Source organism: Ambystoma mexicanum, chromosome 2q (genome assembly GCF_040938575.1).
Source record: "Ambystoma mexicanum isolate Mex_15411 chromosome 2q, UKY_AmexF1_1, whole genome shotgun sequence".
NCBI lineage: Eukaryota > Metazoa > Chordata > Amphibia > Caudata > Ambystomatidae > Ambystoma > Ambystoma mexicanum.
This window is the reverse complement of record NC_090924.1, coordinates 176,118,304-176,190,392: the sequence shown is the minus strand read 5'-3', so window position 1 is coordinate 176,190,392 and position 72,089 is coordinate 176,118,304.

Here is a 72,089-nt window from a genome sequence, read left to right as displayed (position 1 = left end):
AGAATACTGGAGGCAAGGTTCCTGTTGAGATAACCATGTCTGCATCCAAGACGGTATGATGGCTTTTTGAATGAAAACCCAGAAGGAAAAGGACGAATGCATAAGAGAGCAGATGCAAAGTAACGCAAGCAGACAATGTTTTCATGAGGCTAGCTTTATAGTAAAATAGATTACGGCAAGCGCCAATATATATATATATATATATATGTATAAAGTACGAGTAAGGAATGGAGTATTCCACCATGCGTTATAGCAGAGCCGGACCAAAATAAGGAAAAGCGTTCTTTTCCCAATGTGTCACAGTTAGAAAATGAATGAATTACAGGTGAATTTCAGAAAGGCAAGGTTGAATGAACCAAGAATCCAAGGCCGTTTCAGCTGGAAGAAACAGGAATTAATTGCAATCTGTGAAGGAATTAACCACCTGTTCTGAAGGCATGAATAAGGACAAAGAAGACGTCAGAGGCTCATTGGAAAATAGTCTTTTTAATACCCCTTAGCTCGATTTTGTGGTCTTCAGTCACGTGGAGGGAGGAAGTTGGACGAGCATGGTGGTCACACCTACACATGAGAAATGAGTGTATCTCTGCTCCCCTGTATTCTGCAGGAACAGAGAACATTTTCAAGGAAAAGTTCAAAAGGCCTAATTGACAGTGGACCACTGAGGTGATGATGGATTATGTTCTAATTGGTGAGAAGCTATGGTCATGACCAGCTCGCCAAGCATTTGGCAGTCTGGCCTGAGTGCTGCTAGCATGGGTGGAGGAGGGCTGACGGAGGTTAGAAATCAGCCAATGATAGAGGGCCGCATGATTAAGAGCCATATCGTTAAATTCCTGGCAAACAGAACCTTACGAGTCTTCTCCATCACAGCTGCTGCAGACCCCATCCCCATCACATGCGGGGTCCCACAAGGTTCATGTGTATCCCCCACTCTGTACAACATATTCACAAAGCCTCTATTCGACCAACTGGACCATCTGGGTGTCACCTACACAAACTACGCAGATGACACCCAGATACTCCTCACCATCTCTGGTAATTACCAAGAAGACTCTGCCCGGATCAACAAAATATTCTCCATCATTCAGACATGGATGGCCTCCCACGGTCTCTGCCTGAATGATGAGAAGACAGAGCTCCTAATCGTCGGCTCCCCCAACACTCTAACCAAACTTGACCCTAGCTATAACAACATCACCATCGATGGTCATTCCATTCCCATAGCCAAAAGCGTAAAGACCCTTGGCTTCTATCTAGATGCCAACACTAACCTTAGCAAACATACCAATATGACAGCCTCAGCTGCTGCCTATACCGGCAAGCTCATTAGGGCCAGCAGACCCTTCCTATCACCCAACAGCTGCCTCACCCTTGCCAGGGCCCTAATACAATCCAAACTGGATTACTGCAACAGCCTGTTCCTTGGCGCTAATCAATCCGTACTCAATAAATTGCAGGTAATTCAAAATAACGCCTTGCGCGCAGCCCTCAACATTCCAAGACAAGAGCAGATCTCTGCCACTAGGAAAGCCTGCAAATGGCTCTCCATACGCCAAAAAATTGATCTAAAAATCATCTGCCTCACATACAAAGCCCTCAACCACCTAGCACCACCCTATCTAGCTAATAAACTCACCCTGAAACCTGCCACTAGACTCACCAGATCCTCCAACACTCTTTGTCTACTAGTACCCAGGTTCCACCTAAAAAGAGCTGGAGGGGCAAGCTTTACAGTGCTTGCTCCCCAACTCTGGAACTCCCTACCGCTCAACATCAAAACCCTCGAATCCTTCCAGATCTTTAGGAAGCAGGTCATTAGCTGGCTGCTAAACAAAGAACAACACCGCTAACTCTAGACCTGCGCGACTACCAGCTTAGACACTGTACCTATTCTGAAAATTGTATATTGTACGCACTACACATGTTCTATTTATTGACCCCTGTATATATATGTATATATTATAAACCTGTACGAAGTATGCAACACACAGATACTTCTCAACTTTGTAACCAAATTCTTAAGCGCCCTTCTACCTCCGGGTTTGGAGCGCCATACAAATAAAATAAACAAACAAACAAACAAACAAATAACCAATGGGACGTCATGTACTTAGTGACATTCATAGTGACTTGTTTTGAGGAACAGGCTTAGCTGCCCCACCTGATGTTAAGAAACCTCTTTCATGCCCATTTGACTAGTATTGAACATATACAAAGATATTCCCTTAGACCCAATCACACTTGTTGGTAGGTTTTGTAGGTTGCCACGAAGGATGATGTTAGTAATACGCAGGTTGTACGTCACCTATGATGAGATTTTAGCATAAAAGAGTGCTTTTTTTGAAGTTCGTTGAGATCTTGCTATGATACGTCCAGTGACATTCATTGTACTCCCTATTTTAGAGAATTGAAATTAAAACTGTTACCTTTTTGCCTACTTTCTGAGTTGTTTTGATTATTGATGTTTTAAGTAATCTCTGCATCCACATTCACCTCAGAGTATTACTACCTTTTCTTAAAGGGCTGGAAGTTTTCCAGTTCACTTGGTAGCAGAGAGTGGATAGTTAAACGTCTATAACGATAAGTAAGCTTTGAGGTTCCCAGAATTATCGGACGCCCTCTGCCATTCAAATGAAAGGACTTGAGGCTCCCTAGGGCAAGCTAGGGCAGACGGGTCCCCTGTTTTCAGTCAGAAACCATTCCCGGCATCTATGGGAAGCTGATCGGATGAAAGGTTAAAGAGGTGAATAAAAGAGGCAGATGATCCCAGGGGACGAGAGCTGAAAAATAATAACATAAATGGTGAGTACAAACTGAGTGATTTGGAAAAAAGTGTAAATGGGCTTTAAGGGAAGACAGTAAGGAAAGAGACAAATGAGTAATGGTGGGTTGGAAGGGATGGTCAACTCAAGACGATGAATGTCGAGTTTAATGGGGATAAGTGCCTCGAGATGATAAGAGCGTCGAGTAATTTAAGAAGGTTGACATTAGATGACATGTCAACCCGGCATATGAGTCACCTGCGCAAAGCAGCAACGAGGTCCAGAAGAAAAATACTGAGATTTAATCTCTAAGGTGCCGAAGGACCAGGAGAGACGCGATTAGGAGAAAAGTGATCGACCAAGTACATCCTCAGATATAGGACGAGAGATAAAAAGATGGAAATGGGAAAAGGATAAGGCTGATAAGGTAGCACTTTTAAATAATGAATGGATGGGAGGTTAGATTTTGCTCAAACTCAATGGTGAGAGCATCAATGAAGTAAGGCCAAGAGAAGATTGTGATGAGCAAGATAAAAGAAATAGGGAGAAGAGCAGCTGGTAGAGGAAAGGGTATAAAGAAAGATTGGACAGAGACAGGAACAACTGTACCAACATGAGCAACAACGAACGAAGAACAGAGGAAACATGACAACAGACAGAGGGCGGAACGAGAAAAGATAGAAAGAAAAAGAGAAGTACAAGAGGAACAAAGATTAAGGGAGAAATGGATACAAATGCAAAGAGATGAGGAGATACGAAGGGCAAATGAAAGAACAGAACTGAAAAGTAAAGAGGATGCACAAGCAAGAGAGGAAGCAAGAAAGCGTAGAGAAATTGATGATGATATAGAACGAAAGAGAAGGCAGGGAGCATGCGACATTGATCTCCTAGAAAAGGAAGTAGTGGATCCTGATCCAGTTGTATCATGGGAAGATTTAGAAGAGTTTGTCCCCACACAAGAGCCACTACCAGGTCCGTCCTGAGTAAATCTGGAGGAAGAGTTTGACTCCAGGAGTCTTGGGGATGCAATGGATAAAGTCTGACATGAAATGAGGGTGAAGAAAGATGTATAAGGGAAGGGCAAGAATGACCGACTTGAAGGTACGCAGCTGTACGATAAAGAGGGTAGTTTTGAGCCTAAGGAGCTGTTTTTAGACAGACTGGCTCTGGATAGAGATGAAGAGGAAAAATGTTACACAAGCTGGGGACAGGAGATGTCAGATAAAGATGCGGAAGTCATCACGTGGGAAAGGAAGGTAATGCAGGTAGGTCTGAAGGATGTTTTTCTATGGATAAGGAAGGTAGATGGTCAGATCGAGGCCTTCCTATCTCTTGGGCGTCGAGGTCCTTGATGCAGTTGGGTCGACCTAGAGGGCGTTCCCATGGTGAGAGGGGGGATTTGCCACCATATGTGAGCAGATTATGATTGTTGCCAGGAAGAAGGCAATGCGGAACCACTGTCCCTGGTTTGGAAAGATTAACTGAGGGGGATGAATGCAAGTTTGAGATTTCTCAGTTTCCTTTACTAGAAAAGGGTGGGGCCAGGCCGCAGTATATACCATGGCCACAAATGGACAAGGATAATTTGAGGTGCAAACTGCCGAGTTTAACTTCTGGTGCTGGGAAGTGGACACAAACGTTGGAGAAAATGACTGGAAGAAACACATTAGCTATAGGGGACATCAAGGGCCTTCTGATTGGCATTCTTGGAGAAAGATCTGATGATGTTTGGGTGAGAGCAGGGTATTCTGGTGTTACTACAGTTAACACTGCTCATGATGGAGCACCGTTCAATAACAGTAGGGCGGTAGTCCGGAAAGCGCTTAGAGTATTATATCCAGACACGTCTGCTATGGAAGCTATAATGACATAAAAAGATGCAGGAAAGGGATGACCCTCTTGTTTACATTCAGAATTTCCAAGAGACATGGGCCTTGGAGACACAAGAAGCTTGGGGGAAATCTATCCCTGTGTTTGATCATATATTGTGCCAAAGTTTGCCAGAAGCAGTACAGAAACAGCTCATGAAGCTAGTGGACATGGAGACAAAACCATGGTTGGAAACACAGCTGACCATTTCGCATTATTGTAGGCTTCTGCAAGCGAAAAACCAAAAGGACGAGGCTCTAAAGGGAGAAGAAGCAAAATGAGAGTACAGAAATAGTTATCTAAGAATGCCATTGAAGGGGAAATATTGACTTGTGGGGATGAACAAAGTTAACAACAAGTAGCAAACATGCTGCAAATGAATAATAAAAGGAAGTTCGACCAAGGAAATAATGGATTTATTCCAAGAGGAAGGGGGGATTTCGAGGCAGAGGCTTCCAGAATAATCAAGGTGGGTTTCAAAATGTGCAGAATAATGATCAAAACATGCAGGAGGGACAAGTAAGAAGAACACAAGTAAAAAGGTCAGGAAAAACCAAATGAGAGTCTCCTCCCTTATTTTTCATTCAAAATTAAGCACATTGATGTGTAAAAAATCACACCAAAACTAACAAAAACTTGTTTTTATATACTTTTCGGTATCTACATTCTTTTACAGTTTAAGATATATTTCTGAACATCAATGATTACAACAAAACAAAGCAACCACAGTTTGCACAATCAGAAAACAAGACGAAAGCAAGTTGGTACTCTTGCACATGATTCTATACAGGGAACATAATACAGTTACTACTGTCACTTGTCCAAGGGGGGCGACAGGGGTCAAGATTCAATAGACAGATGAACATCAAGTATATAATACATATCTTGGTAATACAGTAAACATTGGTGACACTGTGTTTGAAGGGAACACAATGAAAGAACATACAAATTGCAACTCAAAGGGAGTGATTTAATGAGTGTCCTTGCGGTCTTTTGTATGTGGGCAAAACTATTGGTCCCATAAAAATGTGCATTTCAGAACATCGTTCCTGTATCAGAAACAAGGTCTTTGATAAGCCCTTAGTGGACCACTTCTGCCTCCTAAAACACACAGATTTGGACCTCAGGTGGTATATTTTCGAAAAATAGCACCAACAGTAAGAGGAGGGGATCTAAATAAAGCATTGACACAGCTAGAACAGAGGTGGGTCCACGGATTAGACACGGATAAAACAGGTCTCAATATATCTGTGGAATTGAATTCCTTTTTATAGATCACTGCACCTGTCCTCACACACATTATGTCTTTACACCATTAAATGAGAGATATGAGATTTGCTGTTTGATAAATTGCTTCTCTTTTAATATGTAAAATGGTTTTTCTGAACCGAAAGTGTAAACAGTAATGTTGACATGGCTATGTACGTTGTACGTTTTTTTCCACCTGTACTCACACGTGTCTAGAACATTTGGTTTTTCTCTTTTGCTTGCACTCTTCCACATGTAGGATGTTTTTATTGGACTCTGCGCTAGGTTAGGTGTACCATCCACACTCCGTGTGCACCCCATTTATTTCCTCTCTCTCTCCCACCAGGGGATGGCTAGCACCATATAGCTGCGAGGACATGGGTTTTTACCAATCCTCCCCTTAAGATCAGTAAGACAGAGTCTTATCTCAATACGTTGGCACCCGCTACTCATGCCATCTTCAATTGTGCTTTAACGCGGTTTCAATCTCCACACCGTGCCTGCTGTACCGGTGGCTCTGTGACATTTTGACTTTGTGCTCTCACAGCCCGTGAGAGCGCACACGTGCCTGGCGCTCCCTGTTGTGTACTGTCTCCTTGGATACGGATACAGACATGGGGTTGGCACCATTTTAGTTTTTACACCACGTGTTTCCTTGAGTCTGATACTTATCCATTTGTTCCCTCAGACTTCTGTTTGAGCACTAATTAGACCGTGTTTTGTGTTCTCCATTCTCATATGTGCATGGTTGCCATGGGAACGGAAACAAACACAGTGCGGTAATTAGACGACAATTATCTAGACCCCATTGCGTCTTATAGTAATTCTTCATCCAGCTCATTCCATGACCATCTACCTGGATATTCATCCTAATATCCAAACACATGCAGATACCATTCCAAAATGGCCACCGCTGTTTGTATCGTTGGCGCCTAGCAACAGCGTCTCCACCGCTGGCCTCTACGTGGAAGCGGTCTCAACAGCAGCGCTTCTACATCCCCGCACTACTGCTATTGCAAGACGCTGCAGCTGCTTCGACTGACCGGAAGATCGAATACTCTGCCCAGCAAAGTATTATCACAATAGTTTTCTATAATATCCCGAGTCGAACGTCTCGGAGACCCGCTGCTAAAACCTTTTCAATCATGTTTTGCAGCACCCAGGGCTTGTGATGACACTGATGCAGACACAACGGTGCCATCAGCTATTCACTTACGACCCGGCTTACTTTATTTAGGTAAGCACATTCACAGTAGGTTTACCACTCCATATACTGCATTTAGAGTTGCTGTATACTTTACTTGATATTATAAGCCCACACCAGCATACTCATTGATGCGGGTGGATGTGTGTTGTTTGTGTCTCTGCAGCTCCGTATTTACAGCACTGCCATGACCAACATGTTGAAGTTTTCGTTTGAATCAATTTCACGGCTGCCTTAATATAGGTAAGACCGTCTCCCTTAGGTTATTAGAGAGCCTCCCATTTGAATCAAATTACACTAATACATTTAGTAACCTTATATTCTCCTCCATTTGCTCAAATTAGGTGTCTACTGTAACCGTCCCCACAGGTAAGCGATGTCTATTTAGCACACGATAGACATCCAGTGATTTATCTCACATGCTCTCCTGCTAATGTGCTTTTAGCCTCCCCTCATTATCTCTCATTCATTTTTACAGCACTTCCTGAACATTCTGACTGCATAGTCCTCCTCTGTCCTGACGAAGGCCCTAGGAAGAAATCGGCTCATTTAGCCCCAGTATAGGGCCGAAACACCGGGTGGAGACAAACATTCCCTTCAAACACAGTGTCACCAATGTTTACTGTATTACCAAGATGTGTATTATATACTTGATGTTCACCTGTCTTTTGAATCTTGACCCCTGTCACCCCCCTTGGACAAGCAACAGTAGTAACTGTATTATGTTCCCTGTATAGAATCATGTGCAAGAGTACCAACTTGCTTTCGTTTTGTTTTCTGATTGTGCAAACTGTGGTTGCTTTGTTTTGTTGTACTCATTGATGTTCAGAAATATATCTTAAACTCTAAAAGAAAGTAGATACCAAAAACTATATAAAAACAAGTTTTTGTTAGTTTTGGTGTGATTTTTTGACACATCAATGTGCTTAATTTTGAATGAAAAATAAGGGAGGAGGCTCTCATTTGGTTTTTCCCAACCTTTTCACTTGTTTCTAGTAATTTAAGCCCTCCTGGGCAGAATAGGGTCGATCCTCCAGGAGCCCATCCTTTATACAGGACAAGTAAGAAGACTTCCTCCTATATGTTGGACGTGTGGTATGTCAGGGCACCTTGCTCACATGTGTAGAGGTCAGGGATATGTGCAAATGGGCAGTTCTCAAGAGGGAGGACTTAAACCTGCCTGCATATTCACAGCAGAATAAAGATGGGTTTGTTCAGGATCAGACAGCAGAGCAACCACAAACGCCGAGAGTGCAACAAGGCTTAGAAACACATCAGACAGCAGTAAATCCACCACAAGGGCAGTCGCAGCAGTCACCCATGCAGATAAAGCAGATCACATATATAGGACAGTTAATGGCTCCTAGGATAGGGGGTGTAACTGTCAATAAAGGGAACCCCTTCACAGGTACAGGGATGAGACTATATCCACAATAGGACAGCTCACTGTGAGACTTGATGTGTTCAGTACTATCTTTGACGCCTAATCCTCAAGAGGAACCCAGGGTTGACGTCCACATAGGGGGCAAATCTTTTTCATTTTTAGTGAATACGGGGCCAACATGCTCGTGTATATGAGAGGAGACATTTTCTATGTCTGGAAATACCATGAATACTCAAGGTTGCACAGGAGCTACAAGTAGAGTTCCGTTTACTGAAAACTTGCCGATCTCTATAGGCGAGTGTGACATGTCTGCACCATTATTATATTCAAGGCAGACACCTGTCAATATTTTAGGTAGAGATGTAATGACTAAATTGTATATGACAATTTCATTGACTGACAAGGGCATAGTGCGTTCGACACCATCAATGCATTATTTAAACGTATGTGAAATTATTAAGGCATTTACAGGACGAATGGCCATGTGAGCCATACCACTAGAAACAGAAGTTTTTCTCTATGGAGTGCGCATTTTGTTAACTTGGTTGTCAGGATTAGTGGGGAAAACTGCAAGGATTCCTGGTGAAATTTTATTCAGGCCAATGATACCTATGGATGAAGAGGAAGGATGAGTCTTTCCTTTAGATATTGACGCGGCTATAGTACAGGGAGAACTATGCTTGATGGAGTTGATTATGATGGGAGACAATGGCACGCAGTAATTGCCGTAGGAGAAGGTTACAGATTAACTGATGAGGCTATGTTGGTGATCACCTGGCCAATGATGAAGTATTTTTGAGCTAGAACTGGATATTACTTACTGGATAAAAGCCACCAGACCAGAGGTCCCTCAGAAAATGATGGTAGTATGGAAATGTTCCGAGTATTTTAATGAAGACAAGGCAAAAATGGCATGTTCATTATGGACCATAGGCTCGTATGACGTGGGCCTATTGAAGGGGGTTGGAGAAGTAAAGATTAAATTGAAACCAGGAGCAATTTTACCTTAAGCACAACAGTATCCTATGTCTCGAGAGGCAGACAAAGGTATTTTTAAGACTATATCTGCCATGATGGAACAAGGTACTTAGTAACATCAGAGTTACTGTGTAACACTGCAGTTTATCCAATTAAGAAATCAAAAGGAGGGTCATGGCGTCTAATTCAAGATTTAAGACTGATTAACCAGATTGTAGAGGCTGAGTTGCCTCTAGCTCCTAATCCTGCCACGACCCTATGTAATTTCCCTGTTGAGGCACAATATTTCACTGTGATTGACTTGAAAAATGAGTTTTTCTAAATCCTACTGCATATAGATTTACAGGATTTAACATAATTTATGTTCAGGCAGACTAAACTGAAAAGTACTCGCTTGCCTTAGAGCCTCCATCGATTTTCAATAGAGTCCTGCAGATGGACTTCAGCAATATAGACTTAGAAAGTGTTGTATTGCAGTACGTAGATGACATATTGGTCTGTAGCCCCACAGAGCAACGGTGTAGACATGATTCAATTGAAATAATGATTATCCTTGCAGAAAAAGGTTATAAAGTAGACAAGGAGAAATGACAGTACTGTCAGGAGGAAGTGCTGTATATAAGGCAGTTAAACTCATATGACGGAAAGAAGATTACTCCAGAAAGGGCTGAGGCTGTTTTGAAAACAGCAAAGCCACATACGATAAAGCACACACAGAAGTTTTTGAGATTGTGTAATTATGTCAGAGCTTGGGTCTTTGATTACAATACATACATAAGGCCCTTGTTGCAAGCTTTAAAGAAAGCACAAGTGAATGGGGATAGAATGATCTGGACTAAAGAAATGGAAAGGTTTGATGGGTTGAAAAAGGTAATCTGCACAGCCCCAGTTTTAGGGATCCCCAACTATGCAGAGGATTTTTTTTTTATTCTCTCATACAAATGGTACAGTAATGACAGCTCTGCTTATACAGAGGACCACGTTGGGGTACAAGCCCCTGGTTTATTACAGTGGAATTTTATATCCAGTAATGAGCGCTCAATTTCCGTGCAAACAATCTTTGGCAGCCTCCGATTTCACCATTGAGAAGGCTTTCAGCATGGTAATGGGATGCTCTATGACATTATCTGTTGAGCATGCATTGTTTCCTATTTTGGAGAAACCTAAAGGTACATTGATGTCTCAAAGGGCTTCGGCATACGAGGTGGTCATATCAAATCCAGCGATTAAAGTATTTAGATGTAAGATTGTGAATCCTGCCATGTTTGTAGCAGAAACACTGGCAGAAGGTGAACAGGCCCATGATTGCTCAAATTATGAAGAATTCTATGATGAGCTTCCGGGTATAAAAGAGAATGCATTGGCTACTGGGGACATTCTCTTTATTAACAGTTCTTCATGAATCGACCAGAATGATGGGCAAAGATATACAGGTGCCTTTGTGGTAAAGCACATGGCCAATGGAGAATTTGAAGTTTTGGTAAGTGTATGACTACCGTCTCACTTTTTGACAGAGGCTGCAGAATTAGTGGTGCTGATTGTTGCGCTTGAAAAAATGCCGACCAAGAAGTAGTGGTGTACTTTGACTCCACCTATCTGACATAGAGAGTGTGCACAGGATTAGCACATTGGAAAAGGAGGGGCTCCTCTAAGCGGACAGCACTCCAGTGCAACACGCAGCTTTATTGGATAGACTCATTAAAGCACTGCAACTCCCAATGGCTATTGCAGTGGTCAAATGTGCTGCTCACACTAAGGGAGCATATTCTATTTCACGTGGAAATCCAGAGGCAGATGAGGAAGCTAAACATATTGCATGCAAAGAAGATGTAATGACTTTTGAAACACCTGATGTGAGTGAAAAAATTGTGGTAATGATGAGTGTGCCTGAGTGTTATATTATTTTGTCTAAAACTCAGCTCATGGAGGGGAAGCGCTTCAGGATGAGAAAGACATGTGGATGTGGAGGGGGTGTTCCTCATTCCCGTCCGAAGCACTATGGTGACAGAACAGCACAGGTAAACTGGTGATGCTGGTAGCCTTACTAAGGGTAACGTTGGAACAGCTGCACTACTCTGCGCACATCACTAAAGAGCCTCGCTGCAACTATTGTGGAGGAATAGTTTGTTCCAAATTTCGTAGAACACCTTGCATTTTCTATAGTAAACTGCATCATATGTAAAAAATGTAGCACTGGGCACACACTGTACACAGATAGAGGAGTTATTCTGAGGACTAATGGCCCTTTTCAGCATTTATATATCAACTTTGTTGACATGCTGCAAGTTTGTAATGGTTACAGATACATGATTGTAGTTGATTTTCCCTTTTCGGGGTAGATCGAAGCTGGAACATGAACTCACCCCCATGCCAGTACGAGAAGTGTTTCCTAGATGGGGAATATGTGAAGTATTAAGATCAGATAATGGCCATCATTTTGTTAATGACGTTTTTGAGCAGATAAGCTTGTTACTTAGAATAAAGTATACATTCTCGTCTGCGTATCACCCGCAAGCAAATGTAAACTGTGAGATACTTAACGGCTTGCTTAAGGAAAGAATAGCCAAATTGAAGCTCACCCTGAAGAATGGATGGTTGCATTGCCTAGCACTGGCATTGTGTGCGTTTAGAAATCAACCAGGGTCAGATCACCATCTTACCCCCCATGAGATAGTGACAGAGAGGTGAATGAGGACACTCCTCACACCTCCATCTGGAACTAGAAGTGATGCCCAGTTAACCGCAGAATTGTTATGAAAGGAGCTACGTGAGTATCTTACATGTATGACTGTAAGTATCTCTGTCATTTCAGATCACTTCAAGCGACAGGTGTGTAGGGCAATTCAGAACACAGAAGAAGATGATCCAATGGCCGGAGTTAAAGGACTGTGTCTTCCAAAACTCTTCGCTGCTGACAAAATTCCAATTCGCATCATTGCGAGGAAGTGACATGAACTGCTCTTCAATGGGTCTTTCATTGTGGAAGACGTCACACCGTCTGCAGTTAAGGTACAAGGCAGATGTGCTTGAATCTTCCTTGGTGACACAAAGGTCTACACTGGTGAACCTCCATCACCCGCACCCCCACCGAAAGTAAACATCAGGGAAGACCGTCAGCACGTGCAAACTAGGTCGATAACGAGGAAGAAGGACACAGAAGCAGCTAAATAAATAAAAGGAATACATTGGACTATGGCTTGTTGCAGAACTCTCTTTTTAGCTACAAAAGAAGAGAGTTAAGGAAGATTATTTGTTCTTGAGCCATAGGAGCTTGCTGATATTGGACTAAGACATGTTTACGTCTTGATCGAGAAGGAGACGTTGCCAAATTTGAAAAACTCCCCTTGTTGGCGACTGGGATAGGGTACAGTACCCTGATTCCTTTCCCATTGAAACTCTCTTTGGAGGTGCTCATGGTGGAACCCAATGACAACACACACCAGATGGTTCTTGCTATATTTGTCTACATTTTGCACTCTTATCCTTCACTCATGGGAAGAACTTTTGACGTAAAATATTTTCTGCAAGATTCGAAAAATGGCCCAATTGTGAGGAGACTGCTTGCGGCTATTACAGAGCAAGTGCTCAAGCTTTGGGCGTATCGTTAAAAAGAAAAACAGTACATATGCCACTATCTGAAGGCAATGCACAGAGACTGGTTGGTATGGTCTTCTATTATCTTATAGAGGAATGCCCACATCTCGTTGGACTATCGACTGGTGTCCAGACCGTTCTGAGAGGCCCAAAAAATAATGCATCGCTGAATCAATTGCAAAGAGACATTGTTGTACAGGTGAATTGTTATTCTGAGAGGACACCAAGGCCTGCATGAAGCTTCTGTGTGTGGACACAGAGAACATACTTTCTTTTGTCTTCTACTACCTGCTGGAGAAATATCCACATTACATATGGAGAAAAGATGATGCTTTTGTGTATATCAGAAATCCAGTGAATCTTCCAGTAATTAGCCAGCTGATCGAGGAGCTTGTAGAAAAGATTGAAGAGCTTCCTGAGTACTTAATGATGTTACCCTATAAAATGTCATTGTTTCCTCCCATGAAAAGAGTAAGAATGGGCGGCAGCAGTAGTACCATTGTAGTGACTGATATTGCAGATGACCACAATGGATAAGAGGCAATTGCCGCAAGAAGTGGACCTACTTGTATTTGATTTATTCATGCATTTTGTTTGAAGTGGTGCTTCTTTCAATTACAGTATGCACTGCATATTATTTTGATCTCAATAAAGCAAAAGGTTCTGTTCATCTTGTGCCGAATGAAAGTAAAAGTGTGGCAACTACTAGACAACCGAGATCTTATGTGATTATCCCTATTGTAAAGACACATGTGCAGGTTGTTAAGCTTGAGATTAGAATGCCAGGGTTTCCTTTTGAGGAAAGGTTGTGTAGTAGAATCTCTATGGCCATCATTTGCTGCTGCCAGGAAATGGCATCAAAGTAGACAAAGGCATCTAGCACTCTCTCTTACACAGATAGCACCTAGCTTATTTATTTATTATTAAATTTGTATTGCGCACCTAACCCTCAGGCATCTCGGCGCATAATTTACGAATATGGTTACAGGTTACAGGAAACTTAAGAAGATGTTTGCAAGTTGGTCTGGCCTACGAAGTTGGTTACAGGTAGGTAAGCAGAACACATGTTAGTGCATACTTACAGCAAAAATTTGCATTATGCCGGCTTAAGAATATGGTTACAGGTTATGCAGGTCACAAAGTAATGCATACTTAAACACTTGATTACAGGTTATGCAGGTTATGTAGGTCACAGGTAGTGTATACTTACAAGGTTAGTTACACGTTATGCAGTAGGTTAGGTTGCTTACATGTGAGGGACGGTCAACTTAGTGTCTTGTGTGAAGAGCCATTTTTTAATTTTTTGCGGAATGAGAGTAAAGCAGGGCCCATCCTTATGGTCAGCAGTAGGGCGTTCCAATAGTTAGCTGTCATAACAGGGAAGCTAGAGCCACCTGCTCTTTGTCTTTTTTTATCTAAGCTTGGTCAGATGCCCGAGATAAGTAGAACGGGTGGGTCTAGCTGACTGTTTTGTTGTTGTTAGGCTGGATAGATAGCGAGGAGCAGTGTTGGATAGCCATTTGTGCGTAAGCGTGAGGACTTTGAGTCCCTCACTGGTAACCAGTGCAAATCTCTTCTTGAGTTGGAGATATGATCTGATTTAGGTAAATTCAATGCAGCTCTGATGGCATTATTCTGCACAGTTTGGAGTTTCTTGATGTTTTTGGCTGAAGAGCCTGCAAAGATGGCATTGCAATAATCAATCCTGGAGAGGATTAAAGCTCTTGCTAGGGTAATATGGTTCTCCTCTGTGAGGTAAGGTCTGCAAGCATGATAAGTTTGGCTGTGTAAGCGGATGCCAATGTGATAGCATTGACTTGTTGTGAGAGGGTGAGTGAAGAGTCCAGATAGACTCCTAAGGGCTTGACTTCTTTAGAGGTTTTGATAGAATTTCCATCTATATTGAAGGATTGATCTAGCAGTGAGAGATGTTTGAGTTTGGCTTGGCTTCCCATGATCAAGATCTCGGTCTTGTCATCATTGAGGCAAAACTCGTTCTGAGCCATTCAAGCTTGGATTGTGGGGGGTGCGGCCAGCTTGCTAACGATGAAGACGTGAGCTCCGTGAGCTCCTGCAAGCGCTGACTACATCCTATTATATTATCCTTTCTTTTGTGATAAAATATTGAGGGAAGTCACGAGCCGACTCTGTAAAATCTTGGGCTTGAATGGGCCAAGTCTCAGGCATCTGCTTATCCAACTGACCGGGTAAAAGAGTGGGTAGCTGAGCTTGGGGGGTCTGCCTGTGTGTGCTTTAAAATGGCTGACCACTGAGGTGAGGAGTGACCAAGCAGCCATCCATAGTGCCCTCGCCAGCCCCATACCACAGAACCAGGCTGCAGCAGTCGAGGCGGAGACAGAGTAGCTGAACGCTAATGCGCCTCAGGGTGCTCTAAATTCCTTGATTGCACCGGCAGGCTCCAGAGGCAGGGTAATCGCTGGAAGACCATGTCAGAACCAAGGGAGGGCAGAGCATGGGTGACGCCCCGGCACGCAAGTGCCCTCAGATGACGGGAGGCATGTGGCAATCCTGCGGTGCTGACCAGGGGGACACAGACACCATCAAGCTCCCCCCTCCCCCTGTGAGAGGTGGACGTGCTGGGCAACGCCTGGAGGAGATCGCTCCTTTTGGGCTGCTGCACGACACATTCATCGAGCGAGCCTGGGGCTGACTGGAAAGAACACTGCGCTGCCCGGGGAGCTTGAGAGGTGGACACCAAATAAGTGGCAAGTGAATCTGCCCAAGGGCTACACTGCTGAAATGGGACAAGTTATGGGCATTTGAAAGCCCCCTGACACCAACAGGCTCCAGCTGCGCCACGAGGACCAGACAAGCGGTCAGACGTGATCTGCCAGCACACCTACCAGGCACTTGAACGCTGCCCTGAGGCAAGTTGCCCGCACCAGAGGCCAACCTCAGGGATGGTGTAGGCACAGACAAGTCAAGGCACACCACAAGTAAGTGCCCCCATATCCAGGACTCTCCCCACAATTGTCTGCCCACAGCTAGTCCAACCACAGCACTGTACCACCCAAGGAGGTGATACCGGCTCCTGGGGCCCTGGGGACATGCAACCATACGCCATAGAGGTGGTGGGGGTGTGGTGAGGTTGCCTTTCCTACTGTACATACAGGGCTGCTGGCCACTGGAGTGGAAGGGTACTGAGTGAGAGACACACCACAACAACATCAGAATTGGGCCTTACGCACTCCACCTGTGACTCACACTGAACCCTAGCCTTTCCTTCCAAGGGCCCATTGAAGGTACACATCCTGAAGACACTCTGATAGAGCTGCTTGCGGGGGGCAGTGTTTCAAAACCTGCCACCTCCAGCTCGCGACACCTGATACTGAAGGAGGGTCTGCTTTGGCCTACCAACAGCGCTGCGCTGACTCCAACTATGGAGCACAAGATCCACATAAGCCACAAAATGGGCAAAGATAAACAAAAGAAAACGGCCACGCAGAGCAGCATAGATCAATATGCAGTTGCCTCCACTCTGGCACAGACGAGCCAAGCGACGTGACCGGCATCCCCCACTGGCGAGGATACTCTCTCATTGCGGGATGTGATGGCCGCCTTTGCCAGCTCTCGCTCCTCTATGGAGATCAAAATGGACAGCATTGCGGCAGATGTCTCCTTTTTACGCCATGATCTTCAAAAGCTTACCTCCCAAACAGGTGAGGCGGAACAACGCATCTCCGAAGTGGAAGATAACATCAGAGGCGTCAGCCAGCAGCTATCACAAGCCTTGAACTGCCTGAAAACCCTAGAACCCAGAGTAGATGAAGGAGAGGGAAGATCTCGCCGCAACAACGTGCACATCCTCAGACTTCCAGAGGGAGAGGAAGGGCACAGCACAGAGCTATTTCTAGAACAATGGCTCATGGACATTTTCGTGTCTCATTCCTTCTCTAAATTCCTTTCAGTGGAAAGAGCCCACAGAATGCCCTCAGGCAGACCGATCCCAGGTGTGTCGCCTTGAACGGTAATCACTAAACTGCTCAATTACCGGGACAGGGACGCCCTCCTCCAGATGTCACGCTCAACAGTGGTAATCACTCACAATGGATCTCGGATTGCATTTTTCCCTGACTACACTTGGGAGGTGCAACGTGCACAGCAATCATTCGAACCACTCAAAAGACAGCTGGCACTCATGAACATAAAATATGGACTGCTCTTTCCAGCACAGCTCAAAATTTACCATACAGGAACTACGATACATTTCACCGACCCGCAAGAGGACTGGAAATGGGCAGAAGCTCACATTGAAGGCGACTGGGCTGTGAGACCGACAAGACAGAGAGGAGGACCCCAGCCGAGACCAGGTCGTGCCTCCCCGTTAGAAATCCAGAAGTGCTGCGACCAGATGAACCGGAACTAGCAGCAGACCGGAATGAAAGATGAGTAGGCCAAGGTACCGCACTAAAGAAACAGCACAGATCGTAGCAGTACAACGACACGTTATACCACGGATTCTGTTCCCTGCCATACGATTTAATCCAACACGAATGACAAGAACAGACGGCGCAGGAGATGGAGCTCCGGGAAGTGCTCCCCTCTCCTGACAGTGGTTTTTCCTTTCGTTTTGTTAATATTGGAGAGTTAAGCTGATGCCCTAACCTTTTGAGCGTCAGCAATGTTTGGGCGACAGGTACTTCATGTTGGGGTGGAGTATAGGGAGGTAGGAAGGGAGAGTTTGCATGGTTCTTTGCTATTTTGGGGCTTTTACATGTTCACACGACAATCCAATCACAACCCTCTGCATGAGCTATCTCACATTACCTGACACCGGGGCCCCACCCCAGCAGCACACACCAGCGATATTCTGACCCCTTTTCCAAATCATGATATCCTGAAGACCCTCCAATACATACTGTAAATGGTGTCCGCACAATCCCAACCATCATTTGATGACCGTCCCAGATCCCTTAAACTGCTCACATGGAATGTGAACTGAATGGGCTCCGGGATCAAAAGACGCCTGGTCACGCAACTTCTAAAAAGATACTCCCCTGATATAGCTCTAATAACTGAGACACACCTAGCTGGGACAAACTGCACCTTCTTTCGAAGCACTAATTACTGTTCCGCCTTTCACGCGGGATACACAATGGGATCCAGAGGCACTCTTATCCTGATACATAAACGTGTCTCGTTTGTTCCACAGATTGTAGAGCAAGAACCTAGGGTTCGCTATGTGTTAATCTTGGGAACGCTTTGGGGTGAGAAGATGGCCATTGCCTCAGTGTACTCTCCAACAGGACTGGGGCAAGAACTGCTAGACGAGCTGACCACGCTTATGGGAAGACACCAACCCAACATGTGGATTCTGGGGGGGAGACTTCAACAACGTCAGGTGTAATATCATAGACAGCACTCACCTTAGACACTGTAATCCGGAAACACCCATGAAGTTGGCCAACTTTATATCCACCCTAGGCCTCCGTGATGTGTGGAGGGAACTGCACCCGGGCACTAAGGGATACCCATTCAACTCGGGAGCCCCCGGCTCCTTGTCTAGTTTGGACTACCTTTCCCTTCCAAACACCGACCTGCAAAGAGCAATGTCCGCAGAGCTGCTTTCCTGTGGTATCTCAGACAATTCACCACTGACGGTGGAACTGCAAATGCATGGTATAAGCCACCCTAGAATGTGGAGATTGAATAACTACTACCTTGGGTTCCCCGAACTGGTTGACCGCCCCACTGACGCAACCAATGAATACTTTGAGATCAATGAAGCTACAGTGGATAGCCCGGTGACGATATGGGAATCTTATAAAACGGTGCTGAGGGGAGAGATAATCTCCTGGACAGCAAACAAAAGGAAGGAAAGGCTTCAAAAGATAGTGGAAGCGGAAGGGGAGATGAACAATTTAGAAATTAAATACATTCTTGATCCAACCCCATAGATTCATGGGTCCCTCCAGCACGACAAAGAGCGCCTCTGGAATACCATGCTGGACAATGCCAAAAAAGCCCACTAGTACTCCAGAGCGAGGATATACGAATTTTGGAGACACGGGGGGCAAAATTCTAGCCTGGCTTGAAAAAAGGGATGAAGGACAACGCCACGTCAGGGAGATTGTCACTTCACACAATAAAAAGTACCAGACGGACGATGAGGAAGCTTTTGCAGAGTTCTACGCTGACTTATATCGGGCTCCAGCTTCTCCACTGGACCCCTCCCTCTTAGACAATGTTACACTACCATCTCTCTCGATACAACAGAAGGAACAATTAGACTGCAACCTCTCTGAAACAGAAATTGCTGAGGCTATAACACAACTGCAAGCAGGGAAAACACCAGGTCCTAATGGATTTCCGGTCGAAACCTGGCAAAAGCTGGGTGGGGACAAAATGGCGTCCCCCCTCCATAAAAAGTTTCTTTGTGTCTGTGAACAGGGAACCCTTCCACCAGACCTTTGTTAGGCGACCATCGTAGTTATTCCCAAATCGGACAAACCCCCTGAAAGATGCGCTTCCTATAGGCCCATATCGCTAATTAATAGTGAAGCCAAGGTTCTCGCCAAACTCCTAGCTAACCGATTACAATCGACCACTTCCACCCTGGTCCAACTGGACCAATGTGGCTTTATGCCACATAAGTCAACCCGAATGAATCTGCGACACCTTCATCTAGCACTAGAACACCCTCCCATTATAGATACACCACTTGTCTTATTAGCAATTGATTTCGAAAAGGCGTTCGATTCAATCCGATGGGACAGCCTTTGGGAAATTATGCAGCGCATGGGGTTTGGAGATACCTTTTTGAGATGGGTACAACTAGTCTATACAAATACCCAGGCAGAGGTCAGGGTGAATGGATGGCCCTCTGAACCCTTTTCTCTCGGCAGGGGTACGCATTAGGGATGCCCCCTCTCTCCCCTCCTTTTTGCCCTCGCGATTGAACCACTTGCTTTGTGGCTTCGCCAGAGCACAGCTTGGACGGGATTTAGATGGTCAGAGGGGCATGAGGACCGGATGTCCCTATATCCAGATGATCTTTTGATATATCTGGGGGACCCAGTCTAGTCTTGCCCCGAAGTGACGGGATGCTCATCCACTTTGGCGAACTCAGCGGACTGAGAATTAATTTGAGGAAATCCGTTCTCTATCCGTTAAAGGGTGGAGCGCAGGCCATCCCCCAGGACTGTACGTATCGAGTGGAGAGGCACGGCTTTCGATATCTGGGAATTCGGATATCCGAGGACCTGGCTACTTATGCAAGACACAATTTCCAGCCAATCGTTGACCGGTTTGTCAGCGATGTTCACCACTGGAAACTCCTCCCCCTGACACTTATGGGTAGAGCCGCACTCTTTAAAATGATGACCCTGCCAACATTAATATACGTCCTGCAGAACACTCCGCTCAAGATCGCAGACTCTGAATTTGACCAGGTAGAGACCCTTCTCAGGGAACTCATATGGGATGGAGGTCAACCCTGCATCGCATTAACTACGCTTCAGAGATCGATTTGGGAGCACGGGATAGGTGTGCCTAGACTCCGAACCTATTACTGGGCTTCGCAACTTGCAGTGGTCAATTACCTGCTTCATGGTGACCAGGAATTACCCCACATAAAGGCCGAAGTGGCGGCTATTCATGACACAGACCCACTACGCCTGATATACCAACCTCCTCCGAGACCCCTCCCACCCACAACCACAGCACACATCAATATAAGAAAACTGTCTAGAATATTAAAAAATACAATAGATTCAACAACGGATATTTTATTGAATATGACGTTAGAAGAAAAAGGAATAAGACTAATGGCACTCCAAAACAGGATGGCTCTCGATATAATATTAGTTGATCGTGGGGGAGTTTGCAAACTCGTAAAAACTGCATGCTGTGTGTATATAGATGATTACTCCCCTACGATATTTAAAGCAATCCGGAAATTACATGTCCTAAGTTCCACACTCTCTACTGAAGAAGGGGGTTGGGGGATAGGATCCTGGTTTTGGGGATTATAGCGGTCTTGGGGGTGGAAGTTAATTTTGATACTAATGATGGTACTTGGTATATTCATAACATGTTGCTGTTGCATACAATGCTTACCAATAGTTTGCACTAAAATAACTGATGGATGTACTAAGGGATGTATGCACATGGTGTCGAGAGGAAAACAAACGCATGGCCAAAATAACAGAGACACTGATGAAACAAAAACAGTAAAACAATTCATGGCTATAGACATTAATGATGAAGATGATGCCGATAATAGCATGAAAGGTTCATACATAGATACCCCAGACTTATCCTCATCGGAGGAGGATACAATGAATGAATAAGACGTTTGGCATACGGCCAAAAGGAGGGTTTGTCAATCTGGAAAAGTGAATACCCTTCATTTGAATGACAGATGTAACTTGATGGCCGTAGACCAACCGTTTTATGCACCGAATTATAGAAATATAGACTGTTATGCTTGACCAACAAGCGGCCATTTTAAACGTAGCAAGAATTGCCATTTTGCTTGTTAACCATTGCTCATTGCTTTCTGTCTAAAACTGCTTTGCAGCTTGCAATTCTTGCGGATTCTGCTTACTCTGCTCAACTGTTAACATTGTTGTCTGAATATGAAAGGGCAAGGTCGCGGGACTGAGGAGTTCGTTGAAAACTCCTCATGATTAGCCCAGAAAGGAATGCCCATGCTCCCTCTCTGTAGCCTTGAGGGAGAGCTGCAGGGCATTTAATCACTTCACAGCTGCCAGCCAGTCTCGTACGATGGTAGAATATGTTAGAATAAAACAGCTAAAGGCTTGAATTATGCTCTTCCTACAGCCCCCCTTTGCAAAACCCTTTAGAGCGTGTCAGCTCCCAGGACACGAATAGTACCTCATAGATAGCAAAGCATGGAATGTGGCTCTTCCCCCGTGTGCAGCTTGCTTCCATGAACAGAACCACCGTGTTCTGTTCAACAACTAAAAGATGCCTCCACACTTTCTAAATTGCACATTGTTACTAGAATAGACATCGAAAGTGTCATAATTGTCATACCCGTCGGAAATGTCCATCGTCATCCCGAGTTCAAAGAAACTTAATAAAGGAGGGTGTTAAACATGACATAGCTGATTTGTATGATATGCATTTTGTATATATGTAACTGATGTACGTAATTCGCTCTCTTGAGTCCCTCGAGGTCTAGGAAACTCACGTCGCGGGGCGTGAGACCAGAATTGGCCAATTGGGACAATTTTTGCTTGCAATAAACCCTAGCATTGGGAATTTGAACCTCGTGTCTGGCGCATCTTTTCGTGTATGGTTATTGCCTTGTTTCCATATCACGAGGGACCTCTAGGGGCCCCTTTCATACCGTTTGTATACAAGCGCACACCTTTGTAGGGTGGAAGAACAAAGTAACAGCTGCACAGCCCCTGTGGCAAAATAGCAATCTGGAAAATTGAGTCATGGCCAAGATGGATAGGGGCTGGGATTCTGAAAGTTGGAGATATCCTGGTAGATGGGAAACTGACATTGTTTGAAGCTTTGCAATTAAAATTCCAAATCCCTAGCACTGAGTGGTACCACTATATACAGTTAGTGCATGCCCTGAAAACCCACATACCAGCAGATACCACTGTACCTGACTACACACCCATAGAACGCAATATGCTGCCGGCGTACATCCCCACCAAATGCACTTCCATATTATACAATGCTATGTCATCCTTTGCCACTCCTGAACTAAATAGCTTAAAAGCTAAATGGGAAATAGATGTAGGAGGGATAGACCCAGAAGACTGGATTCAGGTGCTAATGCATCCCGCAAGGTTGCTATCTCTTCTAGGCTTCGTCTGGTACAGTTAAAAATCTTGCATCGATTGTATTGCCCTAGAACAAGCTTATATGGTTGGAAACGGGCTGTAAACCCGAACTGTCTCTGATGTGGAGAGGAAGAGGGAACATTTAGAAACATCCTGTGGGCATGCCCCCAGATCCAAACCTTTTGGAATGCATGCTGCAATGAACTTGCTAGAATCCTGGATCCCACCATACATTTGGATCCAAGGGTCCTACTCCTAGGCATACTGTATGAGAATGATGTTAATAAGTGGGAAAAGCTGCTTCTTACCACAGCAGCGGGACTGATGAAACGTAACGCAGCACAGAAATGGGGAGCCCCAGAGGCCCCAACGCTGGATCAATGGATAATTGATATGGACACATGCACTACGGTGGAGCATAGGGTCTACAACGCAAGAAGCTGCCCTACCAAAGCTTCCAAAATATGGGGGAGCTGGGAAGGAGGGGTGACATAAGCTCCCCGGCACAGGTTGTGAGACTATGAATAACAAAAGATTGTACTTAGATGAAAAGCCTTGTGATTGGTGCTATATGTAGTATTATCCATTTAGGAATGGACATGTTAGTCCCTATTTTATTTTTGTTCTTGGTTTTTGTGGTTGTTGATTAAAACAATTTAAAAAAAATATGGAAAAAAAAAAAGCTTGGATTGTGTGGTAGATTGCGTTTAGGGCATTCCATTCATGTCTGTGTTATAATCCCCTGTGATATAAATTAGTATTTGGGTGTTGTCAGCATAGTTTGTATATGTGACATCCAAATTATCCAGTTTATCAAAGAGGGGTTTGGTGAAAGCGTTGTAAATGGTAGGAGATACACATGATTCCTGGGGCACTCTGCAGGTGACTGGAGTGGGGCTAGCTGCTGCAGAAGATGAGAAGGCTCGCATCATACGGTTTGACAAGAAGGATTTAATCCATGCTGTGGCATTATTAGAGAAGTGCGCATCACTGGCTAGGTGACGGCATAAGATGTTGTGATTTACAAGATCAAATGCAGCCGAGAGGTCTAATAGGAGGAGGATCGCTAGGTCGCCTCTGTCTCTGTTCAATCCATTTGAGCTTTAAGGTCTACTAAGGCCCTTTCCGTGCCATGGCCTGGGCGGAAGCCTGATTGGCGGAGGCCCAAGAGATGATGTGTTTCTAAATATTTTTGGATTTGGACATAAACTGCCCAATTATTGGTTGGCACATTCGAGTCTAGGGTCGTTTTTCAATAAGGGCAATACCCATACTTCCTTGAGATTATCTGGTACTTTGTTAGAGGCAAATGAGTTGTTTATGAGTGAGGTGATGAAAGGTGCCAGATTGCCTGAGCAATCTTTGATTAAAGTCACAGGGCAGATGTCTCCTTGGCATCATGAGGGTTTGAGGCCTTTTTTGATTTTAGTAGTCTCCTCTACCGTGATTGTGGAGAACTCAAACTTAGGGAATGGTTTGGGAGGATTAGGTTTGTTTGTAAGCAGCTGAGATGTATTGAGTTTCTTCTTTTTATTATTGTTTTTGTTCTGGGGTGTCGTGATTTTATCTGTAAGGGCTTTTTGAATATTTTCACACTGGTCTTGGTCTTTGATGCAGAGGTAGGGCGTCTGAGAGGGGGCACGTAGTTCTTTTAGGACTAAAAAGAGCTCTTTGGAGCTAGAATTTGCATTTTCTATGCGTAGGTTATATGCATTGCTTTTAGCTTGATGGGTGGCTTTTCTGTAATCACCGGCAAGGGTGGTAAATTGTTGTTTGTTGATGATTGATGGATTTTTGATCCAGTTATTTGCTGTGGTTTTTTTTTTTTGCTATGTAATTCTTTGAGATCAGGGGTGAACCATTGGTTGAGATGTCCTTTGGGTTTAGCTTTGCAGTTTCCCATAGGGGCCACCACATTAAGAGCTGATTCCATAGTTAAGTTGTAGGTGGCAACCAGCGTGGCAGGGTCAGATGAATTTTCAACATGTGACGTGAGCTGTGGGATCAAAGAGAGAATATTGTCAGGTGTAATGTTGTGCATGTTCTGCACTTGGGATGCAGGTGCCATTGGCGACTTTGTGCTGGTGGGAATGTTAGTATTGATGGTGAATAGTAAAACGTTGTGGTCTGACCATGGGATAGGGTTTTTGTTGGAAATGTGTGTGGTGCAATTGTAGTCAGCGATCCAGTCGAGCGTGGAATCTTTGGTATGGGTCAGGCCAGCAGATCATAAGTTGAAGTCCAGTGTTTCAATAGAATTGACTAATGTAGAAGCTTGGATGTCCGAGCTGCCATTGTGGCCTAAGTTGAAATGTCCAAGGATGATTATTTTGGAGGAAGGCTTTGTGTCCAAGGTTAGTAGGGTGGCAATGTACTTGTCGAAGGAGGCGATGGGACCTGGTGGTCTATAGATAAGGTACATATTTAGTGAGGCCGTGGCCGAGATCCTGATTTTCGTGGAGAGGAATTCTCCCGATGTTAAAGGGATAGTTTCAATTATCTGATATTAAGGTTGGATTTGAAGATGAAGGCGGTTCCTCCTCCCTTTGTATTGGTTCTGTCCTTTCTAATAACTGCGTAGCTATCCAGCAAGGAAAGGGCTAAGGATAGGCCTGCTGCAGGGTGAAGCCAAGTTTCTGTATGGCAATGAAGTCAAGGTCATTAGAGGTGATAAGGTCAGATTTGTCCAAGGCATGCGCTGGGATGGAACTGGCGTTAATTAAGGCAACTTTAATTAATTTGTGTAGGTATAACACCTTTTCTGTCTTTGGTGAGCTCAACTTTAGCCATGCTTGCTGCACATTTGGGTCTGAGACTAGGCGTATTGTTTCTTTTATTCTGGTTCCTATGGGTGTTTTTAATTACATTTGCTAGGTTAGTGGCAATGATGCTAGTCAGGTTTGAGTTTTCTGCAGTGTTAAGAGCTGGACTATCATTTTGTTGATGTAGGAGATTTTTTGTCCTGTCTCTAAATCTGTCATTTCTCTGGTCAAAGGAGAGAGCCGTCGTTACTGTGCTGTTTTCCGGTGGGTGCTGCTTATACATAGACAGTGGCAATGTTTGTGTAATACGTATAATTGGCTGGGTGGATTTGGATGTGGCAAGGGCTATAACCATGGCTAGATTGGCGCTAAAGAACGCATATATTACTAGTTTTAGGTTGTGCCTTGGCATCTCCCTGCTAAGCCGTTCGCTAGTATAAGTAGATGATGCGATACGTGTGGCCTGGATTGTAAGTAATGCAGTGGTGCAGTAACTAGAGTTAGATGTTTTGTTGGGAGAGTTTGTGTGAGCCTGGCCATCAGTTCCTTAGCAGGGGTATGAGGTCAGCCGTCTGTTTTTTGGTCTCAGTTCAAGTGAGTATGAGACCTTAATGATGTAAGATAGTAAGTGGCTTGAGGTCAATTAGCCGGTAACTGTAGGCTAAAAGGTCAATTTTATATGAAGTGCTATAGACAACATGTGTTCAGTTATATAACATAGGCTGCGTGCAGCGTACAGGTAATTTGGAATGGGACTATGGGATAACTATGACCAACATGTAAGCGGTTAGCGAGGCTAATGAAATGTACCACATATGAACAATTTTCTAAGCCAGATTAAAAACTTCAGGAACACAATGGGGGTGCAAAGCTGAGGTGGTATAGTCGTAGTTAACAAAGGCTACCAGCAAGGCAGCAAAGTGTTGTTTTGGGACTGGTCGGCATGGAAATCATTTGAGGCAGAGCACTCCAATAGAATGATGGTGTAGATTATGATCGTAATTAGTAAGGCATTATAGCTGTTGCATGCAATAAAATGCACGCGAATGAAGCAATCAAGCAATAGTGCTTGTGACGATTTTACGGCAGATTCAACAATATATTAGATGGCCAGGGGGGAGGAGCAGAACAGTTTTCTGCCGTACAGGTTATAATGAAAAAACGCATACACAATAATGTTACTAGGTGAGGATTAAAGTGGAACGAGTAACAACACCAGGAAGAGGAAAAAAATTATGCTTTTCCGATTAGGCGGGTATGAAGTACATGTCATTACAGTTGTAATGAGAGTATCAAGGTGCGTGGAGGGTTAACATCAGGCATGCTGGAATGGGCATGCAAGATTTAACATGCAAGGGCTGCCATGCAAATGTAGGGTACAGACATATGCCTCAAGCAGGTTCAGAATTACAAGTAGCAGAGCAGAGTCTCACCATGCGGGTGCCGGATTGTTCGACATGCAGCAGAGTGTTGTTTGCAGACCTTGTAGCAGACCCTGGAGTGTCTTAAGGCAACAATTAGTATAGCAGGCGTCAATAGTGGGATGAGAAGGGCTGATAAGGTGTAGATGAGCGTATGGCAGAGCTGATTGGGGGTCAGGCGCTCTTAGCTCGGCATGCTCGATCAGCTCAGTCAGCAGCCTTCTTGCGCCTGCCGATGGTGCTTGATTGAGTAAGAGGAATCAGGGAACCAATCTGATTCCAAACGACACTCTCTTGCTGTAGAGGTGCGAATTATATGGCGGCGGCCATCTTCAAACATGCAAGCCTCGTGGTTTGTTGCTGGATTGAGTGAAAAACATCAAAATAATGCGTAAGTGGATATTTAGAGATTCTTTGTGCTGTGGCTCGTGGCTCGTGGATCGAGGATTCGTGGACACAAATATAGCGGTTTAGCATGCAGGCTTACCGCAATATTTGCTGCAGAGTAGAGGGTTCTAGTGGGCTGCTCCAGCAGCTCACGGGCGAAAGGGGAGCTTCTGCTCCTGGGCTGCCAGGTGATGAGTGAAGAAGGCTCAGTCAGCAGCCTTCTTCGAATGCCTTACTCGGAATGCCAGCTTGCGCCTGCCGGTGGTGCTTGATTCGGTATGAGGAATCAGGAAACCAATCTGATTTCAGGGGCACTCTCTTGCTGTAGAGGTTGCAAATTATATGGCGGCGGCCATCTTCAAACATGCAAGCCTCGTGGTTTGTTGAAGGTGGATCGAGTGAAAAGCATCAAAATAGGCAAAGGCGGAATATATTGCCCGTATGGATCGGGCTGAATTATCTTAGATGCATAGGTGGATATTCAGATAATCTTTGTGCTGTGGTTCGTGGATCGTGGATTTGTGTAGAAAATATAGCGGTTCAGCGTGCCTGCTTGCCGCAATAATGCTGCAGAGTAGAGGTTGCTGATGGGCTGCTCGAGCAGCTCTTTGGCAAAAGGGGAGCTCCTGCTCCTGGGCTGCCAGGTGATGAGATTACTTACAAATGATATGAGAATGTGTCCAGTATGAAGAACATACACTGAGATCCTTCATGATTTGATCACTGAGGCTCGCGAGAGAAAAATTAGACCCAAAAGAAGCAATAGGGGTGAAGATCACGACTTAAATGATTACCTAGACAGTACAGCACATATGGGGAATAACATATGGTACCAGCATATGAAAGAAGTGGGAAGGAGTACTCGAAGGAGGAATGCTTTGTATGTGCACTCCTGCATTATAGTATGGGAAAGTCTAAAATCTTTATAGCCCTAGAGGTAGACGTTCCGACTGCACATTGTCTATCACATCTTGCGTTCTGTCATACAAGAGGCCAGTTCATGGGTCGAGATGCCTCAAATGGGCAACTAAAAAGACAGATCCAGATGAAGATGATTATGTCCAGGAAACAAAGACAACAATTGGGCACATACCAAGAATCATGTAATCAGGTATGAAGATCCTGGAGTGAAAGGAGCAGAGATCAGAAGAGAGGTAAACCGAAGACTTGAGAGTCCAGGAAAGACTGTTGAAGACATTCAGATATGGAAAAACAGAGGCAAAATGCAGGTCTGGGGATCAGCGTTATCACCAGATGGATGTGAAGAAGGAGTAGTTATCTGCAGAGCCCGGATGATAACTAATCACCCTGAATCGACTGTGTGGAATGCTCAAGTGGCATGCAAGTCACTGTGGCCGAAACTTGCTAAACTACTGACCTAGGTCGAAGACAGAGGAGGATCTTTGCAGATAGTGCCCTTGAAGAGTGCGAAGCTGTGCTTCAGAAATAATGGCACAAGAAAAATTGTAGAGAATCAGAAATGAGGACAAATCTTTGAAGCAACAGGAATGAACATCGGGACAGCAGCAGTGATCATGGATCACTATTGGGCGTGCAGAGCCAAGGCTTGCATGAAGCTACCCGAAGACTGGGGCGGAGTATGCACCTTGGTGAATGTTCATGTTCCAGCATTAGTGATTCCATAAAGTGATTTGAACATTGACAGTTTTCGTATGAAGAGCGAGAACTGTTTCTCAGCCAAGTCAGTAGAAGCTTTTGACTCTATTCCTTTTGAGCACAGACTGTTCAGCCAGACTTTGTCAATATTTACAATGATCTTTATGCCAAGAATCCAGGTTGGAGCAAATATGAAGTGGCTGCAGATTACCAGATGGGAATTGCTGCAGACGATCAACACGACCATTAAGGGATTCAATGCTATCAAGGAAGAATTGAGAGCTGTAATACTGATGAGTCTTCAGAACAGATACGTCCTGGATATGATACAGGCTATGGGTGGAGGTGTTTGTGCAGAAATTGGAGAATCATGCTGCACATTCATACTTCTCATGATGACGAAAATGGAACCTCTTCAGAGGCCATAGGAATGCTGACAACACTGCACTGCCAGATGATAGAAGAAGTAGAAGACATTGCTGATGACATTTGATTTGGATCATTCTTCTCTTGGATTCCACAATGGATGGCAGATATGTTCAAATTCCTTGGTGCACTGATCTTGTTAGGTTTTTTAGGATTCTCTGTGATCAATATAATAATCTCTCAATGCAGGAAGACAGCAAAGAAAGCCATAGTGATGAAGATCATGATCGATGTTGAATCAGGATGGAACTTCAAAGACTTGACAGATGAAGAAATCAGAGACTTTGTAAAGGCCCGTATCTATGCGCCTGAGGGAACAGAATTCCTGTATCCAAAGGTCCATAGGAAGTATGTGGGAAGATGGATCTACTGTAGTCCAAGTGGACAGTGTATGCATATGACCTGGAATAAGGATGAGCATGTGAAGACAGCTGGATGTCTGAGGGGGGTCATAAAGAAGCATTTCTTCAAACAAGGATGTCTGGATGTAATGGATGAACGAAGAGTGGTTGATGAATTGGCCAGAGGGGGGAGTGTAGAGAAGGAGCTAAGTACCCCAACCTTAACCACATCGTCCATATTATCTATATGTTGGGTACCAGAGTGTGAAACTCGAGCAATACCAGTGGAAGTGCCCATACCCAAGAGAATCCTGGAGGCAAGGTTCCCGTTGAGAAAACCATACCAGCATCCAAGATGGTATGATGGCTATTTGAATAAAAACCCAGAAGGAAAAGGGCGAATGCATAAGAGAGCAGATTGGTGACGTCATGTGAGAGTCGCACTGACGTACATGGGAGAGGTGCAGAGCAAGAGAGTGTGGATATTTTATAAGGCATCAAGGAAGTATCAAAGATAATTGTTTCTTCCCTGCCCATTGATTCTTGTTGTTTTGCTGCTAATCAGCTGCACTGTTTTATTGTGCTCTTTTATCATATTTTATTGCATTTACTTTGTGATTTCAATTGTCGTTCTTATAGTGCTCTTTTAATTATATTTTAGATCTTTCACTTTTTGATCGCACTCGGGCTGGGACGGACCATAAGATTTTGGCAAGTGGGAGCAGCACAACAAAGCCAATTAGAAGCAACAAATTAAGAATTATAAACAGAAGTGTTGTATTTTTCTGCATGCACTCGCGGAAACTACATTTCCCATACCCATTTATAGTTCCCCGCCTTATTTCTTATTAAACTCGGCACGAACGTGCCGGCGCGAAAGCATCAGGGCAGTCTTTGGCAGTCTGTTGTCAGACGTGCTGGGAATGTCTTGTGCTCTTCCTAGTTTGCACTTATGAGTATCCAGGAAGTTTTGGCTGCTATTGCTGTGTCGCGCACCATTTTCACCGACCAGGCCTCTTTATCCGCTGCAAAGACATCAGCTGGCTCCATATTATCTTTGGCATCTCAGACAGGTACATATGTGCCTCATATTATGCCGTTCACCTTATCCGCATGTCACCCACTGTTGTCAGTGATGCATTTTTGTCTGTTGCGTCTAAGCCGACTCCTCCTCAGCCTCCGAAGCCCTGCGACTCGTTGATTGGAAATTTCAGAGAATAAGCTCAGACTACTGATGTGATTTCGTACCCGCTGTACTCTCTGGTTGAGAGAGGCTTTTCTCTGCAGATCTCCTCTTCCAACCAGTTGATCCCAGTGACCAAACTACACTGCATGTTATTGAATCGTTCATTGATCAAGCATGCTCATGAAGTCAATAACTATATTGAACACAATGATTTAGACCTATGTGCCCTTACGGAATCCTGGGCTTCCAGCTCCTCCGGTCCCGCTCTTAATTTAGCAATTCCTGATGGGTAAACCATGTCAAGCTATGACCGATTAGAGGGGAGAGGTGATGGGGTCGCCTTCATTTTTAAAAATATCCTTTCTATCTGGGAAGTACAAGGTCAATATATCGAAAGCCTATCCACATTAACACGCGTTTTATTCTCCTCAGAGATTTTAATTATTGGTTTGGATACATTGAGGGCCCTTTAGCAGGTGAATTAGAACAGGCTCTCTCCGATCTAGTTTTTTCACAAAAAATGTACAGCCTTACCCATTTATTGGACCATACCCTGGATTGAGTGTCTGTGGCCAAAGTTACCTGTCAAGACACCCAAATCAGCCCTTGTCCTTGGTCGGATCATGCCTTTGTGCACTTTACCATCACGGTCACCTTCCCTCTTAAAATCAAAAAGATTAAACACCTTACTCTGGACAAAATGTAACCTCTTTTAGACCAAGCAAGTAACTTTACTGAGTCATGTTCCATTCAAGACATGTACAGAAGCTTAACTGCCAACTTAGATCGGATTTCCTCTTGCCTCGCTCCCCCGAAACTTAAAAAAAACTATGGGGGACAAAAGAAGTAAACCATGGTTCTCAAAGGATTTACAAAAACATAAATCCTCAACCCTGAAGCTGTTCCATTTTTGGAAAGTTAATCCTAGTCCTACTTCACTCGTTGCATATAAATTAGCTGCCAAGTTATATAAAACTGTGATAGCGGAAGCAACAAAAAAAAAATCACCATAACCTTAGAATCCAAAATGCTAAATCAGATACTAAGGAACTTTTCAGGATTCTAAAGGAATCAGAGTCCATTCCTCAGCCGCATTTGCTTACTCCTTTACTTGATTCTAATTGGTGGCAACAACTACAAAATGGAATGTATAACAAACTCCTAGGCATTAGAGATAATAATAGAGATAATAATACGCTTAAAAAAGAGGCTCTTTCATCTATCCCAGTCCTTAGCAACCATAAGCCCTTTGTTAGAAGCCCATCAATTACTCAATTTAATTTCCATCCCATTTCAGAGGCTTATTTGAAGATCGTGGTTGAGCAACCCAAGGCAATTAAATGCAAGGGCAACCCTTGCTCTTCCTTGATTATTAAATCTTGCCCCCAGCACTCTTAAAGACAATCTGCAAGTTTGTGGATGGAACCCTACTCGAGGCATGTATTCCGGAAGATCTTAAACACGCCTGCGTCACCCCTATCTTGAAGAACTGGGGCTGTCAGTAGATAACCCTCTTAATTACAGACCAATAACTAACACCCCTTTCTTGTTAAATATCCTGGATGGAAATTTCCTATATGCAGATCTCTCAGCACCTGAACCAGTTTCCAATCCTTAACGATTATCAGTCAGGCTTCAGGCAGGGCTTCGGCACAGAGACCTCATTACTGGATTTGAAGTCCCGATTCTTAGGACGCATGGACAAGGGGCTATCTTCTCTTCTAGGCAAATTTAACATAAATTAAGATATCATAATTACCTCATTGGCAGCAATTTGGGGGTTAAGAGTTTGAAATATATTTAACATTATTTTTCCCCTCCTCCAAAAAAGTGTGCTCATTTATCAAGTGAGTTACATGACAATAATTAAACCTTTGATGTGCCAAAGTGCCAAATAGCACAGATCTCACACTGGGGGTGTTCAAAACATTTGATAAAGGCCCAGAAAGGCCACTACTTTGTAAGCTACCATAGCATCAGAGATTGTCTCAAGCACTTCATTCAGATTGTTCTATAAAAATGTAGATGCAACCAAAGTGTACACATTTCATGCTGTAAAATGCCTATGGGATGATTAAGGCCTTCACCAGCAAGGATTCTATCATGACCACTGGCTACCCCATACACCTTATGGGAAACCTAACTCATGAAAATCAGTGTATGAAGGGAATAATTGTACAGGTTGAGGGCCTTAGGGTCTGCAGAACACTTTTTGAACTGATGTGGGCCTTCAAAGGATTCTATTCAATTTTCAAACACATTCTGTACCTGTATGGAAAAGATCTGAGAACCTCTCTATCTAGAATGAACACAGCAAAATAACCTTTTCTATGAATAGGGACCGGGGTCTATAACCATGTTTAAACTCACTGTACATTTCACAGAGGAGAAATATTAATTTGCATATCAGTCTTGTCCCACCCGCCTGGGTAGTCCAGCACTGAAATGCTAGGCAATTCTCCTCTGAACAAGAGTAACAACAACCACAACTTAGTTTGGAACCACAATTTCCTAAACATATTTGCTAAACGGTCTGGAAACCTCTCTAAGGAGAATGAACACAGCCAAATTCAGCTCATTCAGGAGGTTCAACAACCGCGTTATAGCTCACTATACCTTTCACAGAGAGAAATAACCATTAGCATATCAGTTTGGCCCCACCCAAGTGGACAGTCGAGCTCTGAAATGCCAGGCAAGCCTCTTATGACCCAGAGTACCAAAGGTAAAACCAGACACATATTTCAGCCTTGTTGGGGCTCATCAGTGAGGTGAAGCTGTGCCTTCCTAAGCACAGTGAGCAAGGGGTCCACATCTGTATTACCCTGGGTAACATAGGTAGAAAGCCTGAATCCCTAAACATATATGCAAAAGGTCTGCAAGCCCCTCTATTGAGAACAAACACCACCAAACAACCTGTTCTATAGGTAGGTTCCAACCCAGGAGGATCTACAACCACGTTTTAAAGCAGTGTACCTTTCACAGATAAGGAATATGCATTTGCATATCAGTCTGGTCCCAGCCACCTGGGCATTCCAGTACAAAATGCTAGGTAAGTCTCCTAAAAACAGCAGTACCAAAAGCAACCACTGACACATGATTCAACCTTGTTTGACCTCATCAGTGAGGTGAGGCTGTGCCTCTTTAATCACAGTGAGCAAGGGTTCCATGTCTGGATTATCATGGGTACCTAAGGGTGAAACACCAACTACCCGGCCTAAGCTTAAGTCCAAAAGATCTGGAAGCCCTGCTACCAAGAACTCACATGGACAAATAACCTGTTTTATATGCATATTTACACTCACCAGGGTCTACCACCATGTTTTAGCTCACTACAGCAACAATTACACGAGGTATGACAGAAATATATGGAATCTGGTTCCTAAAAGATAAGTGGCATTAGTAGAAGACCATCACATGAAAGCCCATGCTCATGGTGAGGATGTTCAGTAGTTCACCAGTTCAAAGATATTGAAAGCGGCTTTGGGGGTTGTGTAAAATGAGTGATCAGGGGTCTCCTTTGTCCAGGATGTGGAGAACATCACTGGTAAAGGTACATGGATTGGATATGAAGTAACAATAAGTGGTAGGTTACTTTGACCTACATATTGGAGAAACATATGCATCATATTTTTCAGCTGGGCTCAGGTCTTCTTTAAGTTTTCATGTTTTAGAAAATAAATATTGATATATAAACCATTTGAGAAAACACTGGTTTGGGCTTGATAAAATGCCCACTTTCTAAACACGTTCTTTTTTCACATATATACTGTAACAAAATGGCGTCTCTTCTGCAGCACTACAGGGATGGGAAGTGGCTAAAGCACCCACTCAACCCACGTACTTCTACAAATCAAAAGTGATCCCAATCATAGATATTAAACAGGCACAGCTAGGAGATGTACCTACTTCACCTTTTATGGTAACATGGGCTAACGGGAGGTTATACTCCAAGAAGGGGTTGTGAATGTGATTCAGTAGCAACACAAACAGCAATAGTACATAATAACAATAAAAGAATGTCTAATCAAGGTTCTATCAAATGTGCAATACTTTACTAAACAAATTAATCATACAAGTAACTATTAAAAACAATATAAAAACACACCTGTAAAGCGGGACAGAGAAATGCATGAAAAGACTGTGGACACACTCTGGATACTTTGTGTAGGGGAGACAAGGCAAGAAATGCAACATTGGATACGTGAATGGATAAGTTCAAAAAGGATAAATTGTTGAGAAAAAAAAGTGCCCCAAAACTGGCTTACTATTCTGTATGGTTCCAAAATGGACTAGGGTGACAGGGCATCATAAACGTACCTCATTCTCTTCATAGGCAGTTTAACTGGGTTCAACTCGGCTTTGGGTTGTACTGAGGTACAGATTGAACCAGATTCTTGTGTGGCAAGTCTTTTTGGTTTGAATTGGGATCTCGGTGTGGTTCAAGGGTGGCGTTAGATCTATCCTACTGAGCTATCTGAGTTGCACGATCCGGATTGTCAAGTTGATTTGATACCTTTGTCACTGCTGGTTCAGATCAGCATGCCATGCGATGCTCCGGCGGATCAAGTTGAGGGCCAGCGGTTCGAAGGGTTAACCTTGAGGATCTGATATACTATTTGAATAGTTCATGTTTGTCTGTAGCAGTGAGCTGGTGGTTCGAGGTGAATAGGTGATGAAGTATCTTTGTACGATATGGTGGTTAGCCAGTTTGATGGATGCAAAACAGAGGTCTTCAAAGTGCTACGCAGTGTCAAAAGCAGCAACACCGGTGTCACTCTGGTTTGAGGGTTGTAAATGCTGTTCATATGTGGTTGGTCTGGTTGAATGTAGCAGAACAGGCATTCAGGCTGTTCTGGACCTCCAGATACTGTGAGACCCATTGCAGGGGCTCTAGGGCAGGTTGCGTCCTTTCAGGTTCTGGTCTCCCAGCTTAGTGAGATTTGGAAGCAGAGCGGCAGGTCCTGTCTTCAGCAATGGTCATGCCAAATGTGCCCTGGGAGTGGGTAGAGAGCAGAGCCTGCTCTGCCTTATGGGCCTCCTTCTTCACCTCAGTGTCTGATGACCCTGGACAGATTAACTCTCCCAGAAGAGAACCAAATTAATTATTCCTTGTGTCCTAGATGATCTGAAACTGAATTAAAGGAGGAGTGATAAAACCCTACATTTATGGGCCAAGGACTACTGGGGACTGGTGGAAAGAAAGCCTGCTTTAAGTAGTTTAATTCCATCCTTGAGGCAAGTGCCCATTTTCTTCTTAGCTCATTCACAGAGTGCCTTGTTTCACAGGAAGAGGAAGGGACAGAAAGGAGAGAAAAGACCACAGAAATGTAAGGTGGAATAACCCTTCTCCCAAATGACTTTATTATTATTATTATTATTATTATTATTATTATTATTATTATTATTATTATTATTGAGTGCAGACCTAGCTTTGAGAAGCAATGGATTGCTTTACAGAGCTATACAACAATACAGATACATAACCGAGTGCTTTACAGAGGTATATAGCATGCATAACAGAGCACTTTTCAGAGGTAACAACAGAATAGATATAAAGCAGTGGGGTGGAATACAGAGGGGCACAGAGGAGCGGTACAGCTGTACCGGGTGGCACGGAGGGGATGGCCGGGAAGCATCTAGCGAGTCAGGTGGTGCAAGAGGTGATGTGATGGCCTAGGTGTTGCGGCAGAGAGATTCCTTCAAGAGGTCATTCTTGAGTTATTTTCTGAATTGTCAGAGCGTGGGGGCAAGTCTGATGGGTAGCGGGTTCCATAGTCTTCGGGCATAGGCAAAGAAGGCTTGTTTTATGGAACTTTCCTTTTTGCACTGGCAGATTTTAAGTCTGCCTGTGTCCTGGCTTCTGGTGTTGCGCTGTCTGCCAGAGATGCTGAGTTTCTCCACAAGATAGCTGGGCAGCGAGGCAACTGTCTAATGGATGATTCAGTAAGACTTGAAGAAGATTTGTGCATGGAGTGGTGGCCATTGAAGGTCGATGAGGGCCAGGGTGATGTGGTTGTATCTGTGTAGACCCTTGATGAGGCATGTGGCCATGTCTAGGATACTTGTCAGGGGCACAAGGGAGGATGACGGGAGGCCTTTGAGGAGTGCATTGCCGCCAACCAGGTGGGATAGGACCAGTGCTTGAATGTTAGATCTAAAGCTGTCCAGAGAGAGGAAGGGCTTGAATTTCTGCTGGAGGGGGGGTCTGATACCAAGCTGTTTGAGTTTTCTTAGCTCTGTGTGTCTTTAAGGAGAGATAGTTGTTGATGTGGAACCAAGGGACTTGGCACAGGAGGTAAGCTCAAGTGTGAGGTCCTCAGAGTTCATGGGTGATACCCTGTTCTGTAATTCTGGGTGTTCAGTGTTGTTGGTGAGGAGCAGGAATTCGGTCGTGGAGGGTTGAGCTTCAAGTATGCATTGGACATTGATTGACTGGATCAGAGAGAGGCAGTATTGTGTCTTTGGTGTATTGGTGGATGTGGATGTTGTGTGTGGCTAGGAGGGCTCCCAGCGACTCCAGGTAAGGATTGACTATCACTGGGGAGAAGATAGGTGACAGATAGCATTGGTGTTCTAGAGGAGTCCATCTGAACAAACTGCTGGTGGTTGACGAGGTAGGACTTGAATCAGCGTAGGACAAGGTTGATGATCCCCATGTGCTGATGTAGGGTGTCCGCAAGAACTTGTTGGTCTACTGTGTCGCAAGCGCTCATGAGATCGAGTAGAATTGGGAGGCAGGAGTGGCTGTCATCAAGGATGTTGAGGGAGTCGTCGACCACCTGTATGATTGGTGTCTCTATGCTGCCTCTGGGTCTGAGCCTGGAATGGTAGGTTTGGAGGAGATTGTTGGTGTTGATGTGTTGCTGCAGTTGTGCCACTACCTCTTTCTCAATGATCTTACCCAGGAAGGGAAGATGGGTGATGAGGTGATAATTACCTAGGTTGTCGGGATCCAGATTGGGTTTCTTTAGTAGAGGGAGGATTTGTCCTGTTTTTCAGGTTGATGGGAAGGTGCCTTGAGTTAGGGAGCTATGGACGCAGTCCTGGAACGCCACCAGGTTTTCTCTTTTTTCCTGATCATTCTTTTGCTGAGGTTGATTCTTGCATGCACCAGGGTGCTGATGGTTTCAGTTTGCAGGTGTGTTGTTTCAGAGGCGCATGTAGGTAGATGGAGGCTGAAATGGTGATGTTGAGTGCTTCCAGTAGAGAGTCACAGTTCAGCTTGTGGTGTTTGTTTCATGTAAGGTGGAGGTTGGTGACGTCGTCCATGAGGGCTTCCACAGGAAGTTATTGAAGGACCTGAAGGTTAGTTTGATGGGTTTCTGCTGGGAGTGCTTGACTGAGGTGGTGTGCAGGATGTTGAAAGGCACAGCTAGTTGGTCAGTCCAGTCAAGTGAGAGAGGAGAGCTGTAGTGGAGGGAAGACAGTGCAGTGATGATTAGGTCAAGGACGTTACATTTCTTGTGTGTTGGGTCTTTCATGTGCAGTGTGAGGCTGAGGGCGTCGAGAATACTGAGGAGAGCTTCATTCATATGTTTGGTGGCCTTGTTGTCTGGGAGGTTGAAGTTGACAAAGAAGATGTTGTTGGTGTGCGTGAGGGACATGGTGGTGACCAGGTTGGTGAAGTCTCAGATGAAGGCGGTGTTGGATTTGGGTGGTCTGTAGATAAGATGGAAGGTGACTGAGCCAATTGGGGAGAGCGGGAAATGGCAGGAGAGGACTTCAAAGGAGCCAATGTTGTCAAGGACAAGCCGGTGCAGGGCCACAAGGTTTGTGGATGACTGAAAGGCCTCTGCTTGTCTTGTTCAGTCAGTGTCTGTGTTGTATGCTGTAGCCGTTGGGGACAAGTACGTCTAGGATGTGGGTGGGGGTGGGTGTCAGCCAGGTCTCTGTAATGAAGATGGTATCAAGGTTGGGTGTGGTGATGAGGTTGCCAATGTCTGTTATATGGGTGATAGCTGTGTGGACGTTGGCAAGCATCACCTTCCATGTTGTGGGTGGTGAGGGGGTGCTGATGGACTTGGGACTGATGCGGGTGAATTTTCTGCATTGCGGAGTCCATGCCTTAGAGGAGGAGCAATGTCGTTGACATCGCCTGATGATGATGGGGATGGCCTGTGGGGACGGATGGAGAAAATAAATGTTGGTGCATGCTTAATTGTTGTCTGACCAGGTGTTCATGCCCTGGGTTCTCCTGGTCTGAACAAGTCCAAACAGGAAGTGCCCTTTTCTGCATCTGCCCTTCACTTCAGATGCCTGGGTGAGAGACACCCTTGATCTAAGAGTTAAGAGCAGAAAGGAAGAGGCAGGGCGGGTGGGGCTTAGGCCAGGCGACCTATACCCACTCGCACCTGCTCACCAACTGCCAGTGTTCCCTGGTTGTCCTAAGTCCACTTACTTCTCAGTCTGCAAGTTCAAAGGCTCTCTGTTGTGCGGCCCCCTAGTGCGGGTAGCCTTTTATCATGTGAATAGCTCTTTGATGCCAGGATATCCTTTGGCTCCCATTTGGGAGATCCCAACCCTGGAAAGAGGGCCTTACCTTCCCTCATAGAGAATCAAGAGAGTCAGGCATCATGTCCCATTGTCTCATTCACTGGACTGCAGACAGCCAGGAGCCTGGAATACACACAACCTCCCATAGCTGTCTGAGCTCACAGGGTGGACATTGGTATGCTATGAATCAGATGTGGCTTTAATAGTTTTGTGAACCTTCAGCCACCATAACCCAACTCAGGTATGGCGTATGTTTATAGGATAACCTGCCACCAGGTTGAGACATCATCATATTTATGACTTTTGGGATCAGAGGTGATCATTTTAAAGGCAACTGTCAGTCTAGGCACCTGTGACCTTGACACGTCTCTGTGTCCTTGGGGAGCAGTTGCTGTAGATCTGGAGACTGTCGAAGCAGGGCACTTGTGTTGCTATGCTTTTTGCATGGAGTTTGGTGAAACGGGAGGGGGGCAGGTTAGCAGACCACCCTCTCTAAAACAGAAGTAACACATACCATTATTATTAATACAAATCAAAAAATATTGTGCTTTTACACCCTTTTTCAGATGGCAATCCTTTACACACAAAGTGTTATTCCAGAGTGGAGTCTGTTTTGAAAGACTGTCAGTTAGGGTTTCTAAATGAGATGCATTGATATGCGCAAGATCAGACAATGCAATTCTGCACAAAAGCCTGGTTTGAAATCCAGGTCTTCTATGTTCACATTTTATAATTTGGCATTTGGCCTACATCTCCTCCCAAAGAAACCACTTCTAGTTGATTTTAGCACACTTTTGTTTATAGGATATTAGTGGCATCCCCTAAGCGCATATTGCTCACGCACAATGTATTCTATTTGGAGTAGGTTTCCCGCTGTTTCTATATTTAGGTGCTAATTGCTGTGAAACTCTTTCATTTAAACAATAAAGTGCTGGATCAAAGAGAAACAATCAAGCCAAATATCATTATAAGATTCAAGACAACTCTGTGGTGAGTTGAAGCTAATCCCCTTTCAAACTATTTCTGACAATGACAGTGGAGAGAGGTTATACACAACCCACAAAGATTTGGACAGAGTTACAGTAGGGCCATAATTAATTGTCTAAATGGATTGCATATGTATCACATTGCTTTGATTTGCTTTGAGAGAAAACAGATTCAGCCTTATTTTCTCTGGGGACATCTCCTGCTCGGAATGAAGATGTTTTACTGTTATTAGTACATATCGCTAGCAGTGCCTCAGCCAAGGCTTGCAGGTCCATGCTTCCTCGGCTGATTGGGTTAGATGTGTGGCATTTTTTCCTATCTCCTTGAGTGTGGAATTGCACAGCAATTGTTGAAATCAACAAATCGGGGAATGGTGGAAAAGAATGGACTTTGGGCCTCATTAAGAGTTTAGTGGTAATTCAGTGGTAAATCTGCCAAATTAAAGCCAAACTTGATTACTGTCTCACAGATTTACTGCAGGATTACAAGTGGTGGTAGGGTGGTGTTAATCCCCTTTTTCAGAGTCCATAAGGGATTTCAGAGGAGTTACAATGAGGTGTAATTCCACCAGAAGTAATTTCGTCAATATTGCTGATTTTCGACATAGCACCCCAAACATGTGCTATGGCAATGTCTTAATGTGGCTGTAATGTTGTGGAAATGAAATTACTGCCAGGTTATCACCATTTTTACCCACACTTCCGCACTTGTAATGTCGATATTGTTCAGTACACCCAAAATATTTCAGCTTGTTTCTTGCTATCCAACAATAAGCCCATGATGGCTTCATGAAAAAGTTTGGTGAAGATCAGTTAAATTATTTTTAGGTTGTTTAGACTACTGTGGAAAAGAGCCATTCTCCACGAAATACTGACAAGGTGATATATTATAATAGATGATAATAATTTGCATTTATATAATAATTCGTAATTAGAACCCTGGCCCGGTGAATACCCCTTTCCTATTGGTCAATTTGCGGGCTATAAGAAACAGTATAGCTTGCAGTTTCATTATAGCCCGAAAATTTAGCCTTTGCTTTTTTGTAGCTTGGAAAGTCGAGCACTAACAGTGCTTCACCCCCCTCTAGTGGCCTTCTTTAAAATAACATTTGTCTACAAATACCATGCTTTTTTTGTTTTTGTTTAAATGCACGACGGTTGGGGGTCGGAGTGAAGTCAGAGAGGGACCCCTTTATTTGTCCCTCACTCCCCCCCAATCAGAGAGCCAGAGAACTCACCTCAAACTGTGCTCCCTCACTTACCTTCCCTGTGTCCCTTCCCTCCTCGCTGTGCACTCACTTACCCCCCTCAACTATCCTTTCTCTGCTATACCTCACTTTTTGTCATGTTGTTTTTCATGTTTTTTATATACATATATATTCCATGTGGAATATTTAAGCTCCCCCAAAATAACAAATATTTTAAAAATATGTATTTTTACATCAACGTTTTGTCTGTGTGCCCATGTGATCTAATGGCTTTATACACCTCGCACTTGGGCGGTCCCGTTGTTAAGGGCTCTCATGCCTCATTAAAGACCCTTGGAATAAAACATGTGTACTCAATCCTGCAAATGTTTCAACGCTACCGAAAACTACATTTCTCAGATGTTCTGAGGTTACAAGAATGCACAAATGACACTATTCACTGCCCTTATCATCACTTTTGAACAACACAAAGACAATCAAAGTGGATCTCCAATAAACTCTGTATTCAGGACCTGATTAAAGGAAATGTGTGCAGACATCCTGCAAGGGCCGCGCGCTGAAAAGGACACTGTGCAATCCTGTGTGCAGAATAAAAAATGCACCTCCGCACATTTATGTAATTCACTGCGCAAAGTAACCTTATTCGCAAGTCACGCCCGGAATGCCCTTGACACGCCCCCATGCAAAGCTTAAACAGTCAGAACAGCTACCATTACGTGCTCCCCCAGGCGTAAATATATGCACCCTTGGAACAGTGCGAGGGGTCACTCGCAAGCAGGCCTGCATCTCGAGAACCCTGCGCAGGCTCCCCCGTACCTGTTGACGACACCCCGACAACATGCGAATGAAAAATCATAACTCGGTAAAAACTTGGCAAATCTGCGTGCAAACCCCCATACACCATTCCTGCACCCCGCTACACTGCGTTCATGCACTGCGTTCATGGACCCCTATGTTAGATCAGAACCCTGGTTGCGTACACACACCCCCATAAACGACATGCAAACCCACACATGCAAACCCACCTCTACGCTGCGATTCCTACGTACAAGTGTCTTTACTCCTGCCTTTGGGTGGCGTAGAGATTGATGGATTTTCATGGCCATTACTATGCCAAGAGGCTGCGTGGGTAGTTGCATGAATACGTGTCATTTGGCACAATCGTGGGCATGCAAGGGATTGCCTGTGGCCCATCCCTGAGAACACCATCTTTTTTGCATGTTCTTCCCCATTTCCTTTGTTTGTTTGTTTGTTTGTTTATTTATTTATTTGGTGATGCACACCGAACCCTTAGGTAGCTGAGCTCAAACAGGACAGGTATACTTAAGCTTAGTTACAGCAAATGCAGAGGGTACAGGCATACAGGGATATAGCTTGCTACCACTTGCAGGTTACAGTGAGGGAGTGGTGCAATAGGTCACATCTACATAAAACAGCCAGGTAGTACAGTAGGTAACAGGTACAGTAAGTGAGGTAGACTGTCAAGACTACTGACACAAGGCAGCCAGATGGCGGTGGAGCAGAGATAGGGTGGCAGGTGTCTGGTACAGTACTAGTTAAGGTGGGGTGAGTGTTAACAGTGGTTTATATGTAACCAATTCAGCATGTTGCATCTGAATTTAGGGTAAGGTTGTTCAGTTCTAAAGTCTAGAAGCAGTGCATTCCATGATAGGGCTGCTTTGACTGGGAAGCTAGTACCACCAGCTGTGGTTTGTTTAAATCTAGGAATCTCTAGGAGGTGGGCATTGGTAGATCTGGTAAGTCGTGTTGAGGTTCTCCTGTTTATTCTTTCTGAGAGATATGGTGGTGCTGTGTTGTTCAGGCACTTGGATGTAAGTGAAGCTGTTTTGAGAAGGATCCTATCCTTTATATTTAACCAATGGACATCTCTTTTGAATTTGGAGATGTGCTCTCTATTGGGGATATTTAGGGCTGCTCTTAGGGCACTGTTTTGCAGCCTTTGGATTTTGTCAGTGATGTATTTGTTAGCGCCTGAGTACAAGGCGTTACAATAGTCCAGTTTGGACATTATAAGTGCGTAAGCCAAGGTGATGCAGCTGGTTTCGGAGAGAAAAGGTCTGCTGGCCCGGATGAGCTTGCAGGTGTAGGCAGTTGAAGATGCTAGTGAGTTCACTTGTTTCTTCAAGGTTAATGTGGAATCAAGGTGAAAACCTAACGTTTTAACTACCGGCATCAGAGTGATAAAGTTTCTATCAATATTAAAAGAGGCATAACCGGGGCTGAGTTTTTTTAAGTTCGTCTCTGAACCTAGGATCAGTATCTCAGTTTTGTCGTCATTCAGGCAGAGGCCATAGGATGATACCCATGCCTGAATGAAAAGGTATATTTTGTTTACCAAGGCCGTGTCCTCGAGAAAATTGCCTGAAAGGGAATGAGGATCTGAGTGTCATCTGCATAATTTGTGTAGGTGACAACCAGTCTGTCCAACTTGTCGAATAGGGGCTTAGTAAAGATGTTATGCATAGTAGGTGAGACGCAGGATCCCTCTGGTACACCGCATCACGTTTGTATGGGGTCAGCAGAGGCTCAAGGGGAGAAGACTTTCATTGTGCAGTTTGCTAGAGAGGACTGGACCCAATTGAGAAATGGGCAGCCAACCTGAGGTGATTGCATAAGACTGCATGATCCACCAGATCGAAGGCTGCAGATAGGTCCAGGAGGAGTAGCATAGCTATCTTCCCATTATCCTTCAGCTCATCGATTTGGATCTTAAGGTCTATTAAGGCTGTTTCCATTCCATGTAGAGGGCGGGAGCCAGATTGACGTGATCGTAATAGGTGGTTGGCTTCAAGGTAGTCCTGAATTTGAAGGTAGGCTACTCTTTCGGTTATTTTTAGTAAGAAGGGGACTGTAGTTATGGGTCTGTAGTTGATCGGAATAGAGGGGTCCAGAGTTTGTTTTTTTAGCAGAGGGGGAACCCAAGATTCTTTAAGGTTGTTGGGCACTGTGTTTGTCTTGAAGGAGGCATTAATAAACTTCGAAATAAAAGGGGCTGAGTCTTTAGCTGTATCCTTTATAATTTGGGCTGGGCAGCTATCTCCCTTGTAATTAGAAGGTTTTAGGAAGAGTATGATTTTCTCCGTCTCAAGGATAGAGATTTTAGTGAATCTGATGGGTGTGGTGGTTCAATCCGGTGTGGATTGGACGGTGGATTGCTGCTCAGCTGGGAGCAATGAGGCCTTTTTATTTGCTATTTTTGATTGGAGGGAAGCAATTTTATCCGACAATGCATTTTGTATGTCGGTGCACCATTGCTTTTTTTTTTTGGGACGTTGTCAACGGGAGGGATCGGTGCTTCCATTTCCCAGAGGATAGTGAATCATTCCTTGGTGTTAGACTTAGCCTTTGGGATTCTATTGTTGAAAGTTTTTTTTTTTGTGCAAATTATTTCTTTTTTGTAGAGCTTAGAGTGGTCAGTTAGCTTGGCTTTGTTCTCATCGGTGGGAGATTGACGCCAAGTGGACTGAAGCTTTCTTTTTTGGATCCTTAATTCTTTGAGTTGGGGCATAAAACAGGCATTAAGGTGCGATTGTTGTCTACCTTTGCAAAGTTTGATAGGTGCAATAATGTCCAATGCCTTAGTCATGGAGTTGTTAAAGACCTCCACTAATAAGTTAGGGTCTGCATTGCTGGCGAAGTAGTTAATGGAGGGAAGGAGATGAGGTAGTTATTTTTCTGCTGTAATATCCTTTTTACTTCTAGTTTGGAGTGGTGGTGCCATGATGATAGATTTAGGGCTACGGAGATCTAGTGTGGCTGAGAAGGAGATTAGATGGCGGTCTGTCCAAGATTGCGGGGCAATGTTAGTGATAGCAATGTTAAAGTTCAGATTGGCCATCTGTTACACCATCCACTGGTCGCCTTACGCGGACGAATGCCCGTGCAGCCACTAAACCCTCCCTCTCAGGTCCTGATCTGCCTTCCCCTTCTAACCTCATGTCCTCACTCCCTCAAGCAGCACGGCAGCTGCACAACAAGAACACACAAGGGCATCCAACGGGCTATGGTCATACTCACCCGTTCCTTTCATTGCAACGTTGGCAGCTGCCTACGACGGAGACGCCAGCTTTTTTCTTTGCTTCATCACGCCCCCAGGAAGACCCGGCAGCATTTTGACAACTTGGGTCATGTGACAAGGAAACGTGCTACATCATCAATCACGTGATGGGGTCATATGACACTCCTCGGCCCCTTCAAAACCGGAGAGGGAACGCTCATTCAGTGCTTCACAGCTGACGCAATCAGGCACTGTGCGGCGTCTTCCTGTCTCCACATCTCGATTCTGGACTACAGACTGCTCTTCTTGGATTTCCCTGTCAAGCCCTCGGGTACTGTTTTGCTCTGCTGTTTCAGGACCTTTTGGACTGTGTTTTGGATTCCTTTTGATTACCCCTGGTTTCAACGAACTTGGCTGGCTTTTGACCTTGGAACTCTTAACGCACTGTTTTCGGATTTCCTCTTCTGATACCTTTCGAAGTGCCCTCTCCATACAGGTTTTGCATTGCCAAATTCCACAGCAACCTTCCAGCACTGCGCCTAACCGCTGCCGCTTGCTCCACACTGCAGCCACACGGAACACCTCCATTTCATCTATGCTCTTGCTGCCTCCAGACCCCTTTGTACCTTGGTAAGCCCCTTGATATTTGTTACCTTGCTATTCAGTGAATTGTTTGTCATTATACTGACCCATTGCTTGCTTTGCAGCAGTCGGGGGGTCATCGGTGTTCCTGGTTCCTGGCGTTCTTCGGCATTCAAATACCTGTGGCCTCAAGGATCGCTCAGGAAGTTATTTGTACCTTTCTGAGTGGAACTTGTGGACAGAGGCCCCATAATCTTCACGACCATCAAGTCATAACACCATCCAATCGAGAGTCCTTCCTTTGATATGGGGAGGTGTAAGGACTTTTTGTGTGATCCAATGATCCGTCAGTATGGCTGCTAGTGATTGGGCATGTTTTTATCAAGGTCATTGAAGCCCAGATTAAAGTCCCCCATCAGTAAAGTGTGAGAGGAATCATTTGTGTTGTTGGCTACAAGGCTTGTTAAATCCTCCTTGAAGGTACCCAGTGTACCCAGAGGTCTGTATACCAAATGGATGGTTAAAGTGCGGTTACTGGATAAGGTAAGTCTGGCTGTGAGTATCTGGCATGATGGTGGAGTGGCCAATCTAGTGGATAGGTTAGTTTTGTAAATGATAGCTACGCCACCACCTCTGGCATTGGGTCTGTCAACTCTGAGTATATGGTAGCCATCAGGTATGGCTAGAATAAGTGCGGGTCCTGCTGCCTTATGAAGCCAGGACTCGGTTATTGCAAGCAGGTCCAGGTCCCCATTGGTTAGGATGTCTCCGATTTCAGTAGCATGTGCCATGAGTGATCTAGAGTTGATAAGTGATCCAGATAAGGTTGTAGTGCTATTAGGTTTTAGGGTGGGTGGGAGTTTAATTATAGGGGTGTTGGTTTTCTTAAGAACTTTTAGAGTGGGGGCATGTGCGGAGTTGAGGTTGTTGTGCCTGCCCTCCTGCCCTGGCCTGGTCGAAGGTTCATAGGCTTGGGTGGCATTCTGTTTAGGAATGCTGTTTTGGGTGGGTTTGAAGTTTGTTTTAGGCACATAGAGACGGGGCAGTCTTGCTCTAAGTCTCATGTTTCTGTACTGGGGTGTGAATGATGAAATAGTAATGGTGGCCATAGTGGTGTAGAGGCCTAATAAGAGTAAGAGTGGCTGGTTCCTCTGAGTTTTGCTCATATTCATGGAATAGTCTGGGTCAGAGTTATCACAAAGTACGCTGCTCAAATTGGACCTATTTTCAACTCTATAGTGTCACTGTGAACAGTCTAATTCCAAATGTCGCAGAGTAGTCTAATTGCAAATATCACAGAATGGGGTGATTGCAAATATCACAGACTAGGCTAATTGCAAGTATCACAGAGTAGGCTAGTTCCAGTTATCACAGAATAGGGTTGATTGCAAGTATCACAGAGTCGGCTAGTTACAATTATAGGCTGATTGCAAATATCACAGAGTAGGCTGGTTCCAATTATAACAGAATAGGCTAGTTGCAAATATCACAGGATAGTCTAATTGCAAATATCACAGAATAGGCTCATTTCAACTGTCACAGAATAGGCTGATTGCAAATGTTCACAGATAGGCTAATTGCAAGTATCACAGAGTAGGCTAGTTCCAATTATCACAGAATAGGCTAGTTGCAAATATCACAGAGTAGGTCAATTGCAAACATCACAGAGTAGGTTAATTGCACATATCACAGGATAGTCTAATTGCAAATATTCACAGAATAGGCTAGTTTCAGGTGACATGATGTGGCAGTAACATATTTGTTTAAATTACATGGGCTAGTGCGGGAAACGCAATGTCTGGATCAGATGGCAAAGGCTGGTGCAGAGCAAGTGACACAACGTTACATTGGGCTGTGTATTGTAATATTCTAATTTGTGCCGCACACTGTGGGTCGCTCCATGCAAGGGTAAGTTTGCATTTACTACTCACACGTAGAAGAGGCATATATAGACAAGGTGGAGATGTCAGTGAAATGTTCCCCGCCCTCTGCGCAAGCCATGCCCACGCTCTGCGTGGTGTATCATGCAAGGTGCTCGACGGCTCGCAGAGACGTGCCGCGCCTTCAAGAACTCCACACAAATATAGGAAAAGTCCAGAAAAAGTCCTGCACATTGGATTCCATGATTCAACAAACAGGATTTTGCACGCCGTTTGGTGCGCAAGTTCACTATTTTCCACGCAAATAATTCCATGAATCGTGCCCTCATTGTTGAGGAAAAGTGGCAGTAAAGTGGAAGTAAGAGAATTACAGCAGCTTTGACAACATGAGTCCCTGGTCATGCAAGTCAAGAGGTCTGCCAAACGTGTGTCTCAAAAGAGACCAGCAGAGCAGCAGCACAAGCAGGAGTAAGTTACATTTTACTCATGAAGACAAGACAAGTGCAATGTTAAATCAGTATTTAACTGCTTTTTAATTTGTTTTCAAATATTGTTGACTGTTTCTAAATGTGTGTAAACATTTCTTGACTAGGTATTCAATGTTTACACTTTGGGTGCATTTTTGATCACCACAGAGAGTAAAAGCAAGACAGTAAGCAAATGCACAAGTGGTTTATGCCTTGCTCCTATACTCTCTGGGTTGTTGAAGATGGAGTGGGAGATGGGAGGGGAAGTAGATTGCTCCTCCTCACTCTTGCCACACATGTGGAATTACACAGCTGTGCGCATCCATGACTTTTTCATGGAGGTGTAAAACAATCTGATTAATGTGCTATCTACCTAGATTTAGCATTTGCTAAAAGGAGGCGGTTTCAAAAGGAATCACAAGTAACTACCATCGTCAAAGCAAAAGGTAGAGTAGACTAGTTTCACTGGTATGTATCCTTCCATTTTACACTCCCTTTCGTGCACTTTGAAAGTAATATGCAGGGACTCAACAGCACATACGTGCTAACATATTAGCTCATCACGAGTTTGGTGGTATTTCGGCAGTAACTCTGCCGAGATACCACTGAATGGTAATACCGTTAGCACCAACTAGCCCAGCAGTATTTCCGGTCGATTACAAGTGGTGGTGGCAGTGTTATTCCCCATTTGATTGGAATCCATATGACCCCATGGGGGATTTCGGCAGAATTAGCACATTGGCAATTCTGCCGGCAGTAATTCCACTGAAATTTGGCAGGAATGTGGCAGATTTACCGTCATCTCATAACTGGAGGTGAATCCTACAACTTTTTGCCAAACTCATAGTGGGTCGGCACGGTAACGCAGCAGTAATGGTATTACCGCCGCATTTTACGTGCACCACCCAACTGATAATGAGGCATTTCTGGTTCCCTGAATGCTCTTAACATTTCTTATAAAATTACCCCGACTGCAATTTATTTAACTTAGTATATCCTTTTTAAACACTACTTACATCTTTCAAAATCTGTTTTAACTCTCTGTAGTAGAAAACACATTTAACTATTTGTTAATCTTATTAACTGCTTTTAAATGTTTGATCTACCTAATTATCGAAAACTATTCTTACAAGTTTTACCTTAGTTTGATCCTTTTATGGCTTAACATTTGACATACTTAAATTGCTGAGGTATAGGGTTGCTCTGAATCACAAGTGACAGCACTTATATGGGAGACAGTGTGATTGGGAGAGAAATGGAAGTGGTTATAACTCCATAGAGAGACTGAACGTTGCATGAGCTTGCCCGCTAGTGCTGGAGAAAGCAAAGCACCTGTAGAGTTAGAATTTGACATGGGTGTATTAACTCCTTTGTGTCTTCCGTTAATACAAGAATAATGTAGTTTTAGAATAGAATAGCATGCACATAATAGGAACCAGCATAGGATGGAATGCAAGGCCTCTGTGTGGGTATTGTGAAGGCTTCTGTGCGGGTATAGTGAAGGCTTCTGTGTGGGTATTGTGATTGCTCCCTGTTCCTTTTCTCAGATGGGATACAGCTGGTGCTGCAACCGGAGGCAAATGTGCCCTGGTGCATCTAGAAATGAAGAGAGACAGTGAGTTCGAAATGAATGGCTTGATAGCAAAAATGAAGAGGCGAGAATTACAGTTCGGAATTAGTATAATACAAGTACAGCATAGATATGGCAGCACTGTGCCAAATGGCTACACATGATGACCGCAGGATATTGTTATGTAGAGACTTTGATAGTCATAACAACTTATGTGGAAGCTAGGGAACATGTATAAATGGGAACGCAATGGCAACATTCATACAATAAAATAATATATGCATTCTAAACACGGGAGAAGGAGCACATGTTCTTATAAGGGCAGGAAAGGAATCATGTATGGATGTAACATTAGTATCAGACGTGTTAACGGCACAGTGTAGGCGGTACACATCGGCAGTGATTATTAGCCTACAATAATTAAAATAAAAGAACATGTGGCGTGTAATCAGGAGATAGACAGTAGAATATTTAATTGGAAAAACGTAGGGAAAGTTTCAGGCGGGATCCATGAGAAGATCCAAGCATTTGGAGCACAAGGACATACAAACCTCAATGCAAATATAAATGTGATCCAAAGCACTGTTGGTTTAACAATACCATTCAAAACAATCAAGTAGCATGCACAGGTAGAGTGAAGAATGCAATGAGGCAATTAAGAATAGATTAAGAAAACTGGGGAGGGCTAAAAGCACAATGCTATGTGCAGGTTAAACAATGCAGAAAAGCAGAGGCTAAAGCAAAACGAATATTATGAAACAGTAAAAGTGAATGTTGGCATAAGTATTCCGAAATAATGAATTGCGATATAAATGTAAAGTGTGGATGCAATGCATCAAACATATGACAGGGCCTGGATACACGGGGAAAAATCATCGCCTTTAAGGAAGAGGTAGCGATAGCATACAAAACAGGAGAGAGGGTTGAGGAGATGCATGGAAAGTACCTTCAAACAAACAATACTAAAGATAATTATGCAGAAAGCATGACCGGGTATATGGAAGTGTTCAAACAAAGACACAGGTAAGCTGTAGAATTATTATTAATATTATGGTATTTATTGAGCGCAGACCTAGTTTCGGGAAACAATGGAGCACTTTACAGAGGTATACAACAATACAGATACACAACAGAGCGCTTTACAGGGGTATACAACAGTACAGATGCATAACAAAGTGCTTTTCAGAGGTAACAACATAACAGATATACAGCGGAGGTAGAATACAAGGGGGTACAGCTGTACAGGGTGGCAGGGAGGCGATGGTTGGACAGCGTCTAGAGAGTCAGGTGGCATAAGGGGCGATGTGATGCACTAGGTGTTGAGGAAGAGAGATTCCTTGAAGAGGTGGGTCTTGAGTTCCTTTCTGAATTGTAGGAGCATGGGCGCGAATCTGATACCAACAGGGAGGAGGTTCCATAGGGCCTCATCACGAGTTTGGCGGTAATCCTTAAAATCGGCGGTAACGCTATCAGTGCCGATTTTAAGGGACCGTCGGATCACGAGTCCAAATACCGCCGGCGCCATTGCAGCCGGCGCAAGTACAGCCGGCTGTACAAGCGTCGGCTGTAAAAGCACCAGTAACCATTCGCGCTAAAACATTAGTAATCACAAGTCCGGCGTAGGCGCAAATAGCGCCAGAAAAGCGGCGGATAATCCGACGAAAATTCCCCCAGCAAAAAGCTGGAGGTAACAGAACACAGGCCACAGCAATAAGGGCTCAGGTGAAACCAATGCAATTCAAATGCATACAAAGGACCCACCCATGCACAACACACCCTCCCCAACACCATTACACCAGCAGGAGCAGGGAGGAGACAGCAATTAAGGGCCCAGGTGAAACCAATGCAAATCAGAAGCCTACAAAGGACCCACCCATGCACAACACACCCTCCCCAACACCATTACACCAGCAGGAGCAGGGAGGAGACAGCAATAAGGGCCCAGGTGAAACCAATGCAAATCAGAGGCCTTCAAAGGACCCACCCCTGCACAACACACCCTCACCAACACCATGCTGCCATTTGGAGTCGGGAGCCTTGATGTTGACTTCTACCTGCTGCGCCTGTAGCTACAGGGGCCAGGCAACCAGGCCAGGGCCCTGGGAGCACAGGGGGTGGTGGGGATGAGGAGAAGGATGAGGAGAACAGCACCAGCAAAGCGGCCAGCCATCCCCAGGGTCAGGCCAACACCCTTGGCCCTGAATGATGGGCAGTTGGTGACAGAAAATCTGCTGGACAGGGCAACCATCACCCACTTGCTGGACACAATCCAGGATGACATCGGCAGCCGCATAGCCACCAGCACAGCAGTACCTCCCCTAGTGAAGCTCGTGTCTGTGCTTCAATTCCTTGGGACTGGCAGCTACCAACATACCGTTGCCATGATGCATGGAATGGCCCAGTCCACATTCAGTGCTATGCTGGGACTGGTGCTCGACGCACTGTTGAATCATGTGAACGAGCACATCGCATTGCCAGCCACACAGGCACAGGTGGACCAGATGAAGGGTCAATTCTATGCCATTGCCCAAGTCCCGAATGTAATAGCAGCCCTGGACTGCACACATGTGGCATTCGTACCACCCCAGACACATGAGGTAGCCTACAGAAACCGGAAACAGTACCATTCCCTCAATGTGCAGATGACATGTGGTCCTGACCTCACCTTCAGCCACTGATGTGCCCGCTACCCAGGATCCACCCACGACTCCATGGTCCTGCGCAACAGTACCCTGCCAGCGTACATGGAAAGGCACCAAGGGCAAAACACATGGCTGCCGGGTGAGTAGAAATGTATACCATAATGCATGTCAATCCACAACTGATGGGGCTGGTCACACACAATGAAATCCATGATTCCCAATAGGCAGCACCATTACTGCAGCATCCACATTCAAGCAGCTTGCACGACAAACCTTGGACATGTCCAACACTGCAGAACACACCTATTCAGGATGTAAAAGACATGTGGCAGCACAGTGACATATGGAAGGCCCACCACCATAAAGCCTCCAGTGTGAGTAGCACTATGGCTCCCAGAACTGACAAAGTACAGAAATCCTACCCTGCCCACCCGACAGTAATGAAAATTTAACCCATAAGTTGCCACATCCACAAATGCACCACACAGAAGCAGAGTAAGTAATGGCAATGAACATCCCACAAACACTGTCCTCAGAATGGCCAAGCAAATGCATAAAGAACAGTACAGAATAGTGACAACCGGCAAATGCAACTGCAGCGAAATGGAATGGCAATGACACATGAGGCAGCCACTTCTGTCATACAGACGTAGATGGAAGGGCCCGCTTGCCCAGTGACAAGTGAATGAGTACTGTTACATCCTGAAACATAGGCGTACCAAGTTGAGAGTACCTCATTGATTCAATTGTGCCCATAGTGTTGAAACTGATATAATATTGTTTCGTCTTCATTGTACATGTTGGCCTATGCCCAGTCGCTTTGCGAGGAAATCCGTATTGCAAGGTCGTGACCTTAAGTTAATCAAGCCTCCATTTTAGGTTAGACCGCTATTTTGGTTTATCGTGCAAAGTCACCCTGTGCCCTAAAATGGCCGACCTGTGTCCTCTTGTTTTCACTTTAACCTCTTCAACCTCTGTAGGCGAGTTCATGTCCAACCTGCCTGCAGGCTATATGTTAGGGTCATGTAGACCTTGTCCTTTCTTGACCTAGGGATCAGGGGATTACTTGAATTGGCGATGTTAACCTACAATTATACAAGAACAATAATGCTATTTAAATATGATATGCGAAACATCTGTTTGACCTGCATTTAATCAAATGTGTAAAGAGTGTAAAGTCACATCCAGAGAATAATAGTACTTGTTAGTAAATGTATTAAGAAGTAAACCACATGCACGAGATATATAAATTAGGAATGAACCTGGCGCGAACCCTAGCCCAGTACATGATTAACTCGTAAGAGGCTGGACATCGTTACGAAGAAACTGTATAAATATGCTGATGTCCAGCTAGCAATTCCTGTTCACTGCTCACATTGAACCTGCTGGTGGTCTCTGTGAAGTACTGATGGCTAAATAGCTATTTGTGTACTTTGTTTTGTAAACTGTTCAGTGTTGCAACAAAGATTCTGGGAATCTTTACAAGCCTGTGTTGGTGTATTTCTCTTTGCCTGGTGTAAAAGCCTTAATATTGTATTTTCTGATTCCACAGATGGTGCCCGAATAGGGACCCTCAAGATTGACTTCGTCTCGTTGAAGGTTGGCTCAGCTATCGGACCGGGATCAGACGGTGTCAACAAAAAGGCCCCTCTGGACGAGAAGCGAATTCCTCGACAGAACAGCATGATCCGATCCCTGAACGGTGAGCTGTAGCCCGAGACGACGTCTTGAGGAGGGTCCATATATCGAGGTGGGTCAATTTGCCGAAATCACCAGACATGTGGGACCTTAGCCCGATCGGGCCTCCCAGTCCTTTGGTCAGGTGAATCGTGACCCGATTCTTAATTTAACCCTGACAATTTGAATTTGGCGCATTGTACTCGCGAGCACAATTATTTGACCAGGTAACACCAGAATTCTGATATGCCTGAGAAATTGTCTGCCTGCTTCAGGGCATTATTCCGCAGTGACAGACAATCTTTGGAAGTTAGCCGTCCCGCACCACAGGATGGGTCGCCGGCATGTACTATGTACTGTAAGAAAGGCTTTGGTAGTATAGCATTTAATGATATTTGGCACAGACAGACCAGACATAACTCTAATCTTCGGTGGCCAACCAATGGTATCTTCGAAATCCCTCGGTTAGAATATTTAGAGTCTGTATTGATAAAGGAACAGGCTAGACCTGCAGCATTTGACGCATTGCACAGTTGGAAAACAGAAGCTTTGCAGCAACAAAAGAGTAGAGAGAAACATACGCGTCGACATATGACGAATGCCGAAAAGGCACTTTTATATGATCAAAATAAACAATTGGAATCAGTTAGGAACACGGACAGAGCGTTTCAATTAGGCATTCAGAAAATGTACCTTTCGAAAGATTTTCATATGTCCGATGAATTGATTAACAAACTTTTGCATGAACGAAGGCCTGATGCCTCTGCGCCACCCCCGTACGTTCCTCCTCCTGGTGCTTTGCCCCTTCCTGTCGCTATTCCTCCTCCTATAGTTCTGCCGGTCCTTCCTATTGTTCTTCCTGTTGTTCCTCCAGCTGTCGCTCCTTTGCCTGCTCCCTTGCCTCCACTTATTGATATTCAGAATGTGCCTACTCACCCTCTTCCAAGTGATTCCGCATCGCTTGTAGTAGACCAGGGAACGGGATCAAGGGTTGTGACTCGTAATACTCTGTCCCCAGATAAAAAGAATGAATTGATTGCTTGGGCTAAACATTGTATGGAGAGGGGTGAACAAGCTGATGTTTTTTCCACACTCGAAAATCTAAAAAGTATGCCTGAGAAAAATGTTTTTATTGAAGGACTAGGAATTCATTTGAGCATAATCTGGAATAGATTAAATGATGTAGATCTCCCACAAGGGTTACGGAATTTGAACACCTTAGCGTTGTCTAGAGATACTGCGGAGAAAGTATATGAGCATGTCGAGAGGATTTTTGTGTATAGGAAGGAGTTGGAAGAGTTACAGAATGAAGAAGCAGATTGTGATAGTTTCGGCGCTATATTCTTACAGAAACGGTTTTCTCCTCGTCGTGAATTGATAGGTGAGGAAGCGCAAATTTGTACAAAGGATGCGATAAGATGGATTTCGGATATGTCGATAACTCCAGCCGAAGTATATGACACGTATAGTCAGTATACGTTAGAAATGCAAAAGAAAGTGATACAGGTTATGGTAGAATACCTGCAGGATGAGTGTGTAAAAAGAAAGATTTGTTGTCCCGCAGAATTGTTGGGTGTTTATAAAAGAGCCTTTTCGATTGATACCTCTTCGACTGCCTTAGCGTTTGATTTGGATCTGTTGCTTAGTAAGCGTTCGGAGCTATCTACTTCTCAGTTGCCTATGAGAGAGGTCCCTCCGACATTTGTCGCAAAGGTTGAGATTGCGGCCGATGCTGCACGAGGTATAGTCGCTGTGGACATTCCTGCACATTATGTATCGCAGTTTATTCACGTCCCGTTCTCGAGACAGGAAGTGAACACCATAAAGCAATTTATCCCTGATATAAGAAAGAATCCGACGGGGTTCTATAAATAAATAGAGTCGGTCTTACAATCATCGGTATTCACCTTTAGTGATATTGATTTATTATTTCCCGTACTCCTGCCAGTTGATTTGTGGAAACAGATTAGGACTGTAGATGATGTACCTTGGTTAGGAGATACATGGGATAACATGGTTAGGCTCGACAGAGAAAGACCAGCTGGCGAGAGACCGCCTCAAGTGATATTAACTTTGCCTGATAGGATTATTGTAAAATTAAAAACCATAGTTCCTGAAAAAAGAATCATTTGGGACAAGCTTACGGCCTGTATCCAAGGAAAGTCTGAAGGTGCTACCGAGTTCTTTAATCGGTTCAAACAAGTCTTTTTGGATTTCAGTGGACGAGACTTAGGCACAGAGTCAGGGAAAAGGCTGTTTGTCGACAGATTTGTACGTGGATTGCTGCCTGACATCCAGTTGCAGATTGTGTCCTCCGAAAGCGCTTGGCAGGCGAATTCTCAATCAGAAGTACTGCACATGGCTCAGTACTATGAAAATCGTGTTAATAATGAGAAGGAAACACTTGAAAAAAGAAAGGGTGACCTGAAAACAAAAGTACTATTACAACAGATTGTAAAGAGCCCTAGAGGGGGTAGTACGCAATTTAGAGGTCAATACATTCCACAGGGAAGTATACCCCTGGCTCCGGTAACCATTAACCAGTGTGCCTATTGTCGAGAGGAAGGTCACTGGCGCGCACAATGTCCGACCTTGCAGCAAAGGTCATTTGGGAACATGGGTAGACGATCCAGAGGTCGCCCAGGTTTAGGGGCCCTGGTAGAGGTCAGTTTACACCAGAATCACAGCAACCTTTTTCACAGGATAAACAAGTATCGAGTGTGGATAATAGAAACATTTTTGATCATCCTTCTGCTGCATACCTCTCTGAGGAACTTCCTTGTGATGACATTCTGTTTCATTAGGATTGCCCGAAGCAGGATTTGGAACCAACGCATATTCCCGTTCATCAGAAAGGTCCCTAAATTGAGATGATGGTGGGAAATAGGAAGCATCTATTTTTAGTAGATACGGGAGCACAAAAGTGTTCCATTGACCATACATGGGTTCCAAACATTCCCCTGTCAGGGCAATCCAAAGTTTCCATAGGGTTTTCAGGCACACCTGTAGTTTGTCCAGTCTCTTTGCCGGTACCGATAACAGTGTGTCCCTTCACGGAGCAGTGTCCATTTCTACTTACTACAAACTGTGGAGAGAATTTGCTGGGGTTAAATTTGTTGAAGGAATTGAATGCAGAAATACATTGCTCCTCAGACGGAGTTCGGTTAACAATTTCACCTCAGCAATCATTCGCCTCTCAGTTTTTGACTCGACCTTTACCGCCAGAATTCAGTAACATTCCGGAATGCTTATGGGCAATTGATGATAACGATGTGGGCATTCTTCAAATTGAACCTGTTAAAGTTATTCTGAAACATGGAGTAAAACTGCCTCGCATTCCACACTATAAGATCTCAGTTGAAGGCGAACAGGCTTTGAAATGTATAGTTTCTGATTTTGTACATCGTGGAGTAATTGAAGAAATTACAGGTAGTTTGTGTAACAGCCCGATTTTGCCGGTGTACAAAAAAGGTGACAATGCGATTCCTTTTCGGTTTATAATTGATTTGCGTGCTATTAACAAAATTGTGGCTCCTCAGTTTCCCATTGTACCTGATGTAACAACGATACTAACTATGATTCCGGCTTCTGCCACTCACTTTAGCGTTGTGGACCTCAAAAATGTGTTTTTCAGTATTCCTATACACAAGGATAGTAGGTATTTGTTCGCGTTTACCCTAGGTGGACGCTCGTTCACATTCAGTCATGCACCACAAGGGTACACTGAGAGTCCAAGTATTTATAGTAGAGCATTGAAAGAGCAACTCGATACTCTCGAGTTGCCTACTACTTGCACGTTACTGCAGTATGTAGATGATCTCCTCTTGGCTGCTGATTCTGAAGGTGCCTGTAAAGAAGGCACCATGTTGTTGCTTCGTTATCTAGCAAAACATGGTCATAAAGCTTCACTCAAAAAAATTCCAATATTGTGGCCAGGAGGTCACCTATTTAGGCTATCTCCTGCCAAAGGAGGGAAGAAGGTTGACACCTGAACAAATAGAAACTATTTCTGGCATGTCTGTCCCAAATTACCAGAAGGAAGTTAGAGCCCTGTTAGGTAGGGCTTCTTACTGTAGATTGTGGATCCCTAATTTTTCGTTAACGATTAAACCAATGCTAGCTTTGACAAGGAAGGGCATTTCTTTGCCATTGCCATGGACTTTGGAACACCAGACAGCATTTGATTTACTCAAAACCGTGTTGTGTTCGGCACCGGTTTTAGGAACTCCAAATTATGAAAAGGCCTTTTTGTTGTATGTGCATGAACGTGATGAATGTGCTTTGGCTGTGTTAACGCAGGAACATGGAGGGAAGAATAGGCCGTCCGGCTATTTCTCATCCGTCCTTGATCCTGTTGCATCCACTTTGCCGAGATGTTTGAGAGCTGTCGCTGCTGCTGCTGCGTCTGTAAAACAGAGCAAGGGAATGGTCCTGGGTCATGCGTTAACCCTAATGGTACCTCACTCTGTAGATGTTCTATTAAATAGAACTCAAACGCAACACCTTACTTCCACACAATTGACAAGATACGAATTGATCTTGTTTGCTCCCCACATTCAAATTCAGAGGTGTTGTGTAGTTAAATCCGGCTGAACTTTTACCTGTCCCGCAAGATACTGCTGATGGTGACAAAACGTCACACGATTGCCTTTATACTACAGAACAAGAGACTAAAGGTAGAATCGATTTGAAAGATACGCCTTTGAATAGCCCACAAGGAGAGCTATTTTGTGATGGCTCTTGTTTCAAACTTCCGAATGGTACATCCACGGCTGCTTATGCCGTCACTACCTTGAGCACAGTTGTGGAAACCAAAAGAATCATGCATATTCCGCGCAGGCCGCAGAAATTATAGCATTAACTCGAGCTTGTGAACTTTCTGAAGGGCTTACAGTAAATATATATACCGACAGCCAGTATGCCTTTGGGGTGGTTCACAACTTCGGTAGACTCTGGAAAGAACGAGGTTTCTTGACCGCACATGGCACAAAAATACATCATGGCACTTTAATAGTGCCATTACTTTCAGCGCTCGCACTCCCTGTTCAGTTAGCCATTGTAAAATGTACAGCACATCAGAAGGTTACAGATGATATAGGAAAAGGGAATGCTTTCACTGATCAGATAGCTAAACAAACTGCCACTGATTTTAGTTCAGAAATGTATGCCGTAAGGGAAACTGTAAATGTTTGCACTTTTGGTGAAAGTATTGATTCTGTAAAAGACATTCAAGCAGATGCTACTGTAGAGGAGACCAAGAAATGGGTCGAGGGTGCAGGGAGATTGGATGGTGATGGGTGTTGGGTGGACAGTGTTGAAGGAAAATGGTTACTCCCTGACACCTGTATTACAATGATGGTCATTGTGGCTCATGGTCCGACCCATGTCTGTGCGCGTAAATTGACTAAAATGTTACAAAGTGTATGGGCCAATGAGAAAATGTTCAAAATTGCGGAGCGCTTTGTCCAAGGGTGCATGGTCTGCTTGCAGCACAATGTAGGAAAAGGTACCTCGACTCCTAGAGGAAGTTTCGCTTCACCTTCTGTTCCGTTTGAGGTCATCCACTTTGATTTTATTGAGATGGAACGTTGCAACAATCTTAAATATGTGTTGGTCATCATTTGTGCATTTAGCAAGTGGGTTGAGGCCTTCCCGGTTAGAGATGCAACGGCCATAACCACGGCAAAGACTCTGTTTAAAGAGTTCTTTCCAAGGTTCAGGCTGCCGAGAGTCATCTGGTCGGATAATGGGCCACACTTTATCGCTGCTGTAATCCTACAAATATGTGAAGGATTGCAGATTGATAAACGGTTCCATTCGGCCAGACATGCCCAAAGTGTCGGATTAGTGGAAAGACATAACGGTATTATAAATAACAAGCTCGCTAAGACGTGTGCTGGCACCAAGTTAAAATGGCCGAATGCCTTACCGATCGTGTTGCTGTCGATGGGAACAACCCCTCAAACTAAGACTGGGCTCTCTCCCTTTGAGGTGGTGATAGGGAGGCCTGCTAATATTTGGGGCATTTCAAAGAGTCGCGCATTGCGGGATGTAGAGAATGTGCTTCTTTCAGACTACGGTAACCAGTTGACTAAAAATCTATTTTCAATTTATCACCAGGTGCGAGAGGCATTACCTGTACGATACGAGGGTCCCAGTCACAGTCTACGACCAGGAGACTGGATCCTCACGAAAGTTTTCGAAAGGTCGTCTTGCCTTGCACCTCAGTGGAGGGGTCCCTACCAGGTCCTGCTAGTCACCCAAACTGCTGTGCGGGTAGCGGGGTGGAAGAATTGGATACATGCAACGCACACCAAACGGATCCCGCAGCCCGTGCCATATGATACAGAAGACACAGAATCCCTTTCCAGTGCTGTAACCAACATGCCCGAAACAGCAACAACCGACAAGAGAGTATCGGAGACCGTTCCAGAATTCGTAAGGCCAGACAAAACGGCCATCTTGTCTCCACACTCTCCAACAGTGGTACTTCCGGATCATCCATTTTCTGATCCCATTTCCATTCACTTGACACCTCCAGTGGGAAGTGACGACACATTGCTTTCGGATCCTTCAGCACTGAAAATTATGAAATATAATTTACGTCCTAGAAGATAGACGTACGGCACGGTTTGACTGTGTGATTGGAGAAATCATTTGAGGGCTTGCCTTTTGGCCCGACTATACGAAAGGATTCTGTTGGCTAAGGGTTGTGGGAAAGACATTAAGAAGACGCGCGACTGGAGTAGCCAGCAAACAAACAATTGGTGTTTTTCGATTGAAGACTACGATGCCTGCACCCGCTACCGCTCGTACCGAACTTTTAGATAAATATGTGACTAGCAGAGATATTGAGCAAACGTCTAAGGGGACCCCGAAAACGTATTGTTGCCTTTTTGTAATAATAACTGGGTTTGTAGTAACTACTGGTTTTGGGTTGTGGTACCTGGAGGAAGCATATCCGCTAGAGGACTTTTTACCTGTTGAAAATGTATCTGTTATACCCATTCCTTCCGTGCAATTGCATACCTTGTCGCCTAGAGATTCTTTGCATAGACGGATCTATCAGGATAATACTCTTTTGTTAATAATGAATGCCACTCATGCAATTTTCAATAAGACCAACTGCTGGATCTGGTCGCATTTACCGCAACATGGGGATAAGGGGCTAGGTTGGTACATTCATCCTTTACCTTTGACAACTGCTTCTTATGCTTCTCTTAGAGCACTATTCTTTGGCCGTTGGAAGGACAGCATCTCAGGGAAATTTGATGGTGCAAATTTGAATATTTTTGAAAAATGTGTTTTGATGCCCCTGGGATGCTCGCTTTTTGCAAATAGGAGTAAGCCAAACGTTGCCTCTGTTAGGCCCTCTGATAGAATTTCTCGTCCCTTTCAGTCTTTGATCTCTTTCAAAATGGCTCCTATAGGCAATAAGGATGCCACGCCTCCATCTTATTCTGTTAACCATAGCTCCGATTCAGTTTCCTTCTGCATACAGAGGAATGGAACACGGTAAAAGGGTGATTTTAGAAGTTGCGCCAACATTGCGAATTTCACTAGTGAGAACAGACCTCTGGATGTAGGTGAACCTTTCTATTTCGTTTGCGGTAATGTGGCATTTCCATGGTTGCCTAGGGATTGGCAAGGAACTTGCTATTTAGGGATTCTATTACCTGGGGTATTTATTGCCAGTACTGCAGAAATCTTGAAGACTCGTCCATGACGAGATGAGAAGGGGGATACTCCAGCACAAACTCTAGGGGACATAATGAAATCCTTTGTGCCATTTTTTGGGCAAATAATGAATTCAGAAGATATCAGGGGACTAGCGAGAGCACTGGAGAAAGCGATAAGATTAGTAGCTCTTCAGAACCGGATGGCATTAGATGTCCTTTCGGCTGAGCATGGAGGAGTATGTAAATTGGTGGGGTCTGCTTGCTGCGTTTACGTACCAGACTCCTCTCCAACGATCTTTAGGCCAATCCAAAATCTACATGTTCTTAGTTCGGAAGTGCATGTTCCTGAGGGAAACTGCGAACTTAGTGTATGGTTTTGGGATCTCCCTCGGTCGTGGGGATGGAAGTTGCTTTCGGCCCTGCTGATTATCTTGGGTAGTTTACTGTTCATTTGTTGTATACAGTGTCTCCCTGGTATATGTTCGGTATTAGGGGGATGTTGCGCGCAAGCAACAAGTGTATTAGGACATAAAATATATGCCCCAGATAAGGTTTCCAAGGAGTACGTGTTGAAAGAAACTCTAGTGTCTGATAATGATTCGGTGTGTATAGACGTTGAAATGTGGAGTTAGTCGTAAAGTGATCGAAGGTAGTTTAGCGCTTGGCATAGGCCAAAAGGAGGGTTTGTTGAAACTGATATAATATTGTTTCATCTTCCTTGTACATGTTGGCCTATGCCCAGTCGCTTTGCAAGGAAATCCGTATTGCAAGGTTGTGACCATAAGTTAATCAAGCCTCCATTTTAGGTTAGACCGCCATTTTGGTTTATCGTGCAAAGTCACCCTGTGGCCTAAAATGGACGACCTGTGTCCTCTTGTTTTCACTTTAGCCTCTTCAACCTCTGTAGGCGAGTTAATGTCCAACCTGCCTGCAGGCTATATGTTAGGTTCATGAAGACCTTGTCCTTTCTTGACCTAGGAATCAGGGGATTACTTGAATCGGCAATGTTAACCTACAAGTATACAAGAACAATAATGCTATTTAAACATGATATGCAAAACATTTGTTTGACCTGCATTCAAGCAAATGTGTAAAGAGTATAAAGTCCCATCCAGAGAATAATAGTACTTGTTAGTAAATGTATTAAGAAGTAAACCACATGCACGAGATATGTAAATTAGGAATGAACCTTGCGCGAACCCTAGCCCAGTACATGATTAACTCGTAAGAGGCTGGACATCGTTACGAAGAAACTGTATAAATATGATGATGTCCAGCTAGCAATTCCTGCTCACTGCTTACATTGAACCTGCTGGTTGTCTCTGTGAAGTACTGATGGCCAAATAGCTATTTTTGTACTTTGTTTTGTAAACTGTTCAGTGTTGCAATAAAGATTCTGGGAATCTTTACAAGCCCGTGTTGGTGTATTTCTCTTTGCCTGGTGTAAAAGCCTTAATATTGTATTTTCTGATTCCACAATAGAACAGCACACTCCACAATGTTGTACACCTAATGACAAGTATGGCAAAATGACACTGATGACAGAGCTCTGTACACGCACTGGACTTACCTTGTCCCCATACTGGCTTTCTCTCCCCTGCAGGTGATTCTGGATATCCCCAGTACACGTGGCTCATGACCCCTGTGCGCCATCCACACACGGCAGCAGAGCGGGCATACAACCTTGCCCATGCTCGTACACGGACCTGCGTGGAGAGGGCATTTGGACTGCTGAAGGCACACTTCTGGTGCCTCAACCGCACGGGAGGGGCAATGATGTATGCACCAGAAAAAGTTGGCAAAATTGTACTGACATGTGCCATGCTGCACATCTGCTGTCGCAGAAATGTGCCACTGCCCCCTGATGCTCATGTGCAGCCACCTGAGGATGGGAGTGAGGGTGATTACGTGCCAAAAGGTGTTGCACATGCACAAAGGTTTGGGCCAAGGGAGGGGAGGTTGGCCAGACAGGGATTGATTGATGCATTTTTCTAACACGGGTGATGGGTAAATTGAACAGATGTCACTTCAACATTAAATTGGATTTGTCAACAATCACTACTGTCCATGCTTTGTAATTTTTCTAACGTGATTTATTTTCAGTCCAACAAACAACCCCTCCCCCCAGTGAACACCCAGTACACAAGCCCCCCTCCCCCCAGTGAACACCCAGCACACACTCCCCCCTCCCCAGTGAACACCCAGCACACAATCCCCCCTCCCCCCAGTGAACACTGAGCACACAATCCCCCCTCCCCCCACAACTGTGCAAATAGGTGCATGCGTCTGATCAGGGCACCAACAACGATGCCATGCACGACTAGGATGGTCGTGGGCGCTTTCCTTTTCCGGGCCCCTCTGGTGTGCGTGACCTCCGGTGGCGCATAGACCGGCGCCTAGGAGATGGCTCAAGGGAACCCTCCGTGGGTGTGGTTGATGTTGAAGGGACTGACCCGTGGCCTGCATGTGCTGTCGCATGAGGTTGTTTCCCTCCCTTGTTTGCTCAGCAAGTGCTGACACTGCCTCGCTCAACTCCCTCACTCGTTGTCCAAACCCTGTCAGGGCAGCGTTACATTTTTCTACGACTCGGCGTGTGCGCGCATTGTCACGCGCTATGTATTTGCATCCACGGCATATAGATGCACTGACAGCCTTGATGTGCCGGCTCTGCACCTTGGCCATTGATTCTACCCTGGCCTGTTTGGCCTCAATCACGTTGAGTTGGCCCATCACTTCTGCTCCTGTGACGAAGGGCACCCCTGGTGTGTCATGTGCTGGCCTGTCACTTGTGCGCTGTTGGGGCGGGGGCTGAATGGGGACATGGTGCCGGCTTGGATTGGGCTGCCAGGCTCTGAGTGCCGGTCTTCAGGGCTGCCATATGATGGCGTGTCCTCGTCCGGCTGTGGTGTGCGGACATGACTCACCTACACATGTGGGGTTTGTACTTGCTGTGTGCCAGGCCTTGGGGTTCCCTGTGGTGTGACCATCCCTTCTGCGTCACTGCCTGCGGTCGAATGCTGTCCTCCTGCATGATGAGCACGTGGAGGTGTAACTCCCACGTCGGGCTCCGATCCACAGGTCATTCCCTCTGCACCGGGGCTGTGTCTGGTGGCTTAGGGCAAGCTGGCGGTGGCCTCCCTGTGGTCATGTGGGTGCTGCTGCCGTCTGGTAGGGCTGCGTTGGGGTGAAGTGGGGGGTGGCCTGGGTCATCTCCCTTCCGTGCGGCCTCTTTGTGGGGTGGTGGTGCTGGTGGAGGCTTGCTGCTGTGGGCGCTGTGTTGGTGTGGCCTCCTCCCCATCATCTTTGTCCTGTTGGGTTTGACGTGTGCCTGTGGGGTACATAGGGTGTGGTCTGAGTTCAATGCTACCTACATTTGTGTAATGCAGTTCATGCTAACAGGTGGGATTGAAGACAGTATCAATCACGCATTTAACTTGCATTCTGAGTCGCCATTTGTGCTTGGTGTGAGTGAGTATGGAGGTACACTGCATGGGAATGTTTGAGTGACAAGATTGCATGCATGGTTGGGGTGCACTGCGCTCAGGGTTTTTGTGGGTGTATTCATGCACACTCAAACTCTACGTAGCTGTCCCATGGCTATGGATGTCTATCCCCTGCCCCCGACATTGATGCACTGCACGTGCAGGGTCGTCTAGGCAGCACTACGGTTCAATGGATGTAGGCCTCACTTATGGGTGTCTGCAGTTCCTCACACACATTTCTTCACATTCATTCACTCAGGGTCTGCATTTGTGGTACTTTCAGTTGCATGCGTTTGGGGGTGGGACTCACCTGCAGTTGGATCGATGCCAGTGCCTGCCTCCGCTCCACCAATTCCCTCGATGGTGCCAACATCTATCAGGGCAGTTATTTTCTCCTCCCAAGGTGTGAGTTCGGGTGGGGGTGGTGGTGGCCCTCCTCCAGTGCCCCTGTTTGCACTCCTGTGCTGTGACAGGATGCCGCAGACTCGCACACGCAGGTCGTTGAGGCGCTTGTAGCAATCCTCCCCATCCCGGGGCACGCGCCCCACAGCAGTGACCCTTTGGCTGACGGTGCGCCAAATTTGTGCTCTGCGTTGGCCACTGATTTTGCGCTGCTGCAGCTCCTCATGATTTGTCTCAGTCTCCTCCACCAGTACAGCTAGCTCCTGGTCGCTGAATTTGGGCTTTCTCACCCTGTCCAGGGCAGCCCCTAGTGCTCTCCTGTGACATGTTTTGGTCTTAGATGGCGTGGATGGCTTCCAGGGGCTGTAATATCCGACGGATTGTGATTTCCAACATGGCCGCCGCTTTGTTTCCCGTTCCGGCGGTTTCCCGCGCGCTAATAGCACACGCTATTAGCACGATATAGCGGTAGTGCACGGTGCGCTGGATTTAAGGGTTTGCGCTATTTGCGATAACGCCATCGACCAGGGCCCGTGCACGATAACTCATGATTTGGCGGATTATCGGCCGGGGGCCTTGGCGTTAGCGCTATTTATGTCCAACGGGAAAACCGCTGCATTATCGCTGAACTCGTGAAGAGGCCCATAGTCTTAGAGAAGGCTTGTTTTCGGGTCCTTTCCTTTTTGCAGCAGCAGAATAGAGAGGAAGAAGCAAGAGATAAAAGTTAACCTTTGGCAATGAGAGAACCAAATGACACTATAGATAAGGGGAAAACACACGTCAAGGAGAAGATGAAAAGTTTTATCTCAAAGAGCTACCAGAAAAAGGTATGGAGGCTGTACTCAAATTATAGCACTGTATATGGTAAACAGGAAGATTTTCAAATGCTTGGAACTTGGTTTTAATCATTCTGATTTTGAAACAAGGGAAAAACAAATAAGTTGTTAATCTTTCAAACTGATAGTCTTGACACACCCATTATGTAAAACAATGGAAATAATAATCTCTCAAAGATTGGTGCTATACCTGAATCATGGCAACTACCTGAGCAATCATCAAATGGCTTTTGAAACAAAATGGCGACTATTGATCAGACAGTAAGAATAGTAACGGAGGCGGAGGAGGCTCTAGGTAAGGAGTAAATTGTGTTGGTGTTTTGCATAGGCATAAAGAAGTCATATGACATGATGTGGAAGTAGGGACTACTATATATGAGGAAAGCTGTGAAAAAAGGAGCGAACATGTGGTGGATTACATTTTTTTGTGGGACAGGACATTTAAAGTTCTCTCCAGAATTCCAAATTCAGAATGGAAAATGGCAGAGTAGTATAGTAAGTCCGACATTGTTCAAGGTCATGATTAATGATTTAATAAAGGAAATCCAGAGGAGCCATTGTAGAGTAGGGTGTGTTGCGGACAAATTAGTAATATGGTATAGAAGTAAAAATAGAGAATGCATCCAAGGGGCACTCACAGAGGCCGTAGTTAAAATGAAGCAATGCGCAAAACGGGGGGTAGTCATATATCTGCTGAAGAAACAGATGGCATGCAGTTTACTCGAAACATCACAATAGCGTGACTGGTCTGCATATGGAAAATCGGCATATCCAGATAGTGGAAAATTTAAAATATTTGGGAATATGTTTGGATTCTAAACTCCCCTGGAATAAGCAGATGGAAAATATAGAAAACAGATGGAAAGGAAGACTACATCTTATGAGAGTAGTTGTGGGAATAGACTGGTGTGCAGATAACAGTCCACTGTTGATGCTATAGAGAGGGCAATTGGCAAATAATTTTAGTTGTAAATTGTCAAAGAGTTTTAGAGCTACTCAAAAGAATAGTATGGCATAGTACACGCCAAAGCAATGGGAATCTGTATGGGGCCAATGGATTAGACCTCCACAGAAGCATTAACAGGAGAAATGCCAGCGGCACTAAGAAATAAAATGCTCATTATCTGATTCTGTAGTAGAAAAATTAGCATAAGCAACAATGACACGGTGAAAGAATGTTTCCAGGAAAACCTGATGTATATATATTCAAGGAAAAAACTTTAGTTGCAGTGACGGTAATGTGAGAACTTAATGCAACAAAACCCTGGAAATTCAGCTAGAGCCACCTATACTTTGCGCCCGTTGTTGCGCAGACTATGTCCACAATGATGAAATCACTGATGACATCACTAATTACATGTTGTATGGGAACACTGATGACATTACAAAAAACATCACTGATGCCATCACTGGTGACAACACTAATTGCATTATATATAACTGATTACATCAAGAATGGAATTAGACATAACATCATTTAAAAGTTAGCTCATGAAAACCTTGATTACCTTAGAAACATTGGCCACCACCAAAGGTTGTAGCTAGTTGTCGGTTAGTGTTCAAAAATACCAATGTGCATGGTTAAAAGCCATGCCTAGTAGCCCGTCACTGTTTTAAAATATACAGTGGGCATTGTTGAAAGCTGTAGTCAGTGGCCTTGGCTAAATGCTATAGCTAGTGGCATTAATATGTCAGAATCTACAGTCAGCACAGCCAAAGGCCGTGGCCACTGGCTAGTATTGTGTTGAAAACCATGGCTAGTGGCTAGTTAGTGTATATAATATACAGTGGGCACGTCCGAAGGCCATCAATTATTGTTTTTTATTATTTTAAAATTTACAGTGGACCACCGCTGTATAATAGAGGAAGCCACTGGAAGAAAATAGGTGGAACGCATGGGTATCATATGAAAAGGGAGGTACAGTGGGTGGTGCTAGATGAGATGCAAAGAATGAAAAATTGTGGCAGTAATGTATGTATATGGTTCTTTGGAAATATGTACTGCCTAAAGTATATACTTTGTTGGCTGGAGACATAACAAAGAAAACAGATAACAACAGAGAAGTAGAGGGAAAATATGCAACACTACTGTTGTACACGGATGGATCCAAAAATCTGGAGTAGGAGCCATTAGGCATAACATATATAATTCCAGAAAAAGGTATATGAACAAGAGTTGGAATTATGAACGGGTTGTCTATTTGCCTGGCAGAGCTATTCGAGATTCTCATGGCAACAAAGAAAATCTCCATGGACACAAAGCAACCAGAGGTCATGATCTTCTCAGGTACATTAAGTACATTAGTACCCGGAGTGTACCCGGAGAGAGTCAAGCAGAGTCAAACAGAATCAAAGGATTCTCGGCCGGGATTCCAGCCGCCTTTTCCTCGGCAGGGGGCGTGGCAGCCCCTCAGCCAATGAGGAGGCTCGAAGCAGGGCCATCCCCGCTCCGAGCCTCCCCACGGCTGAGAGGCTGCCTTCACCCCCCGCCAGGGACTTGGGTAAGGCTTTTTTTCCACTTTCCTCCCTCCTCCCTCCTCCCTGCCCCCCCACTTACCTTCTTGCTCCTTCGTCCCCGATGACTATCTTCTAGAATATTCAGAGTATGATACTCAAGGAAACAATGTGAAAGAAGGCTTAGGGAAATTGGGAATGGAGGTTGGCTCAATTAGCGATAACTTGGAGGAAGACAAGAATGAAAAACAGAATAGAAAGGATCAAACAATACCATGCAATGTGTCTGAGACAGGGAAGTGGGGGACATTGTTTCAGACAGATGTAGTAGATGACAGAGGGGAAGAAGAAGAAGTTACATGAAAATCCACAGGCAGTATCTAGCAGGAGCAATACTGGCACTACAGATGCAGGGCCACATAGTTCGAGGGATGGAAAAGAGGCAGCACAAGATTATGTGGTTATATGCATTATAACACTCCACAAGTCAGCAGCCTACTCCGAACCTGCAAGAGAAGCCAACAGGGCGCAAAGCTGTCATATCTGACAGAGTCATCACATAAATAAGTCGCTCAGGTGTTTTCCCGCACTGCTCAAAAACAAAAAACAGAGGATTTTCACAGGATGCTGACAGAATGTCAAGATGCAGGAAATACCTGTTCTGCTTGATCACACCGAGGCTATGATCTGCCCATTTGAAGAAAAACTGGACTATGAACCAACAGTATTTTTTGTAAGAGTCTAGTTAATTTAGCTATTGATAGTGTGCAGAGGACGGGAGTTCCCCCATTGTGGGATTTTGGCTGCTTCTGTGTATGTTGTGTAATCCATGTGCCAGGATTGTGGTTTCTCCCCTGCACCTGAAGACTATACACATTCATATTTGAGTCTTGCTTGTTAACTGTTTAAATGTTGTATTTAACAAAGAGTGCAGTGTTTTCTTGCTGTCTAGCAGTATCCAGGACAGCAAGTATCCAGGCCAGCAATGGTGTCTTATTTTCCTTCTTCAGCAGTTCCTATGCATGATGTTACCAGCCGCTGCATCAGCATCACCCAAGGAGGACAACAGCAGCAGGCCATTGGTCAATGACTTTCAGAATGTTCAGCTCTTCCAAATTCTTGATGGTTCTTCTTAAGCAGTGTATATGCAGAGCAGCACATGACGATTAACTTTCAGCACGGCCAGCATTTCAGCATTTTTAGTGGACAGATATTCCATAGGGCTCATACGACTCTGCCTGCTGCACTAAGAATGTGTTCAAAGGTGACACTAAGGGCAGCACACATCTGATGTGTTCCAGTCTGCTTAGTGCTAGCCACTGATCCATTTCTTTCACACCAACAGTCAAGTGCTCATGAGAAATAGCTGCACAATATCGTTGATATACTGCTTTACAGTTCTGTCCTACTTTATATTGCCATTTCCCCTGTTTGTTGTGACGTTGTCTTGACTCCATATTTAGATACGTCTTTCAAATAGTGTTCTGCCCTTTTGATTGGAGTTGGGTAAATGTTGTCTTAGAAAACAAGGATAGGCTTGAGCTTGTGCTGCTCTCACTAGTGGCAGATGGATAAACTATTGTTTATCACTAGACTGTGAGTGCGGTGGCAGTCATGCAGGGTGGTGGGGCTACTATCACTACTCTCTGTGGATGTGGAATAAGAGGGAATGATTTCTGTTCCTATCTTTTGAAGCTTCAAGGGAAATATCTGCATATGATGTGCTGCAATTCAGGCAAGGATCCACACATGATCACTTATCATCTCCTGAAATGGCAAAACGTTGATAATCAAGATATGGCATGATTGAATTGTGGCATAAATTAAATCCTCGGTTGCATTTATATTTCAATTGAGCCCAGCGCATGCCCGTAAACCTCATTAATCAGACGGATTGCATCACTCATGGTACTGTTATTTTTGCTGATTGCCTGAAAAGATGGGGGCATATGGACTATTGAATGGCCATTTTACTAGATCCTATTGCCTAGGAGTCAAGGACATTAATGATCCGGTCCCACGTTTGCCTCGCTTGACACAGTCATTGGTTGATTTGTGCTGTTAAAACAGATGCAGTTTTGAATACAATTAGGTTAAATCCTATTGTATGACTCCTTCTATGACACCAAACTGGGGAAGTCCGTTTGCTCTTTGAAGCCTTTACACGGCTTTAGGGCATTTTTGGAGTGTCAAAAACAAACATAAATATTGTGTAATATGACTATTATGTTGGAAACCCCTAGTCCGTTTTTACATCCTGTGATATAAGGTTCAAGCAAAGTGCAAAACAAGGCACAAAATAGTACTTTCCAAATGCTATTGTACACGTCGGACTTGATTTACAGAAAGTCTTGTGTGGTGCATAAGCAATTTGCAGCATAAAATGGCTCTATGCAGCGCACAAAAGTATATCCACTGATTTACAGATTGGCCTGGATCCCAGCTCCGTGCACCATCACCCTGCACCCTGCGTGAGGCTTGAGGGAATGGCCAGTGCAAAGACCAAGAAGGGGGTGAAATATGCAAACAGCCTTGTTAAAATAGAGAAATGAGGGATAACATGGGCGTGGGGAGGGAAGCAACATGCAAATGTACAAACACGCCCTATCAAGTGCAAACAAACCTGTATTTACAGATTCAGTAGTGCATTTGCACAAACCAAAAAGGATCAAAATTTCACTGCCACACATGACCAGGCGCAAAGTGAGACTGCGCCATGCAATCCCAGGTTTAATAAACACCA